The sequence below is a fragment of the Pseudorasbora parva genome, chromosome 14 (assembly GCF_024679245.1).
Source record: "Pseudorasbora parva isolate DD20220531a chromosome 14, ASM2467924v1, whole genome shotgun sequence".
In the NCBI taxonomy this organism is placed as follows: Eukaryota; Metazoa; Chordata; class Actinopteri; order Cypriniformes; family Gobionidae; genus Pseudorasbora; species Pseudorasbora parva.
The window spans coordinates 35,623,286-35,695,374 of NC_090185.1; positions in this window are offsets into that span (position 1 = coordinate 35,623,286).

A 72,089-nucleotide genomic window follows, 5' to 3' on the forward strand; every position below is an offset into this window, starting at 1 on the left:
GTCTCTGCAAAGCGAGTTTTTTTATGCAATGCAATGCAAAACCAATAAACTCCTCATTGCACAAGGTTTTTCGTATTCAATGCAATGCAAAGAAACACCTACTCTCAGTGCACATCGCCTTAAATGCAATGCATTAGAAACCACTAATTTCTTGAATGCACAAAAGGTTTTTGTATTTTGCAAAAGTCTTCTATGCACGAGTTTTTTCGCATGCAATGCAATGCAATGCAAAAGCGCTCTTCTCTTTATTGCACCGCGAATTCTAAAATGGAAGACAAAACCGCTATTAACTTCATTGCACGAGATCTATGCAATGCAGAGACACTCGCTATGGGGTGCAATGTGAGTTTTAAGCAATGCAATCCAGAAGCAATAATCTCCTCATTGCACAAGTTTTTTTGCATGCAATGCAATGCAGAATAACTAATCTTATTGCACAAGGTTTTTCGTATTCAATGCAATGCAAAAACACCTACTCTCATTGCACATCGACTTAAATGCAATGCATTAGAAACCACTAATTTCTTGAATGAACAAAATGTATTTATATGCAATGAATGCAAAAAGTCTTCTATGCACGAGTTTTTTAGTATGCAATGCAATGTAATGCAAAAGCACTCTTCTCTTTATTGCACCGCGAATTCTAAAATGGAACACAAAACCGCTATTAACTTCATTGCACGAGATATTCGTTGCATTTCGTATTCAATGCAAAAGCACTCTTCTTTTTATTGCACTGTGAATTCTAATATGGAACACAAAAGCGCTATTAACTTCATTGCACGAGATCTATGCAATGCAAAGACACTGGCTCTTCGGTGCAATGCGAGTTTTTTATGCAATGCAATGCAATGCAAGAGCAATAATCTCCTCATTGCACAAGTTTTTTTTGCATGCAATGCAATGCAGAATAAACTAATCTTATTGCACAAGGTTTTTCTTATTCAATGCATTGCAAAAACACCTACTCTCAGTGCACAGCGACTTAATACAATGCATTAGAAACCACTAATTTCTTGAATGAACAAAAAGTTTTTGTATGCAATGGATGCAAAAGTCTTCTATGCACGATTTTTTTCGTATGCAATGCAATGCAAAAGCTTTCTTCTTTTTATTGCACTACGAATTCTAATATGGAACACAAAACCGCTATTAACTTCATTGCACGATATCTATGCAATGCAAAGACACTGGCTCTGCGGTGCAATGCGAGTTTTTTGTATGCAATGCATGCAAAAATCTTCTATGCACGAGTTTTTTTGTATGCAATGCAATGCAATGCAAAAGCACTCTTCTTTTTATTGCACTGCGAATTCTAATATGGAACACAAAAGCGCTATTAACTTCATTGCACGAAATCTATGCAATTCAAAGACACTGGCCCTTCGTTGCAATGCGAGTTTTTTATGCAATGCAATGCAAAAGCAATACTTCTCATTGCACAAGTTTTTTTGCATGCAATGCAATGCCGAATAACTAATGTTATTGCACAAAGTTTTTCGTGTTCAATGCAATGCAAAAACACCTATTCTCATTGCACAGCGACTTAAAGCAATGCATTTAAACCACTAATTTCTTGAATGCAAAAAAGGTTTTTGAATACAATGCATGCAAATGTCTTCTATGCACGAAATTTTTAGTATGCAAAGCATTGCAATGCAAAAGCACTCTTCTCTTTATTGCACCGCGAATTCTAATATGGAACACAAAACCGCTATTAACTTCATTGCAAGAGATCTATGCAATGCAAAGACACTGGCTCTGCGGTGCAATGCGAGTTTTTTGTATGCAATGCATGCAAAAGTCTTCTATGCACGAGTTTTTTTGTATGCAATGCAATGCAATTAAAAAGCACTCTTCTTTTTATTGCACTGCGAATTCTAATATGGAACACAAAAGCGCTATTAACTTCATTGCACGAGATCTATGCAATGCAAAGACAGTGGCTCTTTGCTGCAATGCGAGTTTTTATGCAATGCAATGCAATGCAAAAGCAATAATCTCCTCATTGCACACGTTTTTTTGCATGCAATGCAATGTAAAATAAACTAATCTTATTGCACAAGGTTTTTCTTATTCAATGCATTGCAAAAACACCTACTCTCAGTGCACAGCGACTTAAATGCAATGCATTTGAAACCACTAATTTCTTGAATGAACAAAATGTTTTTGTATGCAATGCATGCAAAAGTCTTCTATGCACGAGTTTTTTCGTATGCAATGCAATGCAATGCAAAAGAACTCTTCTTTTTATTGCACTGCGAATTCTAATATGGAACACAAAAGCGCTATTAACTTCATTGCAAGAGATCTATGCAATGCAAAGACACTGGCTCTTCTGTGCAATGCGAGTTTTTATTGCAATGCAATGCAATGCAAAAGCAATAATCTCATTGCACAAGTTTTTTTGCCTGCAATGCAATGCAGAATAAACTAATCTTATTGCACAAGGTTTTTCTTATTCAATGCCTTATTCATTCTTATTCAATGCAAAAACAAAAACACCTACTCTCAGTGCACAGCGACATAATACAATGCATTAGAAACCACTAATTTCTTGAATGAACAAAAAGTTTTTTTATGCAATGGATGCAAAAGTCTTCTATGCACGATTTTTTTCGTATGCAATGCAATGCAAAAGCACTCTTCTTTTTATTGCACTACGAATAAAAGGAACTATGGAACTAGTTTTTTTGTATGCAATGAAATGCAATGCAAAAGCACTCTTCTTTTTATTGCACTGCGAATTCTAATATGGAACACAAAAGCGCTATTAACTTCATTGCACGAAATCTATGCAATTCAAAGACACTGGCTCTTCGGTACAATGCGAGTTTTTTATGCAATGCAATGCAAAAGCAATACTTCTCATTGCACAAGTTTTTTTGCATGCAATGCAATGCAGAATAAACTAATCTTATTGCACAAGGTTTTTCTTATTCAATGCCTTATTCAATCTTATTCAATGCAAAAACAAAAACACCTACTCTTAGTGCACAGCGACTTAAATACAATGCATTAGAAACCACTAATTTCTTGAATGAACAAAAAGTTTTTGTTATGCAATGGATGCAAAAGTCTTCTATGCACGAGTTTTTTAGTATGCAATGCAATGCAAAAGCACTCTTCTCTTTATTGCACCGCGAATTCTAATATGGAACACAAAACCGCTATTAACTTCATTGCACGAGATCTATGCAATGCAAAGACACTGGCTCTTCGGTGCAATGCGAGTTTTTTATGCAATGCAATGCAATGCAAGAGCAATAATCTCCTCATTGCACAAGTGTTTTTTGCGTGCAATGCAATGCAGAATAAACTAATCTTATTGCACAAGGTTTTTCTTATTCAATGCATTGCAAAAACTTTTACTCTCAGTGCACAGCGACTTAATACAATGCATTAGAAACCACTAATTTCTTGAATGAACAAAAAGTTTTTTTATGCAATGGATGCAAAAGTCTTCTATGCACGATTTTTTTTCGTATGCAATGCAATGCAAAAGCACTCTTCTTTTTATTGCTCTACGAATTCTAATATGGAACACAAAACCGCTATTAACTTCATTGCACGAGATCTATGCAATGCAAAGACACTGGCTCTGCGGTGCAATGCGAGTTTTTTGTATGCAATGCATGCAAAAGTCTTCTATGCACGAATTTTTTAGTATGCAATGCAATGCAAAAGCACTCTTCTCTTTATTGCACCGCGAATTCTAATATGGAACACAAAACCGCTATTAACTTCATTGCACGAGATCTATGCAATGCAAAGACACTGGCTCTTCGGTGCAATGCGAGTTTTTTATGCAATGCAATGCAAAAGCAATACTTCTCATTGCACAAGTTTTTTTGCATGCAATGCAATGCCGAATAACTAATGTTATTGCACAAAGTTTTTCGTGTTCAATGCAATGCAAAAACACCTACTCTCATTGCACAGCGACTTAAAGCAATGCATTTAAACCACTAATTTCTTGAATGCAAAAAAGGTTTTTGAATACAATGCATGCAAATGTCTTCTATGCACGAAATTTTTAGTGTGCAAAGCATTGCAGTGCAAAAGCACTCTTCTCTTTATTGCACCGCGAATTCTAATATGGAACACAAAACCGCTATTAACTTCATTGCAAGAGATCTATGCAATGCAAAGACACTGGCTCTGCGGTGCAATGCGAGTTTTTTGTATGCAATGCATGCAAAAGTCTTCTATGCACGAGTTTTTTTGTATGCAATGCAATGCAATGCAAAAGCACTCTTCTTTTTATTGCACTGCGAATTCTAATATGGAACACAAAAGCGCTATTAACTTCATTGCACGAGATCTATGCAATGCAAAGACAGTGGCTCTTTGCTGCAATGCGAGTTTTTATGCAATGCAATGCAATGCAAAAGCAATAATCTCCTCATTGCACACGTTTTTTTGCATGCAATGCAATGTAAAATAAACTAATCTTATTGCACAAGGTTTTTCTTATTCAATGCATTGCAAAAACACCTACTCTCAGTGCACAGCGACTTAAATGCAATGCATTTGAAACCACTAATTTCTTGAATGAACAAAATGTTTTTGTATGCAATGCATGCAAAAGTCTTCTATGCACGAGTTTTTTCGTATGCAATGCAATGCAATGCAAAAGCACTCTTCTTTTTATTGCACTGCGAATTCTAATATGGAACACAAAAGCGCTATTAACTTCATTGCACGAGATCTATGCAATGCAAAGACAGTGGCTCTTTGCTGCAATGCGAGTTTTTATGCAATGCAATGCAATGCAAAAGCAATAATCTCCTCATTGCACACGTGTTTTTGCATGCAATGCAATGTAAAATAAACTAATCTTATTGCACAAGGTTTTTCTTATTCAATGCATTGCAAAAACACCTACTCTCAGTGCACAGCGACTTAAATGCAATGCATTTGAAACCACTAATTTCTTGAATGAACAAAATGTTTTTGTATGCAATGCATGCAAAAGTCTTCTATGCACGAGTTTTTTCGTATGCAATGCAATGCAATGCAAAAGCACTCTTCTTTTTATTGCACTGCGAATTCTAATATGGAACACAAAAGCGCTATTAACTTCATTGCACGAGATCTATGCAATGCAAAGACACTGGCTCTTCTGTGCAATGCGAGTTTTTATTGCAATGCAATGCAATGCAAAAGCAATAATCTCATTGCACAAGTTTTTTTGCATGCAATGCAATGCAGAATAAACTAATCTTATTGCACAAGGTTTTTCTTATTCAATGCCTTATTCATTCTTATTCAATGCAAAAACAAAAACACCTACTCTCAGTGCACAGCGACTTAATACAATGCATTAGAAACCACTAATTTCTTGAATGAACAAAAAGTTTTTGTTATGCAATGGATGCAAAAGTCTTCTATGCACGATTTTTTTCGTATGCAATGCAATGCAAAAGCACTCTTCTTTTTATTGCACTACGAATTCTAATATGGAACACAAAACCGCTATTAACTTCATTGCACGATATCTGTGCAATGCAAAGACACTGGCTCTTCGGTGCAATGCGAGTTTTTTGTATGCAATGCATGCAAAAGTCTTCTATGCACGAGTTTTTTTGTATGCAATGCAAAAGCACTCTTCTCTTTATTGCACCGCGAATTCTAATATGGAACACAAAACCGCTATTAACTTCATTGCACGAGATCTATGCAATGCAAAGACGCTCTGCGGTGCAACGCGAGTTTTTTGTGCAATGCAATGCAAAAGCAATACTTCTCATTGCACAAGTTTTTTTGCATGCAATGCAATGCCGAATAACTAATGTTATTGCACAAGGTTTTTTGTATTCAATGCATTGCAAAAACACCTACTCTCAGTGCACAGCGACTTAAATGCAATGCATTAGAAACCAATAATTTCGTGAATGAACAAAATGTTTTTGTATGCAATGAATGCAAAAGTCTTCTATGCACGAGTTTTTGAGTATGGAATGCAATGCAATGTGAAAGCACTCTTCTGTTTATTGCACCGCGAATTCTAATATGGAACACAAAACCGCTATTAACTTTATGAAATGCAAAGACACTGGCTCTGCGGTGCAATGCGAGTTTTTTATGCAATGCAATGCAAAAGCAATAATCTCCTCATTGCAGAAGTTTTTTTGCAGGCTATGCAATGCAAAAGTACTCTTCTTTTTATTGCACTGCGAATTCTTATATGGAACACAAAAGCGCTATTAACTTTATTGCACGAGATCTATGCAATGCAAAGACACTGGCTCTTTGCTGCAATGCGAGTTGTTTATGCAATGCAATGCAAAAGCAATAATCTCCTCATTGCACAAGTTTTTTTAGTATGCAATGCAATGCAATGCAAAAGCACTCTTCTTTTTATTCCATCGCGAATTCTAACATGCCACACATAACCGCTATTAACTTCATTGCACGAGATCTACGCAATACAAAGACACTGGCTCTTCGGTGCAATGCGAGTTTTTTATTCAATGCAATGCAAAAGCAATAATCTCCTCATTGCACAAGAAACTATCTGATATTAAATGGCCAGAAATATGTTAAATATGTAACCTTTTTGTGGCCGAATTTGTATGAATGTTTAATGTTAAAACTCAGACACACAGACTTCAATGTTTCATCGCAGTTCAAGAATGAAATTTTGAACATTACTAGCCAAAGACTTTACATTTTTGAATTTATATACATGTATATACTTGTTTTTGGATGTTTCATCAGTAACTTATGACTTTCTGATGTTTTATCAAAAGTCCAAATGTGGCTTTTTGAAGAAAAATTCTAACCCTGGATTCTATGAACTTGAACTTTCTCTTCATAAGATTCCTTCTTATTGTTTCATAAGTGTATCAAGGATAAGTCTTTGAACTTGAACTTTAGAACTTTCTAATGATTCTGTAGTCCAAGGATGATCTTTTGAACTTATTTATTGCCAAGAGTCTATGAACTTGAACTTTCTATACATAGTAATAGATTCATCAGTAGTTCAAGGATGAACTTTTGAACTTATTTTTTGCCAAAGGGTCTATGAACTGTAACTTTCTATACATAGATTCAACTTTCTATCCATATGACTTCATGGTGATTCTTCAGAAGTTTAAACATGACTTTTTGAACTATTTTTTTTCTGACAGTAGTTCAAGCATGACTTTTTGTGGAAAAAAAAAATCAACCTAGATTCTATGATCTTGAACTTTCTATACATAGTAACAGTCATCAGTATTTCAAGGGTGAAATTTTGAACTTATTTTTTTACCAGAGTCGTTGAACTTGAGCTTTCTATGCATAACAACAGACTCGTAATATGATTAAGGATTATTTTGAAAAAATATTCTGACCCTTGATTCTACAAACTTGAACTTTCTATTCATACGAATAGATTCCTTCTGTTGTTTCATAAGTAGTTCAAGGATGAACAGTTGAACTTATTTTTGCTAAGAGTATTTGAATTTGAACTTTCCATATATGAATCCTTCTGTAGTTTCCTCAGCAGTTGAAGGATGAGTTTAAAAAAAACAAAAAACATTCTGACCCTGGATCCTATGAACTTGAACTTTCTATACATAGTAACAGTCATCAGTATTTCAATGGTGAAATTTTGAACTTATTTTTTTACCAGAGTCTTTGATCTTGAACTTTCTATATATACTAATAGATTCCATTGTTCAAGGATGAACTTTTAAACTTATTTTTGCCAAAGAGTATTTGAATTTGAACTTTCTATATACGGATAGAATCCTTCTGTAGTAGTTGAAGGATTATTTTTTTTTTGAAAAAAAAAAATTCTTACCCTGGATCCTATCAAATGGAACTTTCTATACATAGTAATAGATTCATCAGTAGTTCAAGTGTGAATTGTTGAATAAATGTTTTAGCCAAAGAGTGTTTGAACTTTACATGTATAAACTCACTTATGGCTTTATGGTGTTTCTTCAGAAGTTCAAACATGACTTTTTGAAAAAAAAAATCTGACCCTGGATCCTATGAATTTGAACTTTCTATACATAAACAATAGACTCCTTATATTTTATCAGTAGTTCAAGGATGAGCTTTGAACTTATTTTTTCCAAACAGTCTATGAACTTGAGCTTTCTATGCAAACAAATAGACTAATAATGAAATATTTACTTAAAATTTACTTTTCAAAGAAAAAATGACTTTTTATGAAAAAATAAATCTTCTGACCCTGGATCCTATGAACTTGAACTTTCTATATATGGTAATAGATTCATCATTAGTTACAAGTGTGAAATTTTGAATAAATGTTTGGCCAAGTCTATTCAAAAACTTACACTGTGTCCAATTTTCAAAAATTCATAAAAACATTTCCTTTATAGGTTTGCTCATTCAGTCATTTGATATTTGTTCAGAGTTACCCCGACAATTACTGTATTTATTTACAAGTAATTTTACTATATAGTTTTGGAGAAAGGTGCAGTCAAACTCTCCCCAAAATTCATTCAGGCAAGTCATTTTACTGTATACTGTACAACAAGTCATTTTAGTCACCGTATAGTTTTAGAGAAGTCACCGTATAGTTTTAGAGAAAAGTACAATCAAACTTGCCCAAAAAATATCAACGTGCATTCAAAAACTTACACCGTCCCATTTTTCCAAAAATTCATAAACAATTTTAATTCATAGGTTTTCTCATTCTGTCATTTGAAATTTGTTCAGAGTGACCCTGAATATTACTGTATTTATTTACAAGTCATTTTACTGTATAGTTTTAGAGAAAAGTACAGTCGAATATGCCCCAAATATCAACGTGCATTCAAATACTTAAACTGTCCAATTTTTAAAAAAAATTCATAAACAATTTTACATTCTAGGTTTTCTCATTCTGTCATTTGAAATTTGTTCAGAGTGACCCTGAATATTACTGTATTTATTTACAAGTAATTTTACCGTATAGTTTTGGAGAAAAGTGCAGTCAAACTCTCCCCAAAATTCATTCAAGCACTTACAGTCCAATTTTCAAAAATATCATAACAATCTTTCCTTTATAGGTTTGCTCATTCTGTCATTTGATATTTGTTCAGAGTGACCCTGACTATTACTGTATTTATGTACAAGTCATTTTACTGTATAGTTTTAGAGAAAAGTACAGTCAAAATTTGCCCCAAAAGTAATTCAAGCAAGTGCACTCTCCAATTTTCAACAATCCATAAAAATATTTTCTTTATAGTTTTGCTCATTCTGTCATTTGATATTTGTTTAGAGTGACCCTGACTATTACTGTATTTATTAACAAGTCATTTTACTGTACAGTTTTGGAGAAAAGTACAGTCAATATCACCCCAATATTAATTCAAGCACTTACACTGTCCAATTTTCAAAAATTCATAAAAATCTTTCCTTTATAGGTTTGCTCATTCTGTCATTTGATTTTTGTCCAGAGTGACCCTGAATATTACTGTATTTTTTTACAAGTCATTTTACTGTACGTTTTTGGAGAAAAGTGCAGTCAAACTGCAAATACTCTGTCTATTCAAACACTTACACCGTCCAATTTTCAAAAACTCATAAAAATCTTTCCTTTATAGGTTTGCCCATTCTGCCATTTGATATTTGTTCAAGGTGACCCTGACTATTAATGTATTTTTTTACAAGTCGTTTTACTGTATATCTTTGGAGAAAAGTGCAGTCAAACTGCAAATAATCTCTCTATTCAAACACTTACACTGTCCAATTTCCAAAAAATCATAAAAATCTTTCCTTTATGTCCTTTATAGGTTTGCTCATTCTGTCTTTTGATATTTGTCCAGAGTGACACTGACTATTACTGTATTTATTTACAAGTAATTTTACTGTATAGTTTTGGAGAAAAGTGCAGTCAAACTCTCCCCAAAATTCATTCAAGCACTTACAGTCCAATTTCAAAAAATCATCAAAATCTTTCCTTTATAGGTTTGCTCATTCTGTCATTTGATATTTGTTCAGAGTGACCCCGACTATTAATTTATTTATTTACAAGTCAATTTACTGTTTATTTTTGGAGAAAATGGCAGTCAAACTGCAAATTATCTGTCTATTCAAACACTTACACTTCCAATTTACAAAATTTCATGAAAATCTTTCCTTTATAGGTTTTCTCATTCTGTCATTTGATATTTGTTCAGAGTGACCCTGAATATTACTGTATTTATTTACAAGTCATTTTACTGTATAGTTTTAGAGAAAAGTACAGTCAAACTTGCCAAAAAATCAAATTGAATTCAAACACTGTACAATTTTCAACAACAAAAAACATAACAATATTTTTTAATAGGTTTGCTCATTCTGTCCTTTGATGTTTGTTCAGAGTGACCCTGACTATTACTGTATTTATGTACAAGTCATTTTACTCTATAGTTTTAGAGAAAAGTACAGTCAAACTTGCCCAAAAATCAGATTGAATTCAAACACTGTCCAATTTCTAAAAAAACCCAACATAAATATATTTTCTTTATTGGTTTGCTCATTCTGTCCTTTGATATTTGTTCAGAGTGACCCCGACTATTACGATATTTATGTACAAGTCCTTTTACTGTATAGTTTTAGAGTAAAGTACAGTCCAATTTGCCCCAAAATTCATTCAAGCACTTGCACTGTCCAATTTTCAACAATTCATAAAACTCTTTCCTTTATAGGTTTGCTCATTCTGTCATTTGATATTTGTTCAGAGTGACACTCACTATAACTGTATTATTTTCAAGTCGTTTTAGTGTATATTTTCAGAGAAAAGTGCAGTCAAACTGCAAATAATCTCTCTATTCAAACACTTACACTGTCCAATTTCCAAAAATTCATAAAAATCTTTCCTTTATTTCCTTTATAGGTTTGCTCATTCTGTCTTTTCATATTTGTCCAGAGTGACACTGACTATTACTGTATTTATTTACAAGTAATTTTACTCAATAGTTTTGGAGAAAAGTGCAGTCAAACTCTCCCCAAAATTCATTCAAGCACTTACAGTCCAATTTCAAAAAATCATTAAAATCTTTCCTTTATAGGTTTGCTCATTCTGTCATTTGATATTTGTTCAGAGTGACCCCGACTATTACTTTATTTATTTACAAGTCAATTTACTGTATAGTTTTGGAGAAAAGTACAGTCAAATTCTCCCCAAAATTAATTCAAGCACACACTCTCCAATTTTCAACAATCCATAAAATCTTTCCTTTATAGGTTTGCTCATTCTGTCATTTGATATTTGTTTAGAGTGACCCTGACTATTACTGTATTTATTAACAAGTCATTTTACTGTATAGTTTTAGAGAAAAGTACAGTCAAATTTGCCCCAAAAGTAATTCAAGCAAGTGCACTCTCCAATTTTCAACAATCCATAAAAATATTTTCTTTATAGTTTTGCTCATTCTGTCATTTGATATTTGTTCAGAGTGACCCTGACTATTACTGTATTTATTTACAAGTAATTTTACTGTATAGTTTTGGAGAAAAGTACAGTCGAATATGCCCCAAATATCAACGTGCATTCAAACACTGTCCCATTTTTTCCAAAATTCATAAACAATTTTATTTCATAGGTTTTCTCATTCTGTCATTTGAAATTTATTCAGAGTGACCCTGAATATTACTGTATTTATTTACAAGTCATTTTACTGTATAGTTTTAGAGAAAAGTACAGTCAAACTTGCCCAAAAATCAAATCTAAATCAAACACTACAATTTTCAACAACAAAAAACATAACAATATTTCCCTTTCGTTCAGTCACTCCGACGTAACGTCAGTGACTGACGAATGGGGGTTTCGCTTAGAAGCCTGTCATCTCCGAGACTAGAAAGCGCCCAATGGCAGTGCCAATGCCATGGGCATGCGAGATTTGCATGCGTAACTCCGCCTACCCACGTGGGTATATAAGGAAGTAGCTGGCATCATCGCATTGTTTTAATGCTTCAGAGCCAAGGGTTACATACCTTTCACTCCTATAAGCCTTCTGAGTTAAGTCAGTTCTTCGAGACGATCAGGATCTTCCAGTCGGTGTTGGTGTTCGGCGCGTTCCAGCGGTCACATACTTCCTGCCTGCTGGTCAGACGATTGGTTTCCAGTTGGTGTGTGGTCCCCTGACTGCGAGGTTAATCCTCTCACAAAAAGAGCTCACACGTGGCACGTCCTTTTCAGGATGTCTCGCCCGTGTGCTTCTGGGTGTGGCCGGTCTCTACACTCCTCTGATGGGCAATCGCACTGTCTGGCATGCTTGGGCTTCCAGCATGCTCAGGCGGCGCTTGTGGATGAGTCATGTGCCCACTGCGGGAACATGGCCATCTCCGTGTTGCGGTCGAGACTCAATGATCTCCGTGCGGCCGCCGGAGTGAGAGTCCCCTCCGTCACCCCCCGATCTGACGCGTCCGCGGCCTCGGTCTCATCCGGTCCGCGGGGCGTCTCTTCGGCTGGTGGCCAGGGTGACCTGAGGGTGATGGTGTGGAACACAGCTCCGACGCTCATGCCTCGGCCCACACCCCCCTCTGTTGCACCGGTACCCACGAGCGTTGTGATGGAGCCCGCGGCCTCGGTCTCGGCAGGTCCGCGGGTTTCGTTCGGCGCTCCAGAGGAGGACGAGATGTCGGTGACCGCATCACAAGGTGGGCTAGAGTCCTCCAAGGATGATGATTCGGCTGTGCTGCCACCTCCGGGCGCGCCAGCATTGTCCGAGTCGGACCCGGAGCTGACAGCCATGCTTGCCCGGGCGGCCGCGGCGCTCGGTCTGGAGTGGAACCCTACACCCCGGCCGGAGCGTTCGCGGCTCGATGATTGGTTTTTGGGTGCGCCACGTCCTGCCGTGCCCCCAATTCCTTTCTTCCCGGAGGTGCATGAGGAGGTTGCGCACTCATGGAGGGCCCCCGTGTCTTCCCGTGAGCGTTTGGCAACCTCTTCCGCCTTCTCTGCCCTCGATGGGGCGGTGGCTAGAGGGTACACTGGGGTCCCCCCGGTGGAGCGTTCTGTGGCGATGCAACTGTGTCCCCAGAGCGCCTCTTCCTGGCGCGGCGATCCTAAGCACCCCTCCAAGGCCTGTAGATTCACATCTGCAATGGTGTCGAAGACCTACAGAGCTGCGGGGCAGGCTGCTGCCTCTTTGCATGCCATGGCAACCCTCCAGGCCTACCAGGCCAAGTTGCTGTGCGACATGCACGAGGGTGGAGCCGACCCAGGGCTCAGAGATGAGCTGCGTGCCGCGACCGACCTCGCTCTCCGGGCGACGAAGGTTACTGCACGCTCCCTGGGCCGGGTGATGTCCACATGTGTGGTCCAGGAGAGACACTTATGGCTCAACCTGGCCGATATGCGGGACGCCGAGCGGACTCGTTTCCTCGACGCCTCCATATCCCAGGCTGGGCTATTCGGCGGTGCGGTCGAGAGCTTCGCCCAACAGTTCTCGGCCGCCCAGAAGCAGACTGAGGCTATCAAACATATACTGCCCCGGCGGCCCGCTACTGCACCCCAAGTGCCGCTGGCACAGTCGCCTCAGCTGCCTCGCCGCCGAGGGCGGCCTCCTGCGGTCCCCCCCGCTCCCGCGCGGCCACAGCAGCAGCCTTCACCCGGGCCGCGCTGCGGAGCGCGCCGCAAGAAGCCGCCCCAGTCCGCCCCAGTCCGCGCCAGCCCCGCGGCCCGCTAAACGCCAGGCCAAGCGGCGCTCCTGACGTGGACAGCTCAGAGATGGGCAGTTCTTTCCAGGAGACGGCAACAGGGCCGCTCCTTCCCCCGGTGGAGGGCCGGGGGAGAATCTTTCGTTCCGCTGCCGCCCCCCGGGGTGGCAGCACCCTAATGTGGTTAAAGAAAGAACTGACAAACCCATCTCTGAGCACCCAGAGACCGGTGACGGCAGTGTGCGCCGCCCCCGGGCCACTCCGCTCTCGTCCCTCTCTGTCGCCAGCCCCCTCTCAGAGCAGACCCCAGTGGAACACGAGTCCTTCCCTGGTCTCCTCTGTCAGGGCGCAGCTGTTACCGCCGCCCCGACACCGGGCCGCTACGCCACCCGAGTCAGGGCCGGTAACGCTGCCTCGCTGCCCCACCGAGGGTACGCCGGTGCTCCGCATGACCCCGTTGGTACACTCCCTGGGAGCGTGGCTACAGCTGCCGGGACTGTCCCGCTGGGTCGCACGGACCATCCGGCTCGGCTACGCGATTCAGTTCGCGCGAGCTCCTCCCCGCTTCCGGGGTGTCCGGTTCACCATGGTGGGGTCCAATGCCCCAGTCATGCGTGCGGAGATCGCGACCCTACTGGCGAAGGGTGCGGTCGAGCTCGTCCCTCCAGCCGAGATGAAGTCCGGCTTCTACAGCCCTTACTTCATTGTACCGAAGAAATCCGGTGGGTTACGACCGATCCTGGACCTTCGCGTCCTGAACTGATCCCTGTACAGGCTTCCGTTCAGGATGTTGACTGCGAAACGCCTTTTTGAATGCGTTCGTCCATGCGATTGGTTTGCAGCGATCGACCTGAAGGACGCGTACTTCCATGTGTCCATCCTTCCGCGACACAGACCGTTCCTACGGTTTGCGTTCGAAGGGCGGGCATATCAGTATGCCGTACTACCATTCGGGCTAGCTCTGTCCCCTCGCGTCTTCACGAAGATTGTGGAGGCAGCCCTTGCGCCACTCAGGCAACAAGGGGTTCGCATCCTGAACTATCTCGACGACTGGCTCATACTGGGCCACTCTCGGGACCGGGTGTGCGAACACAGAGACTCCACCACTTAGCTTGTTTGGGCCTTCGGGTCAACTGGGAGAAGAGCAAACTCTGCCCCGTGCAGAGGATCTCTTTTCTCGGTATGGAGATCGACTCGGTCGCCATGTGCGCGCAGCTTACCGGCTTGCGCGAGCAGTCGCTGCTGACTTGCCTCAGGCAGATAGAGAGCAAGAGTGCGGTTCCACTGAAACTCTTTCAGAGGCTCCTGGGGCATATGGCATCTGCAGCCGCGGTGACGCCGCTCGGATTGCTTCATATGAGACCGCTTCAGCACTGGCTTTGCGATCGAGTCCCGAGATGGGCATGGCAGTCTGGCACGCTCCGGGTCCCAGTGACTCAGGCCTGCAGACAGACACTCACCCAGTGGTCGAACCTCAGCTTTCTACGGGCAGGAGTGCCCTTAGAACGAGTTTCCCGGCATGTTGTTGTGTCAACAGATGCGTCCACCACGGGTTGGGGTGCCATGTGCAATGGCCAGAGCCGCCTGCATATCAATTGCCTCGAGTTGCTGGCAGTACGGTTCGCCCTGCACCGCTTCCGAGCGTTGCTGAAGGGTCAACACGTACTAGTCAGATCGGACAACACGGCCGTAGTAGCGTACATCAACCACCAGGGCGGTCTACGCTCCCGCCGCATGTCTCAACTCGCCCGCCATCTCGTTTTATGGAGTCAGAAGCGCCTGAGGTCCCTTCGTGCTGTCCATATCCCGGGGATCCTGAACCGTGCAGCCGACGAGCTCTCACGGGTTCAGCCAATCCCTGGGGAGTGGAGACTCCATCCCCAGTCAGTCCAGCTGATTTGGGATCAGTTCGGGGACGCACAGGTAGATCTGTTTGCCTCCCACGACTCGTCCCACTGCAGCCTGTACTATTCCCTGACCGAGGGCACGCTCGGCACGGATGCACTGGCGCACAGCTGGTCGCGGGGCCTACGCAAGTATGCGTTTCCCCCAGTGAGCCTTCTTGCACGTGTTCTGTGCAAAGTCAGGGAGGACAAGGAGCAGGTCATCTTGGTCGCCCTGTACTGGCACGGCCGGACCTGGTTCCCAGAACTAGTGCTCCTTGCGACAGCCCCTCCCTGGCCAATTCCTCTGAGACAAGACCTACTCTCTCAGAGACGGGGCACCCTGTGGCACCCGCGTCCCGATCTTTGGAACCTCCACGTGTGGCTCCTGGACGGGACGCGGCAGGTTTGAGTACCCTACCACCTCCGGTGGTGGCTACCATCACTTCCGCTCGGGCCGAGTCCACGAGACAGGCCTATGCGTTGAAGTGGAACCTCTTCGTCAATTGGTGCTCTTCTCGCCAAGAAGACCCCTGGAAGTGCCCGATCAGGTCCATGCTCTCTTTCCTCCAGGAAGGGTTGGATCGAAGGCTGTCTCCATCCACCCTGAAGGTTTATGTGGCCGCTATCGCCGCCTACCATGACCTCCTGGACGGGAAAACGGTAAGTAAGCACGACCTGGTCATCAGGTTCCTGAGGGGTGCGAGGAGACTACATCCTCCTCGTGCTTCTCTCGTACCCTCTTGGGACCTCTCAGTAGTTCTAAGTGCTCTGCAGAGGGCCCCATTTGAGCCTTTGCGGTCAGTAGATGTTAAGTTCTTGTCTATGAAGACAGCGCTCCTGACCGCACTGGCCTCCATCAAGAGGGTAGGGGACCTGCAGGCATTTTCGGTTGACGAAGCGTGCCTGGAATTCAGGCCGGCCGACTCTCACGTGATCCATACGTGATTCACGTGATTTGTGAACTGTACAAATTTTCAACAATCCATAAAAATATTTTCTTTATAGTTTTGCTCATTCTGTCATTTGATATTTGTTTAGAGTGACCCTGACTATTCTGTATTTATTAACAAGTCATTTTACTGTACAGTTTTGGAGAAAAGTACAATCAATATCACCCCAATATTAATTCAAGCACTTACACTGTCCAATTTTCAAAATTTCATAAAAATCTTTCCTTTATAGGTTTGCTCATTCTGTCATTTGAAATTTGTTGAGAGTGACCCTGACTATTACTGTATTTATTTACAAGTCATTTTACTGTATAGTTTTAGAGAAAAGTACAGTCAAATTTGCCCCAAAATCAAATTGAATTCAAACACTATCCAATTTTCAACAACAAAAAAACATAACAATATTATTTTTATAGGTTTGCTCATTCTGTCATTTGATATTTGTTCAGAGTGACCCTGACTATTACTGTATTTATTTACAAGTCATTTTACTGTATAGTTTTGGAGAAAAGTACAGTCAAACTGCAAATAATCTGTCTATTTAAACACTTACATTGTGTCCAATTTTCAAAAATTCATAAAAAATCTTTCCTTTATAGGTTTGCTCATTCTGTCATTTAATATTTGTTTAAAGTGACCCCGACTATTACTGTATTTATGTACAAGTCATTTTACTGTATAGTTTTGGAGAAAAGTACAGTCAAATATGCCCCAAAATCAAATTGAATTCAAACACTATACAATTTTCAACAACAAAAAAACATAACAATATTATTTTTATAGGTTTGCTCATTCTGTCATTTGATATTTGTTCAGAGTGACCCTGACTATTACTGTATTTATTTACAAGTCATTTTACTGTATAGTTTTGGAGAAAAGTACAGTCAAATTATCCCCAAAATTCATTCAAACACTTACAGTCCAATTTTCAAAAAATCATACAAATCTTTCCTTTAAAGGTTTACTCATTCTGTCATTTGATATTTGTTCAGAGTGACCCTGACTGTTACTGTATTTATTCACAAGTAATTTTACTGTATAGTTTTGGAGAAAGGTGCAGTCAAACTCTCCCCAAAATTAATTCAAGCACTTGCACTCTCCAGTTCCCTTTCAGTCGGTCACGTTCGACGTACGTCAGAACTGAACCGACGAATGGGATCTTACTTTAGAGACCAATCCTACTTCGAGCATCTAACAACGAGCCAATGAAATTTGGCATGTGATCACGCATTCCACGCTCCGCCCCGCAGCGCGGGTATAAATAGGAAGTGGAATGGTAGATCAGCGCTTTCTACTTCGGAGCCGAACAGTTTCATTGCTGTTTCTATGAAGAGCTTTCTGACTACGAGTCAAACACACTATTCCTGTGAAAGAGAGTTTGCCAGTGCGGGTGATACGGCGCGTCAGCGAGAGACCGTCCACATCAGTGACTGAGTGTACAAAGAGCTGTTGGTTCGCTGAGCGTTTCCTTGCATACATTACAGTTGGTTCGCTGGGCGCTACACATACATCACTGAGAGCTCACGCAGGCTTGCACTATCGAACTGCGTGGAGCAGCGGTCATCTCCCTGAGTGCTTCAGCACTAAAAGAGCAACTTCCATTCACAAAAGAGCAACACGGTTTGACCCTGCGTCTTTTTCAAGATGTCATTCAAGCCGTGTGTTTCTGGGTGCGGTCGATTTCTGTCTCCGCTTGACGGACACGTTCGTTGTCTCTCGTGTCTGGGCGCACAGCACGCTGAGGCTGCGTTCGTGGATGAGACATGTTCCCATTGCGGGAATATGTCCATTGCAGTGTTGCGGTCCCGTCTCCAATACCTCAGAAGAGGTGGAACACCATCGTCCATCCCCCGATCTAGTGGTCCTCCAGCTGCAAAGCAGAGGGCTACTACTTTGGCTGATGACCTTGGTGGGGACCTGAGGGTGTCGGTCAGGGTAAACCCGACGGGTCTCACGGCTCCTCGGGCCCCTCCCCCCTCCACTGTACCGGTGGAGCTTCCGGAAGGGCGCGCTGACCTCCCACGTGGAGCGCCAGTCGTCTCTTTTGGGGCTCCGGCGGAGGACCAGATGTCGGATGTCTTGTGAGCTAATGGGTTCCGAGGATGAAGACTCGGCTGCGTTGCCCCCTTCGGGTGTGACAGCGTTGCCCGAGTCTGACCCGGAACTTACGGCTATGCTTGCCCGGGCCGCCGCAAGTGTCGGGCTTTAGTGGAACCCTCCACCACGTCCCGAACCTTCGCGGCTGGATGATTGGTTTCTCGGGACGGGTCGCGCTGGTTCTCAGCGTCCCGCCCCGGTGCCTTTCTTCCCGGAGGTGCATCAGGAGCTCACAAAGTCGTGGGTGGCGCCGTATAGCGCTCGCCAGCGATCGACTGACTCCTCCATCCTCACCACTCTCGATGGTGGTGCAGCTAAGGGCTACGAGGGGATCCCTGCAGTCGAGCGGTCGGTTGCGATGCACCTGTGTCCTAAGACCGCTGCGGACTGGAGGCACGCCCCGCGTCTCCCCTCCCGGGCGTGTAAGTTCTCGTCCGGCTTGACGGGCAAGGCTTACTCAGCCTGCGGAGAAGCTGCATCAGCTTTGCACGCCATGGCGCTCCTGCAGGTCCACCAGGCCAAAGCGCTCATGGAACTGCACGAGGGTGGTTCCGACCAGGCAGTTATGCAGGAACTGCGGGTCGCGACGGACCTCGCCCTCCGGGCGACGAAAGTCACGGCTCGCTCCCTGGGTCGGGCGATGTCCACCTTGGTGGTCCAGGAACGCCACCTGTGGCTGAACCTGACAGACATGCGGGACTCGGACAAGGTTCGGTTTCTAAACGCCCCTGTCTGTCAGGCCGGCCTCTTCGGCGACGCCATCGAGGACTTTGCCCAGCAGTTCTCGGTGGCCAAGAAGCAGACGGAGGCCATCAAGAATATCCTGCCCCGGCGGCCCGCTGCTGCCTCCACCCAGCCGCCCGGGGCAGCCCCCCAGTCTGCTCGTCGCCGAGGGCGTCCTCCAGCGTCCGCCTCCGCCCCTGCCAAGCCCAAGCAGCAGCCTCCACCCGCGAAGCAGGGTGCCGGACGCAAGGGGGCCGCCCAACCCGTCCAAGGGCCCGCGAAACCTGCCGGCAAGCGTAAGGGGAAGCGGCCCTGAGACGGGCAGCCCAGGGAGAAGAGGAGCTGCTCTGAGGGAGATGATGTCCGCATCCCTCCCACCCCCCCAGAGGAGGACCGGGGGGGCATCACTGGTCACAACATCTCTGCCGCTGGCTCTCCGGAGTCCAGCGGTACCCACATTTTCACCAAAAGAGCAATTTCCTCTCTCTCTGGGCCCCAAGAGGGTCAGGTTGGCAGTGTGCGACGCCCACGGGCCTTGTCACTTCTTTCCTACCCTCCCGTCGCCAGGGGGCAGCTGTGTGGGCCTCGAGGACGCCCCCGGGCCTTCTCACCCACACACTGCCTCTCTCGTGAGCACTCAGTCAACACTCCGGGCCGCCCACGGGCCTTCCGGGTCGGGGCTGAGTGCTTCACTTCCCTGCCTCCGGGCAGTGGACAGCAGAGTGGGCTCCCAGGACGCCTCCGGGCCTTCTCACCCACTCTCTGTCCAAACCAGGAGTGCTCAGGCAACACTACGGGCCGCCTCCGGGCCTCCCGAGTCGGGCCAGAGTACTCCGCTTCGCTGCCCCACCCCGGGCACGTCTGTGGTGCCGTTGGTCCCGCTTGTACGGTCTCTGGGGGCCTGGCTAGGTCTCCCCAGGCCGTCTCGTGTCTATTCTCCCTCGACACAGACCGTTCCTACGCTTTGCGTTCGAGGGGAAAGCATATCAGTACAAGGTCCTGCCCTTCGGGCTGTCCCTGTCGCCCCGCGTCTTTACGAAGGTCGCGGAGGCAGCCATTGTTCCGCTCAGAGAACGCGGCGTTCGGATTCTCAACTACCTCGACGATTGGCTGATCCTAGCCCAGTCGAAGGACCAGTTGTGCGAACACAGGGACCTGGTGCTCAGTCACCTCAGCCAGTTGGGCCTTCGGGTCAACCGAGAGAAGAGCAAACTCTGTCCCACACAGAGGATCTCTTATCTCGGTATGGAGCTGGACTCGGTCAACCGGACGGCGCGCCTCACCGAGGAGCGAGTCCAGTCGGTGTTGAACTGCTTGAATATGTTCAAGAGCAGGACAGCGGTCCCACTGAAATTCTTTCAGAGGCTCCTGGGGCATATGGCATCTGCAGCCGCGGTCACGCCGCTCGGATTGCTTCATATGAGACCGCTTCAACGCTGGCTCAATGGCCGAGTCCCGAGGTGGGCGTGGCAGAGCGGTCAGTACCGGGTCCCAGTGACTCCTTACTGCCGCCAAACCTTCAGCCCGTGGTCCAGCACTTCGTTTCTCCGGGCCGGGGTGCCCCTAGAACAAGTGTCCAGGCATGCTGTGCTATTCACGGATGCCTCCACCACGGGCTGGGGGGCCACGTACAACGGGCATGCAGTTGCTGGTCTGTGGACTGGGCCGCAATTGCATTGGCATATCAATTGCCTCGAGTTACTGGCAGTACATCTGGCACTCCGCCGCCTCAAGGGGCCGCTGCGTGGCAAGCATGTACTGGTCCGTACGGACAGCACCACGGCCGTTGCGTACATCAACCGTCAGGGTGGTCTATGCTCCCGTCGTCTGCTCCAACTCGCCCGCCACCTCCTCCTGTGGAGTCAGAAGCAGCTGAGGTCGCTTCGGGCCATTCATGTCCCTGGTGTGCTGAACCAGACAGCCGACGAGCTCTCTCGTCAGCCGACACCTCCGGGAGAGTGGCGACTCCACCCCCAGGCGGTCCAGCTGATATGGGACCAGTTCGGAGCCGCACAGGTCGACCTGTTTGCCTCTCCGGACTCGACCCATTGCCAGTGGTACTATTCCCTGACCGGGGGTACCCTCGGCACAGATGCACTGGCGCACAGCTGGCCCCGGGACCTACGCAAGTATGCGTTCCCCCCAGTGAGCCTTCTTGCACAGACACTGTGCAAGGTCAGGGAGGACGAGGAGCAGGTCTTGTTAGTTGCGCCGTATTGGCCCAACCGGACCTGGTTCCCAGAACTCACACTCCTCGCGACAGCCCCTCCTTGGCCGATTCCCCTGAGGAAGGACCTTCTTTCTCTGGGACGGGGCACACTATGGCACCCGCGTCCAGACCTCTGGAATCTTCATGTCTGGTCCCTGGACGGGACACGGAGGTTCTAGATGGACTACCACAAGCTGTCGTAGACACCATCGCTTCAGCTAGAGCCCCCTCTACGAGGCGCCTCTATGCTCTGAAGTGGAACCTGTTCGTTGAGTGGTGCGCTTCCCGCCGGGAAGACCCCCGAAGGTGTTCGATCAGTGTCGTGCTTTCCTTCCTGCAAGATGGGTTGGAGAGAAGGCTGTCTCCCTCCACCCTCAAGGTATATGCTGCAGCAATAGCAGCGTACCATGATGTAGTAGAAGGTAAGTCCGTGGGGAAGCACGACCTAATCGTCAGGTTCCTCAGAGGTGCGAGGAGACTAAATCCTCCTCGTCCATCCTCGATACCCTCTTGGGACTTAGCTCTAGTGCTCAGAGCACTTCAGAGCCCTCCCTTCGAGCCTTTGGCGTCTTGTGAGCTGAAAATCTTGTCAATGAAGACAGTGCTCCTGACGGCATTGGCCTCGATCAAGAGGGTAGGGGACCTGCATGCACTTTCGGTCAACGAATCGTGCCTAGAGTTCGGGCCAGGTAACTCTCACGTTGTCCTGAGACCCCGGCCCGGATATGTGCCCAAGGTTCCTACCACTCCCTTCCGGGATCAGGTGGTGAACCTGCAAGCGCTGCCTTCGGAGGAGGCAGACCCAGCCCTGGCTTTGCTGTGTCCGGTCCGCGCTCTTCGCGCTTACGTTGACCGGACCCAAAGCCTTCGGACCTCAGAGCAACTCTTCGTCTGTTACGGAGGCCAGCAGAAGGGAAAGGCTGTCTCCAAGCAGAGGTTAGCCCACTGGATAGTGGATGCTATAGTCTTGGCCTACCAGTCCCAAGACGTGCCTTGCCCGTTCGGTGTAAGAGCTCACTCCACTCGGAGTGTTGCTTCTTCCTGGGCGCTGGCTCAAGGCGCCTCGCTGACAGACATATGTAGAGCTGCGGGCTGGGCGACACCTAACACGTTTGCTAGGTTCTATAGCTTACGTGTAGAGCCGGTATCTTCCCGCATCCTCGCCCCAGTGGCCAGGAGCGCTAAGTGCCCGTTCTAAGTGTCGGCTTGCGAAACGCCACTCCCGCCCTCTGGGCCGGATACGTGCGTCCATTGTCTCCAGTTGTGTTCCCCGGGAAACCGGCTAACCCTGTCGAGCTCCTCCGTCACCCCTCCGGTGTCAGACGTTGCGGACCGTCTGACGCCAGGCCTGCACCCGTATGCTTGTGAAACGTGGTTGTAGGCTGGGTTCCATATGTAGCGGTTCCCTCACGGCAACCCCATATGTGTATTCTTCCACGGTATCTGCTACCCTTCGGGCTAGCCCCGTGTCTTTCCCTCGACAGAGCCCGCTCTGTCGTCTCTGGGCGTGTTCTTTCCCCCCTTCAGTCAGGCTGGAACCACCCCAGAGACTGCCATATGTTGCACTACCCTGCCAGGTTAGTCCTTATGTGTACTCTGCCACCTCTCCTTCCCTGAAGGACGTGGCCCCGCAGCGTACCCTCTCTCTCAAGAACGAGGTAGGCACGCTTTCCCAGCGTTATCCAATAGTCATTCTGAGTGGGTCTTGCAGAAACAGCAGTGACTGTACTCCCTGCCTGGAGCCCTGACTTCCGTACCATACTAGACGGTGCAGTGCGCTCAAGCAGGACGCTGGAAGGGCCAGCATCCTGGCGTTTTCCATAGGGATCCCATTCGTCGGTTCAGTTCTGACGTACGTCGAACGTGACCGACTGAAAGGGAACGTCTCGGTTACGTATGTAACCCTCGTTCCCTGAAGGAGGGAACGGAGACGTACGTCCCGTCGCCAGATGCTGTGCTTCCGCTGGGAGTCCGGTCACCTTTCGGCTCCTCAGCAGAAAAAGCGCTGATCTACCATTCCACTTCCTATTTATACCCGCGCTGCGGGGCGGAGCGTGGAATGCGTGATCGCATGCCAAATTTCATTGGCTCGTTGTTAGATGCTCGAAGTAGGATTGGTCTCTAAAGTAAGATCCCATTCGTCGGTTCAGTTCTGACGTACGTCTCCGTTCCCTCCTTCAGGGAACGAGGGTTACATACGTAACCGAGACGTTTTCAACAATCCATAAAACTCTTTCCTTTATAGGTTTGCTCATTATGTCATTTGATATTTGTTTAGAGTGACCTTGACTATTACTGTATTTATTAACAAGTCCTTTTACTGTATAGTTTTAGAGAAAAGCACAGTCAAATTTGCCCCAAAAGTAATTCAAGCAAGTGCACTCTCCAATTTTCAACAATCCATAAAAATATTTTCTTTATAGTTTTGCTCATTCTGTCATTTGATATTTGTTTAGAGTGACCCTGACTATTACTGTATTTATTAACAAGTCATTTTACTGTACAGTTTTGGAGAAAAGTACAATCAATATCACCCCAATATTAATTCAAGCACTTACACTGTCCAATTTTCAAAATTTCATAAAAATCTTTCCTTTATAGGTTTGCTCATTCTGTCATTTGAAATTTGTTTAGAGTGACCCTGACTATTACTGTATTTATTTACAAGTCATTTTACTGTATAGTTTTAGAGAAAAGTACAGTCAAACTTGCCCAAAAAAACAGATTGAATTCAAACACTGTCCAATTTCTAAAAACAAACCCACATAAATATATTTTCTTTATAGGTTTGCTCATTCTGTCCTTTGATATTTGTTCAGAGTGACCCTGACTATTACTGTATTTATTTACAAGTCCTTTTACTGCATAGTTTTAGAGAAAAGTACAGTCCAATTTGCCCCAAAATTCATTCAAGCACTTGCACTGTCCAATTTTCAACAATTCATAAAACTCTTTCCTTTACAGGTTTGCTCATTCTTTCATTTGATATTTGTTTAAAGTGACCCGGACTATTACAGTATTTATTTACAAGTCATTATACCGTATATTTTAGGAGAAAAGTGCAGTCAAACTGCCAAATGATCTTTCTATTCAAACACTTACACTGTCCAATTTTCAAAAATTCATAGAAATCTTTCCTTTATAGGTTTGCCCATTCTGCCATTTGATATTTGTTCATGGTGACCCTGACTATTACTGTATTTTTTTACAAGTCATTTTACTGTATATTTTTGGAGAAAAGGGCAGTCAAACTGCAAATTATCTGTCTATTCAAACACTTACACTGTGTCCTTTATAGGTTTGCTCATTCTGTCATTTAATATTTGTTTAGAGTGACCCCGACTATTACTGTATTTATGTACAAGTCATTTTACTGTATAGTTTTAGAGAAAAGTACAGTCGAATATGCCTCAAAATCAAATTGAATTCAAACACTATACAATTTTCAACAAAAAAAAAAAACATAACAATCATTTTTTTATAGGCTTGCTCATTCTGTCATTTGATATTTGTTCAAAGTGACACTGACTATTACTGTATTTATTTACAAGTCATTTTACTGTATAGTTTTGGAGAAAAGTACAGTCACATTATCCCCAAAATTCATTCAAACACTTACAGTCAAATTTTCAACAATTCATAAAAATATTTTCTTTATAGTTTTGCTTATTCTGTCATTTGATATTTGTTCAGAGTGACCCTGACTATTACTGTATTTATTTACAAGTCATTTTACTGTATAGTTTTAGAGAAAGGTGCAGTCAAACTCTCCCTAAAATTCATTCAAGCAAGTCATTTTAATGTATACTGTACAACAAGTCATTTTACTGTATAGTTTTAGAGAAAAGTACAATCAAACTTGCCCCAAATATCCACGTGCATTCAAAAACTTATCTGTCTATTCAAACACTTACACTGTTTCCAATTTACAAAATTTCATGAAAATCTTTCCTTTATAGGTTTTCTCATTCTGTCATTTGATATTTGTTCAGAGTGACACTGACTATTACTGTATTTATTTACAAGTATTTTTACTGTATAGTTTTGGAGAAAAGTACAGTCGAATATGCCCCAAATATCAACGTGCATTCAAATACTTACACTGTCCCATTTTTTCCAAAATTCATAAACAATTTTACTTCATAGGTTTTCTCATTCTGTCATTTGAAATTTGTTCAGAGTGACCCTGAATATTACTGTATTTATTTACAAGTCATTTTACTGTATAGTTTTAGAGAAAGGTGCAGTCAAACTCTCCCTAAAATTTATTCAAGCAAGTCATTTTAATGTATACTGTACAACAAGTCATTTTACTGTATAGTTTTAGAGAAAAGTACAATCAAACTTGCCCCAAATATCCACGTGCATTCAAAAACTTACACTGTCCCATTTTTTTTAAATTCATAAACAATTTTACTTCATAGGTTTTCTCATTCTGTCATTTGAAATTTGTTGAGAGTGACCCTGACTATTACTGTATTTATTTACAAGTCATTTTACTGTATAGTTTTAGAGAAAAGTACAGTCAAACTTGCCCAAAAATCACATTGAATTCAAACACTGTCCAATTTCTAAAAAAAACAACATAAATATATTTTCTTTATAGGTTTGCTCATTCTGTCATTTGATATTTGTTCAGAGTGACCCCGACTATTACTGTATTTATGTACAAGTCCTTTTACTGTATAGTTTTAGAGAAAAGTACAGTCCAATTTGCCCCAAAATTCATTCAAGCACTTGCACTGTCCAATTTTCAACAATTCATAAAACTCTTTCCTTTATAGGTCTGCTCATTCTGTCATTTGACATTTGTTTAGAGTGATACTGACTATTACTGTATTTATTTACAAGTCATTTTACTGTATAGTTTTAGAGAAAAGTACAGTCAAATTCACCCTAAAATTCATTCAAGCATTTACACTGTCCAATTTCCAAAAATGCATAAAAATCTTTCCTTTATAGGTTTGCTCATTCTGTCATTTGATATTTGTTCAGAGTGACACTGGCTATTACTGTATTTATTTACAAGTAATTTTACTGTATAGTTTTGGAGAAAAGTGCATTCAAACTCTCCCCAAAATTCAATCAAGCACTTACAGTCCAATTTTCAAAAATATCATAAAAATCTTTCCTTTATAGGTTTTCTCATTCTGTCATTTGATATTTGTTTAGAGTGACCCTGACTATTACTGTATGTAGTAACAAGTCATTTTACTGTATAGTTTTGGAGAAAAGTACAGTCAAATTCGCCCCAAAATTCATTCAAGCACTTACACTGTCCAATTTGCAAAAATTCATAAAAATGGTTCCTTTATAGGTTTGCCCATTCTGCCATTTGATATTTGTTTAAAGGGACCCTGACTATTACTGTATTTATTTACAAGTCATCATCTAACTGTATAGTTGTGGAGAAAAGTACAGTCAAATTCTCCCCAAAATCAATTCAAGCACTTACCCTGTCCAATTTTCAAAAATTCATAAAAATCCTTCCTTTATAGGTTTGCTCATTCTGTCATTTGATTTTTGTTCAGAGTGTACCTAACTATTACTGTATTTATTTACAAGTCATTTTACTGTATAGTTGTGGAGAAATGTACAGTCAAATTATCCCCAAAATTCATTCAAACACTTACAGTCCAATTTTCAAAAAATCATAAAAATCTTTCCTTTGTAGGTTTGCTCATTCTGTCCTTTGATATTTGTTCAGAGTGAACCTGACTATTACTGTATTTATGTACAAGTCATTTTACTGTGTAGTTTTAGAGAAAAGTACAGTCCAATTTGCCCCAAAATTCATTCTAGCACTTGCACTGTCCAATTTTCAACAATTCATAAAACTCTTTCCTTTATAGGGTTGCTCATTCTGTCATTTGATATTTTTTTAGAGTGACCCTGACTATTACTGTATTTATTTACAAGTCATCTTACTGTATAGTTTTGGAGAAAAGTACAGTCAAATTCGCCCCAAAATTAATTCAAGCACTTACACTGTGCAATTTTCTAAAATTCATAAAAATCTTTCCTTTATAGGTTTGCTCATTCTGTCATTTGATTTTTGTTCAGAGTGACCCTAACTATTACTGTATTTATTTACAAGTCGTTTTACTGTATATTTTGGGAGAAAAGTGCAGTCAAACTGCAAATCGGTCTATTCAAACACTTACACTGTGTCCAATTTTCAAAAATGCATAAAAATCTTTCCTTTATAGGTTTGGTCATTCTGTCATTTGATATTTGTGTAGTGATTTTTACTTTTGCCCACCCAAGGACACTAAGTAAAATAGTGATTGGTACTCACGTCACCGCTGACGTTGTGAATTTTGGATCACACGTCACTTAAGGTGTGGTTATGAGTACATCAGATGACCACCTTCCCCCCTGTTAGTTTGGGATACTAGTCAATGCCTTTTACCTTGGCTGTATGAGAACACTCCGCACAGGAGGCTGCCCAGTCATTTATAATGAATGTAAAGGGGGGAGAGTTGGTCAGCTGATTTATCTGAAAGATTGGTGAGATTTCTAACTTATAGAGCCTTTTCTGCTTTATCAGCACAAGGAAGACACAATTGTAATAAAATAGATTTTATTAACAAAAGATAAACAGAACAATTAACACAACTACTAAATGAATACAATGAATGATAAAGGAATAAAGTGCGTAAAATGCATAATGTACATGTGAGTAAGTTAAGTGTGGCTATAGAAGAGTTACGTTATCTTATGGAAAGATAAATGGTTGTTTCTCTGAAATTAAGGTGAAGAACCTTATTATGTATCAAACAAATAAACGAAAAATTATTTGTTATTAACTAGCATCAGTTATATTACCTCTAATGTAAATTAGAAAATCATATACTGATAATAATCAACAATGCCAAGGTCTCTAGAAAGAGGTTTGGTTAAGTGATATTTACGTTCCACGTCGTTGAGTAAGTAGTCCGATGGTGATGACTTCTTCCACTGGTTTTGCTGGGAGACAGTGCAGTGAAGAAAGGAGCTGGAATCTGTTTCAACAGCCTTGAACACGAAGATCTGTGGGATGCTGATCTCCTGGGGCACCAAAGGGTCCTAAAATCTGGAACACGCAGATGAGGCCCTGAAGTAGGTGCAGAAGGTCCTTAACCTGGAACACGCAGACGAAGGAACCTTGAAGTGAAGGTTTGCTCTCCTGAGCTTAACCTTGTTGCAAATGTCTTTGTGTGTCTTCTGCCTCTTTGGACCAGACACTCAGAAGTTGGTCAATCTGCTCTGATCTCTTTAGCATGGAGACTTGAGACATTCTGTAGTCATCTCGCTGGACTAAAACTCTGAAGGTTAATGTCTCTTTCCTCACAGGCTGGAGGCTCAGAACGGTGTCGTATCTGTCACTGCCTCACAAGCTGTAGATTCAGATCCTCGGATCTTGTGTTGTCTCTCTGGTTAAACCAGAGGCTCAGAACTTGGTTGCTCTGTCACAGTCTAATCCTCGGCGGACAGACTCAGAAGTTGGTGAACTGTTCGTCTCTCGGATGTGGAGACTCAGAACCTGATTGCTCTGTCACAGTCTAATCCTCAACGGACAGACTCAGAACCTGGTGAACTGTTTGTCTCTCACATGGAGAAGACTCAGAACAAGGAGTGTCTATTGAAAGGGTACCTTTATCCTTTTCCGAATAGGAGGAGATTGCAATTTGGCGCTTCTTCATTCCAGTGTTGCTATTGGCTGCTGGCATCAGAGGGGGCACACAGTGTGGCTCACCTTTCTTTCCCCTGTGGAACTCATTTGCATACTGTACACAGTTAGAAGTCTTTAAAGTATCTTTAAAGTTCATCAATGCATTTCTTACTTTCCAAACCACCATCAGAATACCCTTGGCAATATACTAAACAAATAGACACCAAACATGATGGAAAAAGATTGAACTGTCATGTGTTCATTCATTTGTCCATTATCAGCTGAATTTGTGGAAGATGTTGCATTACAAATAGCTGTCACTGAGAATACTTATTTCTCTGAATAAGTATGAGATGGATGTGTGTAGTTTACATCAGTCTTAAGGTTTCCAAACATAGTTGTGAATGGATTTGGATGGATCAGTTTTGGTCTTTCTTTGTTTCACCCACTACTGCTGAGGTCCCGAGGAATGTTTATGGCCGTCACAAATCAGGACATTAGGGATCCGTCTCTAGATGGGTGAAGGGTAGAAACTGCATGTGGACCAATGAGAAGTCCTGTCCTTCCTGGGCTTGGAACTAGAGGTCTTCTTCTTGCCCTCAAAGAGGTGTCTGGATGTTGTCCAAGCATCTTTATCTGATGGGTTGGACATCTTGTTTGTGCTAGTCCAACAAGATCCAAATGGGCAAAGAGGGGCCCGGCCATAAACTGGGCCCTGGAATGTGCTGTCCACTACATTTGTTTAAAGTGACCCTGACTATTACTGTATTTATTTACAAGTCATTTTACGGTATAGTTTTGGAGAAAGGTACAGTCAAATTATCCCCAAAACTCATTCAAAAACTTACAGTCCATTTTTGAAAAAATCATAAGAATCTTTCCTTTATAGCTTTGCTCATTCTGTCATTTGATATTTGTTCAGAGTGAGACTGACTATTACTGTATTTAATTACAAGTAATTTTACTGTATAATTTTGGAGAAAAGTACAGTCAAATTTGCCCCAAAATTAATTCAAGCACTTGCACTCTCCAATTTTCAACAATCCATAAAACTCTTTCCTTTATAGGTTTGCTCATTCTGTCATTTGAAATTTGTTCAGAGTGACCCTGACTATTACTGTATTTATTTACAAGTCATTTTACTGTATAGTTTTGGGGAAATGTACAGTCACATTATCCCCAAAATTCATTCAAGCACTTGCACTGTCCAATTTTCAACAATTCATAAAACTCTTTCCTTTATAGGTTTGCTCATTCTTTCACTTGATATTTGTTTAGAGTGACCCAGACTATTACTGTATTTATTTACATGTCATTTTACTGTATATTTTAGGAGAAAAGGGCAGTCAAACTGCCAAATAATCTTTCTTTTCAACCACTTACACTGTCCAATTTTCAAAAATTCATAAAAATCTTTCCTTTATAGGTTTGCCCATTCTGTCATTTGATATTTGTTCAAAGTGACCCTAACTATTACTGTATTTATTTACAAGTCATTTTACTGTATATTTTGGAGAAAAGGGCAGTCAAACTGCAAAGAATCTGTCTATTCAAACACTTACATTGTGTCCAATTTTCAAAAATTCATAAAAAATCTTTCCTTTATAGGTTTGCTCATTCTGTCATTTAATATTTGTTTAGAGTGACCCCGACTATTACTGTATTTATGTACAAGTCATTTTACTGTATATTTTTAGAGAAAAGTACAGTCGAATTTGCCCCAAAATCAAATTGAATTCAAACACTATACAATTTTCAACAAAAAAAAAACCAACAATATTTATTTTTATAGGTTTGCTCATTCTGTCATTTGATATTTGTTTAGCGTGACCCAGACTATTACTGTATGTAGTAACAAGTAATTTTACTGTATAGTTTTGGAGAAAAGTACAGTCAAATTCGCCCCAACATTCATTCAAGCACTTACACTGTCCAATTTGCAATAATTCATAAAAATCGTTCCTTTATAGGTTTGCCCATTCTGCCATTTGATATTTGTTCAAAGGGACCCTGACTATTACTGTATTTATTTACAAGTCATCATCTTACTGTATAGTTTTGGAGAAAAGTACAGTCAAATTCTCCCCAAAATTAATTCAAGCACTTACACTGTCCAATTTTCAAAAATTCATCAAAATCTTTCCTTTATAGGTTTGCTTATTCTGTCATTTGATTTTTGTTCAGAGTGACCCTAACTATTACTGTATTTATTTAGAAGTCATTTTACTGTATAGTTTTGGAGAAAGGTACAGTCAAATTATCCCCAAAATGTATTCAAACAATTACAGTCCAATTTTCAAAAAAATCATAAAAATCTTTCCTTTTTAGGTTTGCTCATTCTGTCCTTTGATATTTGTTCAGAGTGACCCTGACTATTACTGTATTTATGAACAAGTCATTCTACTGTATATTTTTTTGGAGAAAAGGGCAGTCAAACGGCAAATAATCTGTCTATTCAAACACTTACATTGTTTCCAATTTTCAAAAATTCATAAAAATATTTCCTTTATAGATTTGCTCATTCTGTCCTTTGATATTTGTTCAGAGTGACCCTGACTATTACTGTATTTATGTACAAGTCATTTTACTGTATAGTTTTAGAGAAAATTACAGTCCAATTTGCCCCAAAATTCATTCAAGCACTTGCAATGTCCAATTTTCAACAATTCATAAAACTCTTTCCTTTATAGGTTTGCTCATTCTGTCATTTGATATTTGTTCAGAGTGACCCTGACTATTACTGTATTTGTTTACAAGTCATTTTACTGTATAGTTTTGGAGAAAAGTACAGTCACATTATCCCCAAAATTCATTCAAAAACTTACAGTCCAATTTTCAAAAAATCATAAAAATCTTTCCTTTATAGGTTTGCTCATTCTGTCATTTGATATTTGTTCAGAGTGACCCTGACTATTACTGTATTTATGTACAAGTCATTTTACTGTATAGTTTTAGAGAAAATTACAGTCCATTTTGCCCCAAAATTCATTCAAGCACTTACAGTCAAATTTTAAAAAAATCATAAAAATCTTTCCTTTATAGCTTTGCTCATTCTGTCATTTGATATTTGTTCAGAGTGACACTGACTATTACTGTATTTATTTACAAGTAATTTTACTGTATAATTTTGGAGAAAAGAACAGTCAAATTTGCCCTAAAAATAATTCAAGCACTTGTACTCTCCAATTTTCCTTTATAGGTTTGCTCATTCTGTCATTTGAAATGTGTTCAGAGTGACCCTGACTATTACTGTATTTATTTACAAGTCATTTTACTGTATAGTTTTGGAGAAAAGTACAGTCACATTATCCCCAAAATTCATTCAAGCACTTGCACTGTCCAATTTTCAACAATTCATAAAACTCTTTCCTTTATAGGTTTGCTTATTCTTTCATTTGATATTTGTTTAGATGGACCCGGACTATTACTGTATTTATTTGCAAGTCATTTTACTGTATAGTTTTGGAGAAAAGTAAAGTCAAATTCTTCCCAAAATATATTCAAGCACTTACACTGTCCAATTTTCAAAAATTCATAAAAATATTTCCTTTATAGGTTTGCTCATTCTGTCATTTGATATTTGTTCAAAGTGACCCTGACTATTACTGTATTTATTTGCAAGTCATTTTACTGTATATTTTTGGAGAAATGTGTAGTAAAACTGCAAGTAATCTGTCTATTCAAACACTTACACTGTCCAATTTCCAAAAATTAATAAAAATATTTCCTTTATTTCCTTTATAGGTTTGCTCATTCTGTCATTTGATATTTGTTCAGAGTGACCCCGACTATTACGGTATTTATTTACAAGTAATTTTACTGTATAGTTTTGGAGAAAGGTGCAGTCAAATTTTCCCCAAAATTCATTCAAAAACTTACAGTCCAATTTTCAAAAAATCATAAGAATCTTTCCTTTATAGCTTTTCTCATTCTGTCATTTGATATTTGTTCAAAGGGACACTGACTATTACTGTATTTATTTACAAGTAACTTTATGGTATAATTTTGGAGAAAAGTACAGTCAAATTTGCCCCAAAATTAATTCAAGCACTTGCACTCTCCAATTTTCAACAATCCATAAAACTCTTTCCTTTATAGGTTTGCTCATTCTGTCATTTGATATTTGTTCAGAGTGACCCTTACTATTACTGTATTTATTTACAAGTCATTATACTGTATATTTTTGGAGAAAAGGGCAGTCAAACCGCAAATAATCTGTCTATTCAAACACTTACATTGTCCAATTTTCAAAAATTCATAAAAAATCTTTCCTTTATAGGTTTGCTCATTCTGTCATTTAATATTTGTTTAGAGTGACCCCGACTATTACTGTATTTATGTACAAGTCATTTTAATGTACAGTTTTAGAGAAAAGTACAGTCGAATATGCCCCAAAATCAAATTGAATTCAAACACTACAATTTTCAACAACAAAAAAACATAATATTTTTTTTTTATAGGTTTTCTCATTCTGTCATTTGATATTTGTTCGGAGTGACACTGACTATTACTGTATTTATTTACAAGTCATTTTACTGTATAGTTTTGGAGAAAAGTACAGTCACATTATCCCCAAAATTCCTTCAAACACTTGCATTGTCCAATTTTCAACAAATCATAAAACTCTTTCCTTTATAGGTTTGCTCATTCTGTCATTTGATATTTGTTTAGAGTGACCCGGACTATTACTGTATTTATTTACAAGTCATTTTACTGTATAGTTTTGGAGAAAAGTACAGTCAAATTCTTCCCAAAATTCATTCAAGCACTTACACTGTCCAATTTTCAAAAATTCATAAAAATCTTTCCTTTATAGGTTGGCTCATTCTGTCATTTGATATTTGTTCAAAGTGACCCTGACTATTACTGTATTTATGTACAAGTCATTTTACTGTATATTTTTGAAGAAAAGTGTAGTCAAACTGCAAGTAATCTGTCTATTCAAACACTTACACTGTCCAATTTCCAAAAATTAATACAAATATTTCCTTTATTTCCTTCATAGGTTTGCTCATTCTGTCATTTGATATTTGTTCAGAGTGACCCCGACTATTACGGTATTTATTTACAAGTAATTTTACTGTATAGTTTTGGAGAAAGGTGCAGTCAAATTTTCCCCAAAATTCATTCAAAAACTTACAGTCCAATTTTCAAAAAATCATAAGAATCTTTCCTTTATAGCTTTTCTCATTCTGTCATTTGATATTTGTTCAAAGGGACACTGACTATTACTGTATTTATTTACAAGTAATTTTACGGTATAATTTTGGAGAAAAGTACAGTCAAATTTGCCCCAAAATTAATTCAAGCACTTGCACTCTCCAATTTTCAACAATCCATAAAACTCTTTCCTTTATAGGTTTGCTCATTCTGTCATTTGATATTTGTTCAGAGTGACCCTTACTATTACTGTATTTATTTACAAGTCATTCTACTGTATATTTTTGGAGAAAAGGGCAGTCAAACCGCAAATAATCTGTCTATTCAAACACTTACATTGTCCAATTTTCAAAAAATCATAAAAAATCTTTCCTTTATAGGTTTGCTCATTCTGTCATTTAATATTTGTTTAGAGTGACCCCGACTATTACTGTATTTATGTACAAGTCATTTTAATGTACAGTTTTAGAGAAAAGTACAGTCGAATATGCCCCAAAAATCACATTGAATTCAAACACTACAATTTTCAACAACAAAAAAACATAATATTTTTTTTATAGGTTTTCTCATTCTGTCATTTGATATTTGTTCGGTGTGACACTGACTATTACTGTATTTATTTACAAGTCATTTTACTGTATAGTTTTGGAGAAAAGTACAGTCACATTATCCCCAAAATTCCTTCAAACACTTGCACTGTCCAATTTTCAACAAATCATAAAACTCTTTCCTTTATAGGTTTGCTCATTCTGTCATTTGATATTTGTTTAGAGTGACCCGGACTATTACTGTATTTATATACAAGTCGTTTTACTGTATATTTTTGGAGAAAAGTGCAGTCAAACTGCAAATAGGTCTATTCAAACACTTACACTGTGTCCAATTTTCAAAAATTCATAAAAATCTTTCCTTAATTTCCTTTATAGGTTTGCTCATTCTGTCATGTGATATTCGTCCAGAGTGACACTGACTATTACTGTATTTATTTACAAGTAATTTTACTGTATAATTTTGGAGAAAAGTGCAGTGAAACTCTCCCCAAAAGTCATTCAAGCACTTACAGTCCAATTTACAAAAAATCATTAAAATCTTTCCTTTATAGGTTTGCTCATTGTGTCATTTGATATTTGTTCAGAGTGTTTCCGACTATTACTGTATTTATTTACAAGTAATTTTACCGTATAGTTTTGGAAAAAAGTACAGTCAAATTTGCCTCAAAATTAATTCATGTACTTATATTGTCCAATTTGCAAAAATTCATAAAAATCGTTCCTTTATAGGTTTGCCCATTCTGCCATTTGATATTTGTTCAAGGGGACACTGACTATTACTGTATTTATTTACATGTCATTTTACTGTGTAGTTTTGGAGAAAAGTACAGTCAAATTTGCCTCAAAATTAATTCAAGCACTTGCACTCTCCAATTTTCAACAATCCATAAAACTCTTTCCTTTATAGGTTTGCTCATTCTGTCATTTGAAATTGGTTCAGATTGACCCTGACTATTACTGTATTTATTTACAAGTCATTTTACTGTATATTTGTGGAGAAAAGTTCAGTCAAACTCTCCCAAAAATTCATTCAAGCAAGTCATTTTACTGTATACTGTACAACAAGTCATTTTACTGTACATTTTTAGAGAAAAGTACAATCAAACTTGCCCCAAATATCAGCGTGCATTCAAAAACTTACACTGTCCCATTTTTTCCAAAAATTCATAAACAGTTTTACTTCATAGGATTTCTCATTCTGTCATTTGAAATTTGTTGAGAGTGACCCTGACTATTACTGTATTTATTTACAAGTCATTTTACTGTATAGTTTTAGAGAAAAGTACAGTCAAACTTGCACAAAAATCAGATTGAATTCAAACACTGTCCAATTTCTAAAAAAACAACAACATAAATATAATTGCTTTATAGGTTTGCTCATTCTGTCCTTTGATATTTGTTCAGAGTGACCCTGACTATTACTGTATTTATGTACAAGTCCTTTTACTGTATAGTTTTAGAGAAAAGTACAGTCCAATTTGCCCCAAAATTCATTCAAGCACTTGCACTGTCCAATTTTCAACAATTCATAAAACTCTTTCCTTTATAGGTTTGCTCATTCTGTCATTTGACATTTGTTTAGAGTGAAACTGACTACTACTGTATTTTTTTACAAGTCATTTTACTGTATAGTTGTGGAGAAAAGTACAGTCAAACTTGCCCAAAACTCAAATTGAATTCAAACACTGTCCAGTTTTCAACAACAACAAAAAATATATATATATTTTCTTTGTAGGTTTTCTCATTCTGTCATTTGATATTTGTTCAGAGTGACCCTGACTATTATTGTATATATGTACAAGTAATTTTACTGTATAGTTTTGGAGAAAAGTACAGTCACATTATCCCCAAAATTAATTCAAACACTTACAGTCCAATTTTCAAAAATTCATAAAAATCTTTCCTTTATAGGTTTGCTCATTCTGTCATTTGATATTTGTTCAGAGTGACACTGACTATTACTGTATTTATTTACAAGTAATTTTACTGTATGGTTTTAGAGAAAAGTACAGTCAAATTTGCCCCAAAAGTAATTCAAGCACGTGCACTCTCCAATTTTCAACAATCCATAAAACTCTTTCCTTTATAGGTTTGCTCATTCTGTCATTTGATATTTGTTTATAGTGACCCTGACTATTACTGTATTTATTAACAAGTCATTTTACTCTATAGTTTTGGAGAAAAGTACAGTGAATTTCGCCCCAATATTAATTCAAGCACTAACACTGTCCAATTTTCAAAAATTCTGTGTAAAATGATTTTTGGGGCGAGGTTGACTCTACTTTTCTCCAAAACTATACAATAAAATGACTGAAAGCATAATACAGTAATAGTCAGGGTCACTCTGATCAAAGGAAAGATTTGTATGAATTTTTGAAAATTGGACTGTAAGTGCTTGAATGAATTTTGGGAGAGTTTGATTGCACTTTTCTTCAAAACTATACAGTAAAATTACTTGTAAATAAATACAGCAATAGTCAGGGTCACTCTGAACAAATATCAAATGACTGAATGACCAAAAGTATAAAGGAAATATTTTTATGAATTTTTGAAAATTGGACACAGTGTAAGTGTTTGAATAGACTGATTTTTTGCAGTTCGACTGTACTTTTCTCTAAAACTATACAGTAAAATGACTTGTAAATAAAAACAGTAATAGTCAGAGTCACCAATAGACTCCTCATGTTTCATCAGTAGTTCAAGTATAAACTAATTTTTGGTCAAATAGTCTTTTAACTTAATATTTATATATATAGACTTAAATACTTTCTGAAGTTTCATCAGTAAATCAAATGTCTTGTTGAAAAAAAATCTAACTCTAGATTCTACGAACTTGATTTTCTATGCATAACAATAGACTGTTTATATTTTGTCTGTAGTTCAGGGATGACTTTTTGAAGAAAAAAAAATTCTGACCCTGAATCCTATAAACTATAAACTTCCTATAAACTTTCTATTTTCACACAAAATTTCACACTTGAACTACTGAACTTGTGTAATAACAGAATCATCAGTAGTTCAAGTGTGAAATTTTGAATATATTTTTTTTTGTGTGAAAAAAAACAAAAAAACAATCTGACCCTGGATTCTGTGAACTTGAACTTTCTATGTATACCAATAGACTCCTTCTGTTGTTTCATACGTAGTTCAAGATTGAAGTTTTTAATTTACTTTTACCAGAGTGATTGAACTTGATCTTTCTATATAAACATTAGTTTATATAGAAAGTTCAAGTTCAAACAGTGTGGTAAAAATAAATTCAAAACTTAAATCTTGAACTACGTATCAATCTTGTACTATCCTAGAATACACACAACTTATTTTTGACTAAGAGTATTTGAACTTGAACTTTCTATATACGAATACATTACTTCTGTTGTTTCATCTGTAGTTAAAGGAAGACTTTTTTGAAAAATAAAAATTCTGACCCTCGATCCTATGAACTTGAACTTTCTATACATAGTAATAAATTCATCAGTAGTTCAAGTGTGAAATTTTGAATACATTTTTTGGCCAAGGAGTGTTTGAACTTTAAATGTATGAACTCACTTATGGCTTTATGGTGTTTCTTCAGAAGTTCAAACATGACTTTTTGAAGCAAAACAATCTGAGCCTGGATTCTGTTAACTTGAACTTTCCATACATACCCATATGAACTTGAACTTTCTATATATACAAATAGATTCTGTAGTTCAAGGATGAAATTTTGAATTCATTTTTTGCATAAGAGTATTTGAACTTGAACTTTCTATATACGTATAGATTCCTATAAGGAAATAATTCCATCAGTAGTTGAAGGATGAATTTAAAAAAAGAAAAAAAAAAGAAATCTGACCCTGGATCCTATGAACTTGATCTTTCTATACATAAACAATAGACTCCTTATATTTCATCAGTAGTTCAAGTATGAGCTTTGAACTTATTTTTTCCCAAACAGTCTATGAACTGGAACTTTCTATACAGAGTAATTAATTTATCAGTAGTTCAAGTGTGAAATAATTTTGAATACATTTTTGGCCAAGGAGTCTTTGATCTTCACATGTATAAACAGTTGAAGGGTGACCTCTTTTGAAAAATAAAATTGGTGACCCTGGATCCTATGAACTTGAACTTTCTATGCATACCAATAGACTCCTTCTGTTGTTTCATACGTAGTTTATGAATGAAGTTTTGAATTTATTTTTACCAGAGTGTTTGAACTTGAACTTGCTATATATACTAATAGATTCCATCATTCAAGGATGAATTTTTGAACTTATTTTTGACTAAGAGTATTTGAACTTGAACTTTCTATATACAAATAGATTCCTTCTGTTGTTTCATCAGTAGTTGAAGGATGACTTTTTTTGAAAAATAAAAATTCTGAAAAACTTTCAAAACTTTCAAAACTTTCTATACATTGTAATAGATTCATCATTAGTTCAAGTGTGACCTTTTGAATACATTTTTTGGCCAAGGAGTGTTTGAACTTTAAATGTATAAACTCACTTATGGCTTTATGGTGTTTCTTCAGAAGTTCAAACATGACTTTTTGAAACAAAACAATCTGAGCCTGGATTCTGTGAACTTGAACTTTCCATGCATACCCATATGAACTTGAACTTTCTATATAAACTGATAGATTCTGTAGTTCAAGGGTGAACTTTTGAACTTGTTTTTGCATAAGAGTATTTGAACTTGAACTTTCTGTAACGTATAGATTCCTATAACAAATAGATTCCATCAGTAGTTGAAGGATGACTTTTTTGGGAATAAAAGAAATCTGTCCCTGGATCCTATGAACTTGAACTTTCTATAAATAAACAAAAGACTCCTTATATTTCATCAGTAGTTCAAGGATGAGCTTTGAACTTATTTTTTTCCAAACAGTCTATGAACTGGAACTTTCTATACAGAGTAATACATTTATCAGTAGTTCAAGTCTGAAATAATTTTGAATACATTTTTGGCCAAGGAGTCTTTGATCTTCAAATGACTTTTTGAAAAATAAAAATGCTGACCCTAGATCCTATGAACTTAAGCTTTCTATGCATACCATTGATTCCTAATTTTTCATTAGGAGTTCAAGGTTGACTTTTTGTGAAAAATATTTGTTAATAAATACTGTTATAAATAATGCTTAAGCTTTATTCTTATTGCAAAAGTTTTTCCGTACTCAATGCAATAGTATTGCTAATACCTTGTTATTGCTAATATCTTCATTCACGAGATGTATGCAACGCAAAGGCACTGTCTCTGCAAAGCGAGTTTTTTATGCAATGCAAAACCAATAAACTCCTCATTGCACAAAAAAACACCTACTCTCAGTGCACAGCGACTTAAATGCAATGCATTAGAAACCACTAATTTCTTGAATGCACAAAAGGTTTTTGTATTTTGCAAAAGTCTTCTATGCACGAGTTTTTTCGCATGCAATGCAATGCAATGCAAAAGCACTTATCTCTTTATTGCACCGCGAATTCTTATATGCAAAGCAAACGCGCTAATATCTTCATTGCACGAGATCTATTCAATGCAAAGACACTATCTCTTCAGTGCAATGTGAGTTTTAAGCAATGCAATGCAGAAGCAATAATCTCCTCATTGCACAAGTTTTTTTGCATGCAATGCAATGCAGAATAACTAATCTTATTGCACAAGGTTTTTTGTATTCAATGCAATGCAAAAACACCTACTCTCATTGCACAGCGACATAAATGCAATGCATTAGAAACCACTAATTTCTTGAATGAACAAAATGTTTTTGTATGCAATGAATGCAAAAGTCATCTATGCACGAGTTTTTTAGTATGCAAATGCAATGCAATGCAAAAGCACTCTTCTCTTTATTCCATCGCGAATTCTAACATGCAACACAAAACCGCTATTAACTTAATTGAACGAGATCTAAGCAATGCAAAGACACTAGCTCTTCGGTGCAATGCGAGTTTTTTATGCAATGCAATGCAAAAGCAATAATCTCCTCATTGCACAAGTTTTTTTTGTATGCAAATGCAATGCAGAATAACTAATCTTATTGCACAAGGTTTTTCGTATTCAGTGCATTGCAAAAACACCTACTCTCAGTGCACAGCGACTTAAATGCAATGCATTAGAAACCACTAATTTCTTGAATGAACAAAATGTTTTTGTATGCAATGAATGCAAAAGTCTTCTATGCACGAGTTTTTTCGTATGCAATGCAATGCAATGCAATGCAAAAGCACTCTTCTCTTTATTGCACCGCGATTTCTAATATGGAACACAAAACCGCTAATATCTTCATTGCACGAGATCTATGCAATGCAAAGACACTGGCTCTTCGGTGCAATGCGAGTTTTTTATGCAATGCAATGCAAAAGTAATAATCTCCTCATTGCACAAGTTTTTATTGCATGCAATGCAATGCAGAATAACTAATCTTATTGCACAAGGTTTTTCGTATTCAATGCAATGCAAAAACACCTACTCTCAGTGCACAGCGACTTAAATGCAATGCATTAGAAACCACTAATTTCTTGAATACAAAAAAGATTTTTGAATGCAATGCATGCAAAAGTCTTCTATGCACGAGTTTTTTCGTATGCAATGCAATGCAATGCAATGCAAAAACACTCTTCTTTTTATTGCACTGCGAATTCTTATATGGAACACAAAAGCGCTATTAACTTCATTGCACGAGATCTATGCAACGCAAAGACAATGGCTTTTGCTGCTATGCGAGTTTTTTATGCAATGCAATGCAAAAGCAATAATCTCCTCATTGCACAAGTTTTTTTAGCATGCAATGCAATGCAGAATGACTCATCTTATTGCAAAAGGTTTTTCGTATTCAATGCAATGCAAAACAACTACTCTCAGTGCACAGCGACTTAAATGCAATGCATTAGAAACCACTTATTTCTTGAATGCAAAAAAGATTTTTGAATGCAATGCATGCAAAAGTCTTCTATGCACGAGTTTTTTCGTATGCAATGCAAAGCAAAAGCACTTATCTCTTTATTGCACCGCGAATTCTTATATGGAAAGCATAAGCGCTTATATCTTCATTGCACGAGATCTAAGCAATGCAAAGAGACTGGCTCTTCGGTGCAATGCGAGATTTTTATGCAATGCAATGCAAAAACAATAATCTCCTCATTGCACTCGTTTTTTTGCATGCAATGCAATGCAGAATAACTAATCTTATTGCACAAGGTTTTTCGTTTTCAATGCATTGCAAAAACACCTAATCTCAGTGCACAGCGACTTAAATGCAATGCATTAGAAACCACTAATTTCTTGAATGAACAAAATGTTTTTGTATGCAATGAATGCAAAAGTCTTCTATGCACGAGTTTTTTAGTATGCAATGCAATGCAATGCAAAAGCACTCTTCTCTTTATTGCACCGCGATTTCTAATATGGAACACAAAACCGCTATTAACTTCATTGCACGAGATCTATGCAACGCAAAGACAATGGCTTTTGCTGCTATGCGAGTTTTTTATGCAATGCAATGCAAAAGCAATAATCTCCTCATTGCACAAGTTTTTTTTAGCATGCAATGCAATGCAAAACAACTACTCTCAGTGCACAGCGACTTAAATGCAATGCATTAGAAACCACTAATTTCTTGAATGCAAAAAAGATTTTTGAATGCAATGCATGCAAAAGTCTTCTATGCACGAGTTTTTTCGTATGCAATGCAAAGCAAAAGCACTTATCTCTTTATTGCACCGCGAATTCTTATATGGAAAGCATAAGCGCTTATATCTTCATTGCACGAGATCTATGCAATGTAAAGAGACTGGCTCTGCGGTGCAATGCGAGTTTTTTATGCAATGCAATGCAATGCAAAAGCAATAATCTCCTCATTGCACAGGTTTTTTTTAGCATGCAATGCAATGCAGAATGACTAATCTTATTGCACAAGGTTTTTCGTATTCAATGCAATGCAAAAACACCTACTCTCAGTGCACAGCGACTTAAATGCAATGCATTAGAAACCACTAATTTCTTGAATGAACAAAATGTTTTTGTATGAGCATGCAAAAGTCTTCTATGCACGAGATTTTTAGTATGCAATGCAATGCAATGCAAAAGCACTCTTCTCTTTATTGCACCGCGGATTCTAATATGGAACACAAAACCGCCATTAACTTCATTGCACGAGATCTATGCAATGCAAAGACACTGGCTCTTCGGTAAATTGCGAGTTTTTTATGCAATGCAATGCAAAAGCAATAATCTCCTCAATGCACAAGTTTTTTTTGCATGCAATGCAATGCAGAATAAACTAATCTTATTGCACAAGTTTTTCCGTATTCAATGCAATGCAAAAACACCTATTCTCAGTGCACAGCGACTTAAATGCAATGCATTAGAAACCACTAATTTCTTGAATGAACAAAATGTTTTTGTATGCAATGCATTCAAAAGTCTTCTATGCACGAGATTTTTAGTATGCAATGCAATGCAATGCAAAAGCACTCTTCTCTTTATTGCACCGCGAATTCTAATATGGAACACAAAACCGCCATTAACTTCATTGCACGAGATCTATGCAATGCAAAGACACTGGCTCTTCGGTGCAATGCGAGTTTTTTATGCAATGCAATGCAAAAGCAATAATCTCCTCATTGCACAAGTTTTTTTGCATGCAATGCAATGCAGAATAACTAATCTTATTGCACAAGGTTTTTCGTATTCAATGCAATGCAAAAACACATACTCTCAGTGCACAGCGACTTAAATGCAATGCATTAGAAACCACTAATTTCTTGAATGAACAAAATGTATTTGTATGCAATGCATGCAAAAGTCTTCTATGCACGAGTTTTTTTTCGCATGCAATGCAATGCAAAAGCAATAATCTCCTCATTGCACAAGTTTTTTTGCATGCAATGCAATTCAGAATAAACTAATCTTATTGCACACGTTTTTCCGATTTAATGCAATGCACAAATACTTACTCGGAGTGCACAGCGACTTAAATGCAATGAATGACTTTCTAATTTCTTGAATGCACAAAAGGTTTTTGTATGCACTGCATGTAAAAGTCTTCTATGCACGTGTTTTTTCGTATGCAATTGCACAGCGAAATATTATACGCAATGGCAAAGTGCTAATTCTTAAATCCACAATGCTTTCTATGCTATGCAAAGGTACTCTCGTCGAAGCACCGCGAGTTTTTATATGCAATGCAGTGCAAAAGCGCTAATCTCTTCAATCTACAACGAGTTCTTATATGCATTTCCCCTTCGAAAGAAATACATATTTGACCTAGAGGATATATTTCTGACCAAATACGAATGCACAGAAGGTTTTTTTGTTTGTTTTTACAATATATTGTCTAGAAACCATCTGATATTAACTGGCCAGAAATATGTTCAGTAGTTAAATATGGAACCTTTTTGTGGCCGAATTTGTATGAATGTTTAGAATGTTAAAGCTCAGACTCACAGACTTCAATGTTTCCTCGCAGTTCAAGAATGACATTTTGAACATTACTAGCGAAAGACTCTTTACATTTTTGAATTTATATACATGTATATACTTTGGATGTTTCATCAGTAACTTATGACTTTCTGATGTTTTATCAAAAGTCCAAATGTGACTTTTTGAAGAAAAATTCTAACCCTGGATTCTATGAACTTGAACTTTCTCTTCATACTATCTGTATCAAGGAAAAGTCTTTGAACTTGAACTTTATAACTTTCTAATAGATTCTGTAGTCCAAGGATGATCTTTTGAACTTATTTATTGCCAAGAGTCTATGAACTTGAACTTTCTATACATAGTAATAGATTCATCAGTAGTTCAAGTGTACATTTTTTTGAACACATTTTTGGCCAAGCAGTCTGTCAACTTAAAATGTGCAAACTTTCTTATAGTGTTTCTTCAGAAGTTCAAACATGACTTTTTGAACTATTTTTTCTGACCCTGGAATCTATGAACTTGAACTTTCTATGCATACCAATAGACTCCTAATGTTTCATCAGTAGTTCAAGGATGAACTTTTGAACTTATTTTTTGCCAAAGGGTCTATGAACTGTAACTTTCTATACATAGATTCAACTTTCTATACATATGACTTCATGGTGATTCTTCAGAAGTTTAAACATGACGTTTTGAACAATTTTTCTGACACGGGAATATATGAACGTGCACTTTCTATGCATACCAATAGACACCAAATGTTTCATCAGTAGTTCAAGCATGACTTTTTGTGAAAAATAAAAAAAATCACCCTAGATTCTATGATCTTGAACTTTCTATACATAGTAACAGTCATCAGTATTTCAAGGGTGAAATTTTGAACTTATTTTTTTACCAGAGTCTTTGAACTTGAGCTTTCTATGCATAACAATAGACTCGTAATATGATTAAGGATTATATTGAAAAAATATTCTGACCCTTGATTCTAAAAACTTGAACTTTCTATTCATACGAATAGATTCCTTCTGTTGTTTCATAAGTAGTTCAAGGATGAACAGTTGAACTTATTTTTGCTAAGAGTATTTGAATTTGAACTTTCTATATATGAATAGAATCCTTCTGTAGTTTCATCAGCAGTTGAAGGATGAGTTAAAAAAAAAAAAAACATTCCGACCCTGGATCCTATGAACTTGAACTTTCTATACATAGTAACAGTCATCAGTATTTCAAGGGTGAAATTTTGAACTTATTTTTTTTACCAGAGTCTTTGAACTTGAACTTTCTATATATACTAATAGATTCCATTGTTCAAGGATGAACTTTTAAACTTATTTTTGCCAAAGAGTATTTGAACTTGAACTGTCTATATACGAATAGAATCCTTCTGTAGTTGAATGATTACTTACTTACTATTAGTAGTTGAAGGATTACTTTTTTTGAAAAATAAAAATTCTGACCCTGGACCCTATGAAATTGAACTTTCTATACATAGTAATAGATTCATCAGTAGTTCAAGTGTGAATTGTTGAATAAATGTTTTAGCCAAAGAGTGTTTGAACTTTACATGTATAAACTCACTTATGGCTTTATGGTGTTTCTTCAGAAGTTCAAACATGACTTTTGAAAAAAAAAATCTGACCCTGGATCCTATGAATTTGAACTTTCTATACATAAACAATAGACTCCTTATATTTTATCAGTAGTTCAAGAATGAGCTTTGAACTTATTTTTTATGAACTTGAGCTTTCTATGCAAACAAATAGACTAATAATGAAATATTTACTTAAAATTGACTTTTCAAAGAAAAAATGACTTTTTATGAAAAAAATAAAACTTCTGACCCTGGATCCTATGAACTTGAACTTTCTATATATGGTAATAGATTCATCATAAGTTACAAGTGTGAAATTTTGAATACATGTTTGGCCAAGTCTATTCAAACACTTACACTGTGTCCAACTTTCCAAAATTCATAAAAACATTTCCTTTATAGGTTTGCTCATTCAGTCATTTGATATTTGTTCAGAGTTACCCCGACCAATTACTGTATTTATTTACAAGTAATTTTACTATATAGTTTTGGAGAAAGGTGCAGTCAAACTCTCCCCAAAATTCATTCAAGCAAGTCATTTTACTGTATACTGTACAACAAGTCATTTTACTGTATAGTTTTAGAGAAAAGTACAATCAAACTTGCCCAAAAATATCAACGTGCATTCAAATACTTAAACTGTCATATTTTTTCAAAAATTCATAAACAATTTTACTTCATAGGTTTTCTCATTCTGTCATTTGAAATTTGTTCAGAGTGACCCTGAATATTACTTACAAGTATTTATTTGTATTTATTTACAAGTAATTTTACTGTATAGTTTTAGAGAAAAGTACAGTCAAATTTGCCCCAAAAGTAATTGAAGCAAGTGCACTCTCCAATTTTCAACAATCCATAAAAATATTTTCTTTATAGTTTTGTTCATTCTGTCATTTGATATTTGTTCAGAGTGACCCTGACTATTACTGTATTTATTTACAAGTAATTTTACTGTATAGTTTTGGAGAAAAGTACAGTCGAATATGCCCCCAAAAATCAACATGCATTCAAATACTTACACTGTCCCATTTTTTTTCTCCAAAATTCATAAACAATTTTACCTCATAGGTTTTCTCATTCTGTCATTTGAAATTTGTTCAGAGTGACCCTGAATATTACTGTATTTATTTACAAGTCATTTTACTGTATAGTTTTATAGAAAAGTACAGTCAAATTCTTCCCAAAATTCATTCAAGCACTTACACTGTCCAATTTTCAAAAAATCATAAAAATCTTTCCTTTATAGGTTTGCTCATTCTGTCATTTGATATTTGTTCAAAGTGACCCTGACTATTACTGTATTTATGTACAAGTAATTTTACTGTATAGTTTTAGAGAAAAGTACAGTCCAATTTGCCCCAAAATTCATTCAAGCACTTGCACTGTCCAATTTTCAACAATTCATAAAACTCTTTCCTTTATAGGTTTGCTCATTCTTTCAGTTGATATTTGTTTAGAGTGACCCGGACTATTACTGTATTTATTTACAAGTCATTTTACTTTAAAGTTTTGGAGAAAAGTACAGTCAAATTCTTCCCAATATTCATTCAAGCACTTACACTGTCCAATTTTCAAAAATTCATAAAAATCTTTCCTTTATAGGTTTGCTCATTCTGTCATTTGATATTTGTTCAAAGTGACCCTGACTATTACTGTATTTATTTGCAAGTCATTTTACTGTATATTTTTGGAGAAAAGTGCAGTAAAACTGCAAATAATCTGTCTATTCAAACACATACACTATCCAATGTCCAAAAATTCATACAAATCTTTCCTTAATTTCCTTTATAGGTTTGCTCATTCTGTCATTTGATATTTGTTCAGAGTGACCCTGACTATTACTGTATTTATGTACAAGTCATTTTACTGTATAGTTTTAGAGAAAATTACAGTCCATTTTGCCCCAAAATTCATTCAAGCACTTACAGTCAAATTTTAAAAAAATCATAAAAATCTTTCCTTTATAGCTTTGCTCATTCTGTCATTTGATATTTGTTCAGAGTGACACTGACTATAACTGTATTTATTTACAAGTAATTTTACTGTATAATTTTGGAGAAAAGTACAGTCAAATTTGCCCTAAAATTAATTCAAGCACTTGTACTCTCCAATTTTCCTTTATAGGTTTGCTCATTGTGTCATTTGAAATGTGTTCAGAGTGACCCTGACTATTACTGTATTTATTTACAAGTCATTTTACTGTATAGTTTTGGAGAAAAGTACAGTCACATTATCCCCAAAATTCATTCAAGCACTTGCACTGTCCAATTTTCAACAATTCATAAAACTCTTTCCTTTATAGGTTTGCTCATTCTTTCATTTGATATTTGTTTAGAGTGACCCGGACTATTACTGTATTTATTTGCAAGTCATTTTACTGTATAGTTTTGGAGAAAAGTGAAGTCAAATTCGCCCCAAAATTCATTTAAGCACTTACACTGTCCAATTTGCAAAAATTCATAAAAATCGTTCCTTTATAGATTTGCCCATTCTGCCATTTAATATTTGTTCAAGGGGACCCTGACTATTACTGTATTAATTTACTAGTCATTTTACTGTATAGTTTTAGAGAAAAGTGCAGTCAAACTGCAAATAATCTGTCTATTCAAACACTTACACTGTCCAATTTACAAAAAATCATAAAAATCTTTCCTTTATAGGATTGCTCATTCTGTCATTTCATATTTGTTCAGAGTGACCCTGACTATTACTTTATTTATTTACAAGTAATTTTACTGTATAGTTTTAGAGAAAAGTACAGTCAAATTCGCCCCAAAATTCATTCAAGCATTTACACTGTCCAATTTCCAAAAATTCATAAAAATCTTTCCTTTATAGGTTTGCTCATTCTGTCATTTGATATTTGTTCAGAGTGACCCTGACTATTACTGTATTTATTTACAAGTCATTTTACTGTATAGTTTTAGAGAAAAGTACAGTCAAACTTGCCCAAAAATCAGATTGAATTCAAACACTGTCCAATTTCTAAAAAAAACAACATAAATATAATTGCTTTATAGGTTTGCTCATTCTGTCCTTTGATATTTGTTCAGAGTGACCCTGACTATTACTGTATTTATGTACAAGTCCTTTTACTGTATAGTTTTAGAGAAAAGTACAGTCCAATTTGCCCCAAAATTCATTCAAGCACTTGCACTGTCCAATTTTCAACAATTCATAAAACTCTTTCCTTTATAGGTTTGCTCATTCTTTCAGTTGATATTTGTTTAGAGTGACCCGGACTATTACTGTATTTATTTGCAAGTCATTTTACTTTATAGTTTTGGAGAAAAGTACAGTCAAATTCTTCCCAATATTCATTCAAGCACTTACACTGTCCAATTTTCAAAAATTCATAAAAATATTTCCTTTATAGGTTTGCTCATTCTGTCATTTGATATTTGTTCAAAGTGACCCTGACTATTACTGTATTTATTTGCAAGTCATTTTACTGTATATTTTTGGAGAAAAGTGCAGTAAAACTGCAAATAATCTGTCCATTCAAACACTTACACTATCCAATTTCCAAAAATTCATAAAAATCATTCCTTAATTTCCTTTATAGGTTTGCTCATTCTGTCATGTGATATTTGTCCAGAGTGACACTGACTATTACTGTATTTATTTACAAGTAATTTTACTGTATAGTTTTGGAGAAAAGTGCAGTCAAACTCTCCCCAAAAGTCATTCAAGCACTTACAGTCCAATTTACAAAAAATCATTAAAATCTTTCCTTTATAGGTTTGCTCATTCTGTCATTTGATATTTGTTCAGAGTGACCCTGACTATTACTGTATTTATGTACAAGTCATTTTACTGTATAGTTTTAGAGAAAATTACAGTCCATTTTGCCCCAAAATTCATTCAAGCACTTACAGTCAAATTTTAAAAAAATCATAAAAATCTTTCCTTTATAGCTTTGCTCATTCTGTCATTTGATATTTGTTCAGAGTGACACTGACTATAACTGTATTTATTTACAAGTAATTTTACTGTATAATTTTGGAGAAAAGTACAGTCAAATTTGCCCTAAAATTAATTCAAGCACTTGTACTCTCCAATTTTCCTTTATAGGTTTGCTCATTCTGTCATTTGAAATGTGTTCAGAGTGACCCTGACTATTACTGTATTTATTTACAAGTCATTTTACTGTATAGTTTTGGAGAAAAGTACAGTCACATTATCCCCAAAATTCCTTCAAACACTTGCACTGTCCAATTTTCAACAAATCATAAAACTCTTTCCTTTATAGGTTTGCTCATTCTGTCATTTGATATTTGTTTAGAGTGACCCGGACTATTACTGTATTTATTTGCAAGTCATTTTACTGTATAGTTTTGGAGAAAAGTAAAGTCAAATTCTTCCCAAAATATATTCAAGCACTTACACTGTCCAATTTTCAAAAATTCATAAAAATATTTCCTTTATAGGTTTGCTCATTCTGTCATTTGATATTTGTTCAAAGTGACCCTGACTATTACTGTATTTATTTGCAAGTCATTTTACTGTATATTTTTGGAGAAAAGTGTAGTCAAACTGCAAGTAATCTGTCTATTCAAACACTTACACTGTCCAATTTCCAAAAATTAATAAAAATATTTCCTTTATTTCCTTCATAGGTTTGCTCATTCTGTCATTTGATATTTGTTCAGAGTGACCCCGACTATTACGGTATTTATTTACAAGTAATATTACTGTATAGTTTTGGAGAAAGGCGCAGTCAAATTTTCCCCAAAATTCATTCAAAAACTTACAGTCCAATTTTCAAAAAATCATAAGAATCTTTCCTTTATAGCTTTTCTCATTCTGTCATTTGATATTTGTTCAAAGGGACACTGACTATTACTGTATTTATTTACAAGTAATTTTACGGTATAATTTTGGAGAAAAGTACAGTCAAATTTGCCCCAAAATTAATTCAAGCACTTGCACTCTCCAATTTTCAACAATCCATAAAACTCTTTCCTTTATAGGTTTGCTCATTCTGTCATTTGATATTTGTTCAGAGTGACCCTTACTATTACTGTATTTATTTACAAGTCATTCTACTGTATATTTTTGGAGAAAAGGGCAGTCAAACCGCAAATAATCTGTCTATTCAAACACTTACATTGTCCAATTTTCAAAAATTCATAAAAAATCTTTCCTTTATAGGTTTGCTCATTCTGTCATTTAATATTTGTTTAGAGTGACCCCGACTATTACTGTATTTATGTACAAGTCATTTTAATGTACAGTTTTAGAGAAAAGTACAGTCGAATATGCCCCAAAATCAAATTGAATTCAAACACTACAATTTTCAACAACAAAAAAACATAATATTTTTTTTATAGGTTTTCTCATTGTCATTTGATATTTGTTCGGAGTGACACTGACTATTACTGTATTTATTTACAAGTCATTTTACTGTATAGTTTTGGAGAAAAGTACAGTCACATTATCCCCAAAATTCCTTCAAACACTTGCACTGTCCAATTTTCAACAAATCATAAAACTCTTTCCTTTATAGGTTTGCTCATTCTGTCATTTGATATTTGTTTAGAGTGACCCGGACTATTACTGTATTTATTTGCAAGTCATTTTACTGTATAGTTTTGGAGAAAAGTAAAGTCAAATTCTTCCCAAAATATATTCAAGCACTTACACTGTCCAATTTTCAAAAATTCATAAAAATATTTCCTTTATAGGTTTGCTCATTCTGTCATTTGATTTTTGTTCAAAGTGACCCTGACTATTACTGTATTTATTTGCAAGTCATTTTACTGTATATTTTTGGAGAAAAGTGTAGTCAAACTGCAAGTAATCTGTCTATTCAAACACTTACACTGTCCAATTTCCAAAAATTAATAAAAATATTTCCTTTATTTCCTTCATAGGTTTGCTCATTCTGTCATTTGATATTTGTTCAGAGTGACCCCGACTATTAAGGTATTTATTTACAAGTAATTTTACTGTATAGTTTTGGAGAAAGGTGCAGTCAAATTTTCCCCAAAATTATTTCAAAAACTTACAGTCCAATTTTCAAAAAATCATAAGAATCTTTCCTTTATAGCTTTTCTCATTCTGTCATTTGATATATTTTCAGAGTGACCCTTACTATTACTGTATTTATTTACAAGTCATTCTACTGTATATTTTTGGAGAAAAGGGCAGTCAACCCGCAAATAATCTGTCTATTCAAACACTTACATTGTGTCCAATTTTCAAAAATTCATAAAAAATCTTTCCTTTAAAGGTTTGCTCATTCTGTCATTTAATATTTGTTTAGAGTGACCCCGACTATTACTGTATTTATGTACAAGTCATTTTAATGTATAGTTTTAGAGAAAAGTACAGTCGAATATGCCCCAAAATCAAATTGAATTCAATCACTACAATTTTCAACAACAAAAAAAACATAATATTTTTTTTATAGGTTTTCTCATTCTGTCATTTGATATTTGTTCGGAGTGACACTGACTATTACTGTATTTGTTTACAAGTCATTTTACTGTATAGTTTTGGAGAAAAGTACAGTCACATTATCCCCAAAATTCCTTCAAACACTTGCACTGTCCAATTTTCAACAAATCATAAAACTCTTTCCTTTATAGGTTTGCTCATTCTGTCATTTGATATTTGTTTAGAGTGACCTGGACTATTACTGCATTTATTTGCAAGTCATTTTACTGTATAGTTTTGGAGAAAAGTGCAGTCAAATTTGCCCCAAAAGTAATTCAAGCAAGTGCACTCTCCAATTTTCAACAATCCGTAAAAATATTTTCTTTATAGTGTTGCTAATTCTGTCCTTTGATATTTGTTCAGAGTGACCCCGACTATTACTGTATTTATATACAAGTCCTTTTACTGTATAGTTTTAGAGAAAAGTACAGTCCAATTTGCCCCAAAATTCATTCAAGCACTTGCACTGTCCAATTTCCAAAAATTCATAAAAATCTTTCATTTATAAGTTTGCTCATTCTGTCATTTGATATTTGTTCAGAGTGACACTGACTATTACTGTATTTATTTACAAGTCATTTTTCTGTATAGTTTTGGAGAAAAGTGCAGTCAAACTCTCCCCAAAATTCATTCAAGCACTTACAGTCCAATTTTCAAAAATATCATAAAAATCTTTCTTTTATAGGTTTTCTCATTCTGTCATTTGATATTTGTTCAAGGTGACACTGACTATTACTGTATTTTTTTTACAAGTCATCTTACTGTATAGTTTTGGAGAAAAGTACAGTCAAATTCTCCCCAAAATTAATTCAAGCACTTACACTGTCCAATTTTCAAAAATTCATAAAAATCTTTCTTTTATAGGTTTGCTCATTCTGTCATTTGATTTTTGTTCAGAGTGACCCTAACTATTACTGTATTTATATACAAGTCGTTTTACTGTATATTTTTGGAGAAAAGTACAGTCAAATTTGCCCTAAGATTAATTCAAGCACTTGTACTCTCCAATTTTCCTTTATAGGTTTGCTCATTCTGTCATTTGAAATGTGTTCAGAGTGACCCTGACTATTACTGTATTTATTTACAAGTCATTTTACTGTATAGTTTTGGAGAAAAGTACAGTCACATTATCCCCAAAATTCATTCAAGCACTTGCACTGTCCAATTTTCAACAATTCATAAAACTCTTTCCTTTATAGGTTTGCTCATTCTTTCATTTGATATTTGTTTAGAGTGACCCGGACTATTACTGTATTTATTTGCAAGTCATTTTACTGTATAGTTTTGGAGAAAAGTGAAGTCAAATTCGCCCCAAAATTCATTTAAGCACTTACACTGTCCAATTTGCAAAAATTCATAAAAATCGTTCCTTTATAGATTTGCCCATTCTGCCATTTAATATTTGTTCAAGGGGACCCTGACTATTACTGTATTAATTTACTAGTCATTTTACTGTATAGTTTTAGAGAAAAGTGCAGTCAAACTGCAAATAATCTGTCTATTCAAACACTTACACTGTCCAATTTACAAAAAATCATAAAAATCTTTCCTTTATAGGATTGCTCATTCTGTCATTTGATATTTGTTCAGAGTGACCCTGACTATTACTTTATTTATTTACAAGTAATTTTACTGTATAGTTTTAGAGAAAAGTACAGTCAAATTCGCCCCAAAATTCATTCAAGCATTTACACTGTCCAATTTCCAAAAATTCATAAAAATCTTTCCTTTATAGGTTTGCTCATTCTGTCATTTGATATTTGTTCAGAGTGACCCTGACTATTACTGTATTTATTTACAAGTCATTTTACTGTATAGTTTTAGAGAAAAGTACAGTCAAACTTGCCCAAAAATCAGATTGAATTCAAACACTGTCCAATTTCTAAAAAAAACAACATAAATATAATTGCTTTATAGGTTTGCTCATTCTGTCCTTTGATATTTGTTCAGAGTGACCCTGACTATTACTGTATTTATGTACAAGTCCTTTTACTGTATAGTTTTAGAGAAAAGTACAGTCCAATTTGCCCCAAAATTCATTCAAGCACTTGCACTGTCCAATTTTCAACAATTCATAAAACTCTTTCCTTTATAGGTTTGCTCATTCTGTCATTTGAATTTTGTTCAGAGTGACCCTGACTATTACTGTATTTATTTACAACTCATTTTACTGTATATTTTTGGAGAAAAGTACAGTCACATTATCCCCAAAATTCATTCAAGCACTTGCACTGTCCAATTTTCAACAATTCATAAAACTCTTTCCTTTATAGGTTTGCTCATTCTTTCAGTTGATATTTGTTTAGAGTGACCCGGACTATTACTGTATTTATTTGCAAGTCATTTTACTTTATAGTTTTGTAGAAAAGTACAGTCAAATTCTTCCCAATATTCATTCAAGCACTTACACTGTCCAATTTTCAAAAATTCATAAAAATATTTCCTTTATAGGTTTGCTCATTCTGTCATTTGATATTTGTTCAAAGTGACCCTGACTATTACTGTATTTATTTGCAAGTCATTTTACTGTATATTTTTGGAGAAAAGTGCAGTAAAACTGCAAATAATCTGTCCATTCAAACACTTACACTATCCAATTTCCAAAAATTCATAAAAATCATTCCTTAATTTCCTTTATAGGTTTGCTCATTCTGTCATGTGATATTTGTCCAGAGTGACACTGACTATTACTGTATTTATTTACAAGTAATTTTACTGTATAGTTTTGGAGAAAAGTGCAGTCAAACTCTCCCCAAAAGTCATTCAAGCACTTACAGTCCAATTTACAAAAAATCATAAAAATCTTTCCTTTATAGGTTTGCTCATTCTGTCATTTGATATTTGTTCAGAGTGACCCTGACTATTACTGTATTTATGTACAAGTCATTTTACTGTATAGTTTTAGAGAAAATTACAGTCCATTTTGCCCCAAAATTCATTCAAGCACTTACAGTCAAATTTTAAAAATATCATAAAACTCTTTCCTTTATAGGTTTGCTCATTCTGTCATTTGATATTTGTTTAGAGTGACCCGGACTATTACTGTATTTATTTGCAAGTCATTTTACTGTATAGTTTTGGAGAAAAGTAAAGTCAAATTCTTCCCAAAATATATTCAAGCACTTACACTGTCCAATTTTCAAAAATTCATAAAAATATTTCCTTTATAGGTTTGCTCATTCTGTCATTTGATATTTGTTCAAAGTGACCCTGACTATTACTGTATTTATTTGCAAGTCATTTTACTGTATATTTTTGGAGAAAAGTGTAGTCAAACTGCAAGTAATCTGTCTATTCAAACACTTACACTGTCCAATTTCCAAAAATTAATAAAAATATTTCCTTTATTTCCTTCATAGGTTTGCTCATTCTGTCATTTGATATTTGTTCAGAGTGACCCCGACTATTACGGTATTTATTTACAAGTAATATTACTGTATAGTTTTGGAGAAAGGTGCAGTCAAATTTTCCCCAAAATTCATTCAAAAACTTACAGTCCAATTTTCAAAAAATCATAAGAATCTTTCCTTTATAGCTTTTCTCATTCTGTCATTTGATATTTGTTCAAAGGGACACTGACTATTACTGTATTTATTTACAAGTAATTTTACGGTATAATTTTGGAGAAAAGTACAGTCAAATTTGCCCCAAAATTAATTCAAGCGCTTGCACTCTCCAATTTTCAACAATCCATAAAACTCTTTCCTTTATAGGTTTGCTCATTCTGTCATTTGATATTTGTTCAGAGTGACCCTTACTATTACTGTATTTATTTACAAGTCATTCTACTGTATATTTTTGGAGAAAAGGGCAGTCAAACCGCAAATAATCTGTCTATTCAAACACTTACATTGTCCAATTTTCAAAAATTCATAAAAAATCTTTCCTTTATAGGTTTGCTCATTCTGTCATTTAATATTTGTTTAGAGTGACCCCGACTATTACTGTATTTATGTACAAGTCATTTTAATGTAAAGTTTTAGAGAAAAGTACAGTCGAATATGCCCCAAAATCAAATTGAATTCAAACACTACAATTTTCAACAACAAAAAAACATAATATTTTTTTTATAGGTTTTCTCATTGTCATTTGATATTTGTTCGGAGTGACACTGACTATTACTGTATTTATTTACAAGTCATTTTACTGTATAGTTTTGGAGAAAAGTACAGTCACATTATCCCCAAAATTCCTTCAAACACTTGCACTGTCCAATTTTCAACAAATCATAAAACTCTTTCCTTTATAGGTTTGCTCATTCTGTCATTTGATATTTGTTTAGAGTGACCCGGACTATTACTGTATTTATTTGCAAGTCATTTTACTGTATAGTTTTGGAGAAAAGTAAAGTCAAATTCTTCCCAAAATATATTCAAGCACTTACACTGTCCAATTTTCAAAAATTCATAAAAATATTTCCTTTATAGGTTTGCTCATTCTGTCATTTGATATTTGTTCAAAGTGACCCTGACTATTACTGTATTTATTTGCATTTTACTGTATATTTTTGGAGAAAAGTGTAGTCAAACTCTCCCAAAAATTCATTCAAGCAAGTCATTTTACTGTATACTGTACAACAAGTCATTTTACTGTACATTTTTAGAGAAAAGTACAATCAAACTTGCCCCAAATATCAGCGTGCATTCAAAAACTTACACTGTCCCATTTTTTCCAAAAATTCATAAACAATTTTACTTCATAGGTTTTCTCATTCTGTCATTTGAAATTTGTTGAGAGTGACCCTGACTATTACTGTATTTATTTACAAGTCATTTTACTGTATAGTTTTAGAGAAAAGTACAGTCAAACTTGCCCAAAAATCAGATTGAATTCAAACACTGTCCAATTTCTAAAAAAAAACAACATAAATATAATTGCTTTATAGGTTTGCTCATTCTGTCCTTTGATATTTGTTCAGAGTGACCCTGACTATTACTGTATTTATGTACAAGTCCTTTTACTGTATAGTTTTAGAGAAAAGTACAGTCCAATTTGCCCCAAAATTCATTCAAGCACTTGCACTGTCCAATTTTCAACAATTCATAAAACTCTTTCCTTTATAGGTTTGCTCATTCTGTCATTTGACATTTGTTTAGAGTGAAACTGACTATTACTGTATTTTTTTACAAGTCATTTTACTGTATAGTTGTGGAGAAAAGTACAGTCAAACTTGCCCAAAACTCAAATTGAATTCAAACACTGTCCAGTTTTCAACAACAACAAAATATATATATATATTTTCTTTGTAGGTTTTCTCATTCTGTCATTTGATATTTGTTCAGAGTGACCCTGACTATTATTGCATTTATGTACAAGTAATTTTACTGTATAGTTTTGGAGAAAAGTACAGTCACATTATCCCCAAAATTAATTCAAACACTTACAGTCCAATTTTCAAAAAATCATAAAAATCTTTCCTTTATAGGTTTGCTCATTCTGTCACTTGATATTTGTTCAGAGTGACCCTGATTATTACTGTATTTATTTACAAGTCATTTTAATTGTAAAAAAAACTCTCCCCAAAATTGCATTAAAATACTTATTGTCCAATTTTCAAAAAAATCATTGAAATCTTTCCTTAATAGGTTTGCCCATTCTGTTATTTGATATTTGTTCAAAGTGACCCTGAGTATTACTGTATGTTTTAACAAGTCATTTTACTTTATAGTTTTGGAGAAAAGTACAGTCAAATTCGCCCCAAAATTCATTTAAGCACTTACACTGTCCAATTTGCAAAAATTCATAAAAATCGTTCCTTTATAGATTTGCCCATTCTGCCATTTAATATTTGTTCAAGGGGACCCTGACTATTACTGTATTAATTTACTAGTCATTTTACTGTATAGTTTTGGAGAAAAGTGCAGTCAAACTGCAAATAATCTGTCTATTCAAACACTTACACTGTCCAATTTACAAAAAATCATAAAAATCTTTCCTTTATAGGATTGCTCATTCTGTCATTTGATATTTGTTCAGAGTGACCCTGACTATTACTTTATTTATTTACAAGTAATTTTACTGTATAGTTTTAGAGAAAAGTACAGTCAAATTCGCCCCAAAATTCATTCAAGCATTTACACTGTCCAATTTCCAAAAATTCATAAAAATCTTTCCTTTATAGGTTTGCTCATTCTGTCATTTGATATTTGTTCAGAGTGACCCTGACTATTACTGTATTTATTTAAGGGTCATTTTACTGTATAGTTTTAGAGAAAAGTACAGTCAAACTTGCCCAAAAATCAGATTGAATTCAAACACTGTCCAATTTCTAAATCAAACAACATAAATATAATTGCTTTATAGGTTTGCTCATTCTGTCCTTTGATATTTGTTCAGAGTGACCCTGACTATTACTGTATTTATGTACAAGTCCTTTTACTGTATAGTTTTAGAGAAAAGTACAGTCCAATTTGCCCCAAAATTCATTCAAGCACTTGCACTGTCCAATTTTCAACAATTCATAAAACTCTTTCCTTTATAGGTTTGCTCATTCTTTCAGTTGATATTTGTTTAGAGTGACCCGGACTATTACTGTATTTATTTGCAAGTCATTTTACTTTATAGTTTTGGAGAAAAGTACAGTCAAATTCTTCCCAATATTCATTCAAGCACTTACACTGTCCAATTTTCAAAAATTCATAAAAATATTTCCTTTATAGGTTTGCTCATTCTGTCCTTTGATATTTGTTCAAAGTGACCCTGACTATTACTGTATTTATTTGCAAGTCATTTTACTTTATATTTTTGGAGAAAAGTGCAGTAAAACTGCAAATAATCTGTCCATTCAAACACTTACACTATCCAATTTCCAAAAATTCATAAAAATCATTCCTTAATTTCCTTTATAGGTTTGCTCATTCTGTCATGTGATATTTGTCCAGAGTGACACTGACTATTACTGTATTTATTTACAAGTAATTTTACTGTATAGTTTTGGAGAAAAGTGCAGTCAAACTCTCCCCAAAAGTCATTCAAGCACTTACAGTCCAATTTACAAAAAATCATAAAAATCTTTCCTTTATAGGTTTGCTCATTCTGTCATTTGATATTTGTTCAGAGTGACCCTGACTATTACTGTATTTATGTACAAGTCATTTTACTGTATAGTTTTAGAGAAAATTACAGTCCATTTTGCCCCAAAATTCATTCAAGCACTTACAGTCAAATTTTAAAAAAATCATAAAACTCTTTCCTTTATAGGTTTGCTCATTCTGTCATTTGATATTTGTTTAGAGTGACCCGGACTATTACTGTATTTATTTGCAAGTCATTTTACTGTATAGTTTTGGAGAAAAGTAAAGTCAAATTCTTCCCAAAATATATTCAAGCACTTACACTGTCCAATTTTCAAAAATTCATAAAAATATTTCCTTTATAGGTTTGCTCATTCTGTCATTTGATATTTGTTCAAAGTGACCCTGACTATTACTGTATTTATTTGCAAGTCATTTTACTGTATATTTTTGGAGAAAAGTGTAGTCAAACTGCAAGTAATCTGTCTATTCAAACACTTACACTGTCCAATTTCCAAAAATTAATAAAAATATTTCCTTTATTTCCTTCATAGGTTTGCTCATTCTGTCATTTGATATTTGTTCAGAGTGACCCCGACTATTACGGTATTTATTTACAAGTAATATTACTGTATAGTTTTGGAGAAAGGTGCAGTCAAATTTTCCCCAAAATTCATTCAAAAACTTACAGTCCAATTTTCAAAAAATCATAAGAATCTTTCCTTTATAGCTTTTCTCATTCTGTCATTTGATATTTGTTCAAAGGGACACTGACTATTACTGTATTTATTTACAAGTAATTTTACGGTATAATTTTGGAGAAAAGTACAGTCAAATTTGCCCCAAAATTAATTCAAGCGCTTGCACTCTCCAATTTTCAACAATCCATAAAACTCTTTCCTTTATAGGTTTGCTCATTCTGTCATTTGATATTTGTTCAGAGTGACCCTTACTATTACTGTATTTATTTACAAGTCATTCTACTGTATATTTTTGGAGAAAAGGGCAGTCAAACCGCAAATAATCTGTCTATTCAAACACTTACATTGTCCAATTTTCAAAAATTCATAAAAAATCTTTCCTTTATAGGTTTGCTCATTCTGTCATTTAATATTTGTTTAGAGTGACCCCGACTATTACTGTATTTATGTACAAGTCATTTTAATGTAAAGTTTTAGAGAAAAGTACAGTCGAATATGCCCCAAAATCAAATTGAATTCAAACACTACAATTTTCAACAACAAAAAAACATAATATTTTTTTTATAGGTTTTCTCATTGTCATTTGATATTTGTTCGGAGTGACACTGACTATTACTGTATTTATTTACAAGTCATTTTACTGTATAGTTTTGGAGAAAAGTACAGTCACATTATCCCCAAAATTCCTTCAAACACTTGCACTGTCCAATTTTCAACAAATCATAAAACTCTTTCCTTTATAGGTTTGCTCATTCTGTCATTTGATATTTGTTTAGAGTGACCCGGACTATTACTGTATTTATTTGCAAGTCATTTTACTGTATAGTTTTGGAGAAAAGTAAAGTCAAATTCTTCCCAAAATATATTCAAGCACTTACACTGTCCAATTTTCAAAAATTCATAAAAATATTTCCTTTATAGGTTTGCTCATTCTGTCATTTGATATTTGTTCAAAGTGACCCTGACTATTACTGTATTTATTTGCATTTTACTGTATATTTTTGGAGAAAAGTGTAGTCAAACTCTCCCAAAAATTCATTCAAGCAAGTCATTTTACTGTATACTGTACAACAAGTCATTTTACTGTACATTTTTAGAGAAAAGTACAATTAAACTTGCCCCAAATATCAGCGTGCATTCAAAAACTTACACTGTCCCATTTTTTCCAAAAATTCATAAACAATTTTACTTCATAGGTTTTCTCATTCTGTCATTTGAAATTTGTTGAGAGTGACCCTGACTATTACTGTATTTATTTACAAGTCATTTTACTGTATAGTTTTAGAGAAAAGTACAGTCAAACTTGCCCAAAAATCAGATTGAATTCAAACACTGTCCAATTTCTAAAAAAAAACAACATAAATATAATTGCTTTATAGGTTTGCTCATTCTGTCCTTTGATATTTGTTCAGAGTGACCCTGACTATTACTGTATTTATGTACAAGTCCTTTTACTGTATAGTTTTAGAGAAAAGTACAGTCCAATTTGCCCCAAAATTCATTCAAGCACTTGCACTGTCCAATTTTCAACAATTCATAAAACTCTTTCCTTTATAGGTTTGCTCATTCTGTCATTTGACATTTGTTTAGAGTGAAACTGACTATTACTGTATTTTTTTACAAGTCATTTTACTGTATAGTTGTGGAGAAAAGTACAGTCAAACTTGCCCAAAACTCAAATTGAATTCAAACACTGTCCAGTTTTCAACAACAACAAAATATATATATATATTTTCTTTGTAGGTTTTCTCATTCTGTCATTTGATATTTGTTCAGAGTGACCCTGACTATTATTGCATTTATGTACAAGTAATTTTACTGTATAGTTTTGGAGAAAAGTACAGTCACATTATCCCCAAAATTAATTCAAACACTTACAGTCCAATTTTCAAAAAATCATAAAAATCTTTCCTTTATAGGTTTGCTCATTCTGTCACTTGATATTTGTTCAGAGTGACCCTGATTATTACTGTATTTATTTACAAGTCATTTTAATTGTAAAAAAAACTCTCCCCAAAATTGCATTAAAATACTTATTGTCCAATTTTCAAAAAAATCATTGAAATCTTTCCTTAATAGGTTTGCCCATTCTGTTATTTGATATTTGTTCAAAGTGACCCTGAGTATTACTGTATGTTTTAACAAGTCATTTTACTTTATAGTTTTGGAGAAAAGTACAGTCAAATTCGCCCCAAAATTCATTTAAGCACTTACACTGTCCAATTTGCAAAAATTCATAAAAATCGTTCCTTTATAGATTTGCCCATTCTGCCATTTAATATTTGTTCAAGGGGACCCTGACTATTACTGTATTAATTTACTAGTCATTTTACTGTATAGTTTTGGAGAAAAGTGCAGTCAAACTGCAAATAATCTGTCTATTCAAACACTTACACTGTCCAATTTACAAAAAATCATAAAAATCTTTCCTTTATAGGATTGCTCATTCTGTCATTTGATATTTGTTCAGAGTGACCCTGACTATTACTTTATTTATTTACAAGTAATTTTACTGTATAGTTTTAGAGAAAAGTACAGTCAAATTCGCCCCAAAATTCATTCAAGCATTTACACTGTCCAATTTCCAAAAATTCATAAAAATCTTTCCTTTATAGGTTTGCTCATTCTGTCATTTGATATTTGTTCAGAGTGACCCTGACTATTACTGTATTTATTTAAGGGTCATTTTACTGTATAGTTTTAGAGAAAAGTACAGTCAAACTTGCCCAAAAATCAGATTGAATTCAAACACTGTCCAATTTCTAAATCAAACAACATAAATATAATTGCTTTATAGGTTTGCTCATTCTGTCCTTTGATATTTGTTCAGAGTGACCCTGACTATTACTGTATTTATGTACAAGTCCTTTTACTGTATAGTTTTAGAGAAAAGTACAGTCCAATTTGCCCCAAAATTCATTCAAGCACTTGCACTGTCCAATTTTCAACAATTCATAAAACTCTTTCCTTTATAGGTTTGCTCATTCTTTCAGTTGATATTTGTTTAGAGTGACCCGGACTATTACTGTATTTATTTGCAAGTCATTTTACTTTATAGTTTTGGAGAAAAGTACAGTCAAATTCTTCCCAATATTCATTCAAGCACTTACACTGTCCAATTTTCAAAAATTCATAAAAATATTTCCTTTATAGGTTTGCTCATTCTGTCATTTGATATTTGTTCAAAGTGACCCTGACTATTACTGTATTTATTTGCAAGTCATTTTACTTTATATTTTTGGAGAAAAGTGCAGTAAAACTGCAAATAATCTGTCCATTCAAACACTTACACTATCCAATTTCCAAAAATTCATAAAAATCATTCCTTAATTTCCTTTATATGTTTGCTCATTCTGTCATGTGATATTTGTCCAGAGTGACACTGACTATTACTGTATTTATTTACAAGTAATTTTACTGTATAGTTTTGGAGAAAAGTGCAGTCAAACTCTCCCCAAAAGTCATTCAAGCACTTACAGTCCAATTTACAAAAAATCATAAAAATCTTTCCTTTATAGGTTTGCTCATTCTGTCATTTGATATTTGTTCAGAGTGACCCTGACTATTACTGTATTTATGTACAAGTCATTTTACTGTATAGTTTTAGAGAAAATTACAGTCCATTTTGCCCCAAAATTCATTCAAGCACTTACAGTCAAATTTTAAAAAAATCATAAAACTCTTTCCTTTATAGGTTTGCTCATTCTGTCATTTGATATTTGTTTAGAGTGACCCGGACTATTACTGTATTTATTTGCAAGTCATTTTACTGTATAGTTTTGGAGAAAAGTAAAGTCAAATTCTTCCCAAAATATATTCAAGCACTTACACTGTCCAATTTTCAAAAATTCATAAAAATATTTCCTTTATAGGTTTGCTCATTCTGTCATTTGATATTTGTTCAAAGTGACCCTGACTATTACTGTATTTATTTGCAAGTCATTTTACTGTATATTTTTGGAGAAAAGTGTAGTCAAACTGCAAGTAATCTGTCTATTCAAACACTTACACTGTCCAATTTCCAAAAATTAATAAAAATATTTCCTTTATTTCCTTCATAGGTTTGCTCATTCTGTCATTTGATATTTGTTCAGAGTGACCCCGACTATTAGGGTATTTATTTACAAGTAATATTACTGTATAGTTTTGGAGAAAGGTGCAGTCAAATTTTCCCCAAAATTCATTCAAAAACTTACAGTCCAATTTTCAAAAAATCATAAGAATCTTTCCTTTATAGCTTTTCTCATTCTGTCATTTGATATTTGTTCAAAGGGACACTGACTATTACTGTATTTATTTACAAGTAATTTTACGGTATAATTTTGGAGAAAAGTACAGTCAAATTTGCCCCAAAATTAATTCAAGCGCTTGCACTCTCCAATTTTCAACAATCCATAAAACTCTTTCCTTTATAGGTTTGCTCATTCTGTCATTTGATATTTGTTCAGAGTGACCCTTACTATTACTGTATTTATTTACAAGTCATTCTACTGTATATTTTTGGAGAAAAGGGCAGTCAAACCGCAAATAATCTGTCTATTCAAACACTTACATTGTCCAATTTTCAAAAATTCATAAAAAATCTTTCCTTTATAGGTTTGCTCATTCTGTCATTTAATATTTGTTTAGAGTGACCCCGACTATTACTGTATTTATGTACAAGTCATTTTAATGTAAAGTTTTAGAGAAAAGTACAGTCGAATATGCCCCAAAATCAAATTGAATTCAAACACTACAATTTTCAACAACAAAAAAACATAATATTTTTTTTATAGGTTTTCTCATTGTCATTTGATATTTGTTCGGAGTGACACTGACTATTACTGTATTTATTTACAAGTCATTTTACTGTATAGTTTTGGAGAAAAGTACAGTCACATTATCCCCAAAATTCCTTCAAACACTTGCACTGTCCAATTTTCAACAAATCATAAAACTCTTTCCTTTATAGGTTTGCTCATTCTGTCATTTGATATTTGTTTAGAGTGACCCGGACTATTACTGTATTTATTTGCAAGTCATTTTACTGTATAGTTTTGGAGAAAAGTAAAGTCAAATTCTTCCCAAAATATATTCAAGCACTTACACTGTCCAATTTTCAAAAATTCATAAAAATATTTCCTTTATAGGTTTGCTCATTCTGTCATTTGATATTTGTTCAAAGTGACCCTGACTATTACTGTATTTATTTGCATTTTACTGTATATTTTTGGAGAAAAGTGTAGTCAAACTCTCCCAAAAATTCATTCAAGCAAGTCATTTTACTGTATACTGTACAACAAGTCATTTTACTGTACATTTTTAGAGAAAAGTACAATTAAACTTGCCCCAAATATCAGCGTGCATTCAAAAACTTACACTGTCCCATTTTTTCCAAAAATTCATAAACAATTTTACTTCATAGGTTTTCTCATTCTGTCATTTGAAATTTGTTGAGAGTGACCCTGACTATTACTGTATTTATTTACAAGTCATTTTACTGTATAGTTTTAGAGAAAAGTACAGTCAAACTTGCCCAAAAATCAGATTGAATTCAAACACTGTCCAATTTCTAAAAAAAAACAACATAAATATAATTGCTTTATAGGTTTGCTCATTCTGTCCTTTGATATTTGTTCAGAGTGACCCTGACTATTACTGTATTTATGTACAAGTCCTTTTACTGTATAGTTTTAGAGAAAAGTACAGTCCAATTTGCCCCAAAATTCATTCAAGCACTTGCACTGTCCAATTTTCAACAATTCATAAAACTCTTTCCTTTATAGGTTTGCTCATTCTGTCATTTGACATTTGTTTAGAGTGAAACTGACTATTACTGTATTTTTTTACAAGTCATTTTACTGTATAGTTGTGGAGAAAAGTACAGTCAAACTTGCCCAAAACTCAAATTGAATTCAAACACTGTCCAGTTTTCAACAACAACAAAATATATATATATATTTTCTTTGTAGGTTTTCTCATTCTGTCATTTGATATTTGTTCAGAGTGACCCTGACTATTATTGCATTTATGTACAAGTAATTTTACTGTATAGTTTTGGAGAAAAGTACAGTCACATTATCCCCAAAATTAATTCAAACACTTACAGTCCAATTTTCAAAAAATCATAAAAATCTTTCCTTTATAGGTTTGCTCATTCTGTCACTTGATATTTGTTCAGAGTGACCCTGATTATTACTGTATTTATTTACAAGTCATTTTAATTGTAAAAAAAACTCTCCCCAAAATTGCATTAAAATACTTATTGTCCAATTTTCAAAAAAATCATTGAAATCTTTCCTTAATAGGTTTGCCCATTCTGTTATTTGATATTTGTTCAAAGTGACCCTGAGTATTACTGTATGTTTTAACAAGTCATTTTACTTTATAGTTTTGGAGAAAAGTACAGTCAAATTCGCCCCAAAATTCATTTAAGCACTTACACTGTCCAATTTGCAAAAATTCATAAAAATCGTTCCTTTATAGATTTGCCCATTCTGCCATTTAATATTTGTTCAAGGGGACCCTGACTATTACTGTATTAATTTACTAGTCATTTTACTGTATAGTTTTGGAGAAAAGTGCAGTCAAACTGCAAATAATCTGTCTATTCAAACACTTACACTGTCCAATTTACAAAAAATCATAAAAATCTTTCCTTTATAGGATTGCTCATTCTGTCATTTGATATTTGTTCAGAGTGACCCTGACTATTACTTTATTTATTTACAAGTAATTTTACTGTATAGTTTTAGAGAAAAGTACAGTCAAATTCGCCCCAAAATTCATTCAAGCATTTACACTGTCCAATTTCCAAAAATTCATAAAAATCTTTCCTTTATAGGTTTGCTCATTCTGTCATTTGATATTTGTTCAGAGTGACCCTGACTATTACTGTATTTATTTACAAGTCATTTTACTGTATAGTTTTAGAGAAAAGTACAGTCAAACTTGCCCAAAAATCAGATTGAATTCAAACACTGTCCAATTTCTAAATCAAACAACATAAATATAATTGCTTTATAGGTTTGCTCATTCTGTCCTTTGATATTTGTTCAGAGTGACCCTGACTATTACTGTATTTATGTACAAGTCCTTTTACTGTATAGTTTTAGAGAAAAGTACAGTCCAATTTGCCCCAAAATTCATTCAAGCACTTGCACTGTCCAATTTTCAACAATTCATAAAACTCTTTCCTTTATAGGTTTGCTCATTCTTTCAGTTGATATTTGTTTAGAGTGACCCGGACTATTACTGTATTTATTTGCAAGTCATTTTACTTTATAGTTTTGGAGAAAAGTACAGTCAAATTCTTCCCAATATTCATTCAAGCACTTACACTGTCCAATTTTCAAAAATTCATAAAAATATTTCCTTTATAGGTTTGCTCATTCTGTCCTTTGATATTTGTTCAAAGTGACCCTGACTATTACTGTATTTATTTGCAAGTCATTTTACTTTATATTTTTGGAGAAAAGTGCAGTAAAACTGCAAATAATCTGTCCATTCAAACACTTACACTATCCAATTTCCAAAAATTCATAAAAATCATTCCTTAATTTCCTTTATAGGTTTGCTCATTCTGTCATGTGATATTTGTCCAGAGTGACACTGACTATTACTGTATTTATTTACAAGTAATTTTACTGTATAGTTTTGGAGAAAAGTGCAGTCAAACTCTCCCCAAAAGTCATTCAAGCACTTACAGTCCAATTTACAAAAAATCATAAAAATCTTTCCTTTATAGGTTTGCTCATTCTGTCATTTGATATTTGTTCAGAGTGACCCTGACTATTACTGTATTTATGTACAAGTCATTTTACTGTATAGTTTTAGAGAAAATTACAGTCCATTTTGCCCCAAAATTCATTCAAGCACTTACAGTCAAATTTTAAAAAAATCATAAAACTCTTTCCTTTATAGGTTTGCTCATTCTGTCATTTGATATTTGTTTAGAGTGACCCGGACTATTACTGTATTTATTTGCAAGTCATTTTACTGTATAGTTTTGGAGAAAAGTAAAGTCAAATTCTTCCCAAAATATATTCAAGCACTTACACTGTCCAATTTTCAAAAATTCATAAAAATATTTCCTTTATAGGTTTGCTCATTCTGTCATTTGATATTTGTTCAAAGTGACCCTGACTATTACTGTATTTATTTGCAAGTCATTTTACTGTATATTTTTGGAGAAAAGTGTAGTCAAACTGCAAGTAATCTGTCTATTCAAACACTTACACTGTCCAATTTCCAAAAATTAATAAAAATATTTCCTTTATTTCCTTCATAGGTTTGCTCATTCTGTCATTTGATATTTGTTCAGAGTGACCCCGACTATTACGGTATTTATTTACAAGTAATATTACTGTATAGTTTTGGAGAAAGGTGCAGTCAAATTTTCCCCAAAATTCATTCAAAAACTTACAGTCCAATTTTCAAAAAATCATAAGAATCTTTCCTTTATAGCTTTTCTCATTCTGTCATTTGATATTTGTTCAAAGGGACACTGACTATTACTGTATTTATTTACAAGTAATTTTACGGTATAATTTTGGAGAAAAGTACAGTCAAATTTGCCCCAAAATTAATTCAAGCGCTTGCACTCTCCAATTTTCAACAATCCATAAAACTCTTTCCTTTATAGGTTTGCTCATTCTGTCATTTGATATTTGTTCAGAGTGACCCTTACTATTACTGTATTTATTTACAAGTCATTCTACTGTATATTTTTGGAGAAAAGGGCAGTCAAACCGCAAATAATCTGTCTATTCAAACACTTACATTGTCCAATTTTCAAAAATTCATAAAAAATCTTTCCTTTATAGGTTTGCTCATTCTGTCATTTAATATTTGTTTAGAGTGACCCCGACTATTACTGTATTTATGTACAAGTCATTTTAATGTAAAGTTTTAGAGAAAAGTACAGTCGAATATGCCCCAAAATCAAATTGAATTCAAACACTACAATTTTCAACAACAAAAAAACATAATATTTTTTTTATAGGTTTTCTCATTGTCATTTGATATTTGTTCGGAGTGACACTGACTATTACTGTATTTATTTACAAGTCATTTTACTGTATAGTTTTGGAGAAAAGTACAGTCACATTATCCCCAAAATTCCTTCAAACACTTGCACTGTCCAATTTTCAACAAATCATAAAACTCTTTCCTTTATAGGTTTGCTCATTCTGTCATTTGATATTTGTTTAGAGTGACCCGGACTATTACTGTATTTATTTGCAAGTCATTTTACTGTATAGTTTTGGAGAAAAGTAAAGTCAAATTCTTCCCAAAATATATTCAAGCACTTACACTGTCCAATTTTCAAAAATTCATAAAAATATTTCCTTTATAGGTTTGCTCATTCTGTCATTTGATATTTGTTCAAAGTGACCCTGACTATTACTGTATTTATTTGCATTTTACTGTATATTTTTGGAGAAAAGTGTAGTCAAACTCTCCCAAAAATTCATTCAAGCAAGTCATTTTACTGTATACTGTACAACAAGTCATTTTACTGTACATTTTTAGAGAAAAGTACAATCAAACTTGCCCCAAATATCAGCGTGCATTCAAAAACTTACACTGTCCCATTTTTTCCAAAAATTCATAAACAATTTTACTTCATAGGTTTTCTCATTCTGTCATTTGAAATTTGTTGAGAGTGACCCTGACTATTACTGTATTTATTTACAAGTCATTTTACTGTATAGTTTTAGAGAAAAGTACAGTCAAACTTGCCCAGAAATCAGATTGAATTCAAACACTGTCCAATTTCTAAAAAAAAAACAACATAAATATAATTGCTTTATAGGTTTGCTCATTCTGTCCTTTGATATTTGTTCAGAGTGACCCTGACTATTACTGTATTTATGTACAAGTCCTTTTACTGTATAGTTTTAGAGAAAAGTACAGTCCAATTTGCCCCAAAATTCATTCAAGCACTTGCACTGTCCAATTTTCAACAATTCATAAAACTCTTTCCTTTATAGGTTTGCTCATTCTGTCATTTGACATTTGTTTAGAGTGAAACTGACTATTACTGTATTTTTTTACAAGTCATTTTACTGTATAGTTGTGGAGAAAAGTACAGTCAAACTTGCCCAAAACTCAAATTGAATTCAAACACTGTCCAGTTTTCAACAACAACAAAATATATATATATATATATATTTTCTTTGTAGGTTTTCTCATTCTGTCATTTGATATTTGTTCAGAGTGACCCTGACTATTATTGCATTTATGTACAAGTAATTTTACTGTATAGTTTTGGAGAAAAGTACAGTCACATTATCCCCAAAATTAATTCAAACACTTACAGTCCAATTTTCAAAAAATCATAAAAATCTTTCCTTTATAGGTTTGCTCATTCTGTCACTTGATATTTGTTCAGAGTGACCCTGATTATTACTGTATTTATTTACAAGTCATTTTACTTGTAAAAAAAACTCTCCCCAAAATTGCATTAAAATACTTATTGTCCAATTTTCAAAAAAATCATTGAAATCTTTCCTTAATAGGTTTGCCCATTCTGTTATTTGATATTTGTTCAAAGTGACCCTGAGTATTACTGTATGTTTTAACAAGTCATTTTACTTTATAGTTTTGGAGAAAAGTACAGTCAAATTCGCCCCAAAATTCATTTAAGCACTTACACTGTCCAATTTGCAAAAATTCATAAAAATCGTTCCTTTATAGATTTGCCCATTCTGCCATTTAATATTTGTTCAAGGGGACCCTGACTATTACTGTATTAATTTACTAGTCATTTTACTGTATAGTTTTGGAGAAAAGTGCAGTCAAACTGCAAATAATCTGTCTATTCAAACACTTACACTGTCCAATTTACAAAAAATCATAAAAATCTTTCCTTTATAGGATTGCTCATTCTGTCATTTGATATTTGTTCAGAGTGACCCTGACTATTACTTTATTTATTTACAAGTAATTTTACTGTATAGTTTTAGAGAAAAGTACAGTCAAATTCGCCCCAAAATTCATTCAAGCATTTACACTGTCCAATTTCCAAAAATTCATAAAAATCTTTCCTTTATAGGTTTGCTCATTCTGTCATTTGATATTTGTTCAGAGTGACCCTGACTATTACTGTATTTATTTACAAGTCATTTTACTGTATAGTTTTAGAGAAAAGTACAGTCAAACTTGCCCAAAAATCAGATTGAATTCAAACACTGTCCAATTTCTAAAAAAAACAACATAAATATAATTGCTTTATAGGTTTGCTCATTCTGTCCTTTGATATTTGTTCAGAGTGACCCTGACTATTACTGTATTTATGTACAAGTCCTTGTCCTTTAGTTTTAGAGAAAAGTACAGTCCAATTTGCCCCAAAATTCATTCAAGCACTTGCACTGTCCAATTTTCAACAATTCATAAAACTCTTTCCTTTATAGGTTTGCTCATTCTGTCATTTGACATTTGTTTAGAGTGACACTGACTATTACTGTATTTTTTTACAAGTCATTTTACTGTATAGTTGTGGAGAAAAGTACAGTCAAACTTGCCCAAAACTCAAATTGAATTCAAACACTGTCCAGTTTTCAACAACAACAAAAAAAAAATATATATTTTCTTTGTAGGTTTTCTCATTCTGTCATTTGATATTTGTTCAGAGTGACCCTGACTATTATTGTATTTATGTACAAGTAATTTTACTGTATAGTTTTGGAGAAAAGTACAGTCAAATTCGCCCCAAAATTCATTCAAGCATTTACACTGTCCAATTTCCAAAAATTCATAAAAATCTTTCCTTTATAGGTTTGCTCATTCTGTCATTTGATATTTGTTCAGAGTGACACTGACTATTACTGTATTTATTTACAAGTAATTTTACTGTATAGTTTTAGAGAAAAGTACAGTCAAATTTGCCCCAAAAGTAATTCAAGCACGTGCACTCTCCAATTTTCAACAATCCATAAAACTCTTTCCTTTATAGGTTTGCTCATTCTGTCATTTGATATTTGTTTAGAGTGACCCTGACTATTACTGTATTTATTAACAAGTCATTTTACTGTATAGTTTTGGAGAAAAGTACAGTGAATTTCGCCCCAATATTAATTCAAGCACTAACACTGTCCAATTTTCAAAAATTCTGTGTAAAATGATTTTTTGGCGAGTTTGA